Here is a 68,570-nt window from a genome sequence, read left to right on the forward strand (position 1 = left end):
GTCCGTCGTGCCGCCAGGGCAGGCAGCCCCTCCTCGGGTCACGTGCTGGGAGGTGCCGGCTCCGGGACCCAGGAGCAGAGCCATCTCCACAGAGGACTCAGCCCCGCCCTTGGCCTTGAGTGGCCTCCAGTCCTGCAGGGCAGCCGGGCTGCAGGGGGCCTGGAAACGTGACCAGGGCTGTTGACTTGGCTGGCTGGCTGGCGCCGGCCCCCCCACTGGGCCGGTCGTGCTGGAGTTAAAACACTCAGCCCTGTCCCCACGAGGAGCTCAGGCGGTGGCCACCTCCACGCAGACTTTTCTGTGGGAGTCTGAAGGGTCAAGCCACCAAGTAGGAGGCTCAGGCCAGCCCCAGGCCAGGACCTGGGGTGACTCAGGGCCTCGGGACGGCTGGCCACCCTCTCCAGTAAGGGTGGGAAACAGACTGTGACCTCGGCTCGGGTCATTTTTGGAGGGTTTAATAAAGGTCAAAGGTCAGGAGAAGCTCCAGGGCCCGCTGGCCTGAGGGGCACAGGGGCAGCGGGTGCAGACCTAGAGAGAGCCGACCCACTGCACCCCCGCAGAGGCTGGGCACAGGGCCTCCCGCAGGGCCTGCTGGCCATCCAGGGTCTGCCAGGGTGGACAGCGTGGTCTGGAGACAAAGGGGAAGGAGGGCCAGGCTCTGAAGAACCAACAACTAGAACGTTCCCCATAGGGCAGGACAGGAGGGACCACCCAGGGCAGCAGCTCTTCTCCTGCCTCGGGAGCCTGTGGTCCGTCCCTCCACTGCTCCAGACCCTTTCTAGGTCCCCACCCAGGGTGGCATCTGGTCCCCTCCCGTGGGCTGGGGACTGGGCCGTGGAAGCCTGCGGGCTCTCCTGGGGCCTCCCTCCTGAAAGCCAGCTCAGACGGAGCGGCCTCAGAAGGCCGTCGCCAGAGGAGGCGCCTCGGGCCCCGCTGGGCTCCTGGTCGAGTGGCCACAGTAGGTTGAAGGGAGGCTGCAGTTGGTGGTCACCAGACCAGGCCTCGTTCCCTTCCCGGAACCTGAGCCAGGGGTTCTCCCGGGCAGAGTCAGGGCGCTGGGTGTGGGGACGGCCACGCAGGAGCACCAGACCCTCGGCTGCTCCTGGCGCCTACCAGGTGGGCAGGAACGGGGAGCCCAGCTGCCGGGGGGCCAGGAGGGCCTCAGGCACACTGCAGGGCAGGGGTTCAGCCAGGCCCCGAGTGCCTCTCCCGTCCTCTCAGCTGCGCAGTTGGCAGAGGGTCACTGAGGCCCCCACCCAAGTTCCCAGGCATGGTGGGGACAAGGGGAGGGTCTGGGGTTCCACCCGCGCCCCAGCCCAGCCCAGCTCAGTGGCAGCTCGGGAGGGAAGGGATCCGCATTAGCATTCCTTATGGTCTCATAAGGATTGAGACCTGATGGCTTCTAACTGTGCCCGGGGGAGAGGAGCTCACACGCCCCTTCCCCCTGTTTCCCTGGCTTCTGGGGAGCTCTGGGCAGGGGCGAGGTCTGACTTCTCCCCCCGACTCTCTCCTCTGTTCTGTTCCTCCTTCTGCCCCTCTTCCTGGACCAGATGACCCTGACTCCCTCCTGCAGATCCCTAGTCCCCCCAGCCCTACAGTGGCGTGGAATCCTGCCCCCCAAGAGGCAGCTGCAGGGCCGGGATCCCTCACCCGTCTCACCCCCGCCTCCCACGGCCAGTCTCCTCTGTGGCCTTGGAAGGCGTCAGATGGCAGGAAACCGTTGAAGACCCCGTGGCCCGGCTCTGACCACTCCTGCTTGGCTCTGGCTCATCTTCCCCGGCTACCTGGCCCTCAGCAGTCCCCTTTCCTAGGGCCCATCTGTGCAGGGCAGCTGGGGGCCATCAGAGAGCTGCCTCAGGTCTTCACAGGGCCAGGGGAGGCAGGAGGAGGAGAGGCCACCTCAGGGAGGCCAATGGCTCTTTCAGGGCCAAGGAGCTGGGAGGCCTTTGAACCTGGCCTGTGAACTTGTGCTGTCCGGGCCGAGGAGACCGAGTGCGGGAAGCAGGGCCCGCGGCAGGGGAGCAGGGGGGACATCAGCCCAGAGGCTCTGCTAGGCCGGGCTGCAGAGCCACCTTGTAGGCTGCAATGGGAGCCAGAGGGCCCTGTGGGAGGCGGCGCCCGCACACAGAGGTCTGCCTGGGGGTGCAGGCTCCAGGACGGCCATTCAGCGGCACCCAATGGCTCCTCCTGCATTGGGCAGGGCCCACGATGCCGGGTGTGGTGCAGGTCCCTCTCTCTCCAGCAAGGGCACCCACCCCACCCCATCGGCAGCCCAGGGAGGGAGGGAGGGCTGTTCCTGTTCAAGTTTAACTTACACCTGGAACGTGAGGCAGAGACCACCTTGGGAAGAAAAGTAACAGAAGAATTTAGGAACCAGATCCTTGGCCAAGGAGGGGTGGGACAGGAAGGAGGGGAGGGACCGCTGCTGCTGGGCCCCGGAGGGGCCAAGGCCGGGCTTGCTCTGCAGGGCAGGGCAGGAGCTGCTCTGAGGGCTGGGCTGGGCTGGCCAGCTCTCTGCCAGGGCACTCCCGAGAGGGGCGAGGCAGGGCAGGCCACCGCAGTGACCACGGAATGCGGGACCCAGAGGGGTCCAGCCCCCATGGATGCAGCAGCCCTGCCAGGCTGGACCGAGGGCCTCAGGCCAGCAGGCCTGGCAGGGACACCAGCAGGTGGTACAAATGTAGCAATGGACGGATGAAGTCCATGCCCCAGAGGACACCTGGGCACCTTTCCTCAAAGACGTCCTGGGGAAGTGCCAGGTGGCCTCCAGGCCTGGGGGAGGGGTGTTGGAGCAGGGCCCCAGGGCAGCCTCAGGTGCCCGTGCCTTCAGGGCCAGCTCAGGGCAGCGCCAGGGGAGGAGGGTGCACTTTGGGGTTCCCAGCTTGGACCTCTGCACCCCCCTCTTTGCACCAGGGGTGGGGTCCGAGTCCCCGCGGGGCCAGTGAGGCTGGAGGTGGCTGCCAGAGGACCCGGCTCTTCTCCCTTCCAGCCTTCCCCGCTCGGGGCTGAGAGGTGGCAGTGAGGGGTCAGCCATCCCCAGGCTGGGCATCTGGGTGGTCCTGAGGGTCCCCCGGGCACTGGGGTGAGCTGGGTGGCTGGGAGGCCCGGGGCAGCCTCTGTACTCCAGACCCGAGCCGTGCTGGGAGCCAGGCCTGTCGGCCAGCCTTGGGCTGGGCGCAGAGGCCCCAGGCAGCTTCCTGCAGACCTGGCAGCCCTGCATTCCCCTCAGGCCCCACCTGCTCTGGGCAGCAGCTGCTTCCGGCCAGACAGGCAGACAATGCACTGGCGGAGAGGAATGGCCTGGGGCCAGGGCGATCCACCCCCAGCTACACAGGAAGGCGGGCTCAGCAGACAAGCGTGTCCTTGAGTGAACCACTGCCCAGGCACTGGATTCCTGGAGGAGGAGCCTCCTGTGTAAGTCCAACTGATTCCTTTCAGCCTTAAAATGTCCAGGACCCTGTGACCCTGCCTAGATGTGGAAGGGCCTTGGAAAAATCGTAGCTACATCTTTCCACCCTCTGGCAGCCCTTGCCCTTGGGTGTGCTGGCCTTGGGCCCAGCTCCTTCCTGCCCCAGGATCTTTGCACAGGTCAGGCTGGCGGCCTGCAGAGCTCTTTCTCCAGGTCTATCAAGGCTGCTTCATCCGGGTTCAGTTCTGGTAGGCCCCCCCCTCCCAGGGGCTGGAGTGAGGACCTGGCAGCCCTTTTGTGTCCCAGGAACCTTGGTGGTGAGCCAGCCTGTCAGCACAGGTGCCAGGAGCCCCTGCCACACTGCCTGCCCTGGACCTGGCAGCTGGACCTGCAGTTCCGAGTGCTGCACTGGCCCTGCTGTAGGGGCTGCGGGCCCAGCCCCTTCCTGAGGCCTCAGGCTGGGCAGCCTGGCCACCTCGCCCTTCCCTGGTCTTTGCACACACCACACCCCGTGCCCAGGCTGCTCCCCCACCTGCAAGCCCCCTGGCTTCTCACAGCCAGGTGACAGGTCGCTGCAGGGAGCCCTCCCTGATCTGCCAGCCACACTCTGGCATCAGGACACCACCTGAGACAGCCTGTGCCGCTCCCACGGGCTGTGGCTCCTGCTGAGCCCTGGGCTCCACTGTCCCTGAGGGGAGAGGTGGCCATTTTGTGCTTCTTGGTGCATCTCCAAAACCTCTTAGCACAAAGCCCGGCACACAGTAGGCCCTCACAGGGACCCCTGCTGGCCAACGAGCAGCTGGGTGAGCGAGCTCCCAGCTAGTCAGGCCAGCAGGCCCCCGCGGGTGGGAGGCGCGGGGCCCGTCTCCCTGGCCCTGAGCTCCCTCGTGGAAGAACACAGGGTTCTCCTGAGCCATGGAAAGGGGAGGAGGCCACGGGACGCCCGCCCTCCGCCAGGGCGCTCCAGCAATCAGTGGTAAGGAATGGCGGGGTGGGTGAGCCTGGGTGTGCGCCCTGGGCATGCACGGAGGCTGTGCAGGAGGCCGGGGTCCTCAGACTGAACCGTGGGGAGCGAGCAGCCCTGTGGCCCAGCTCTGTGCCAGGAGAGGCCAGCTGGGGCAGCGCCACAGAAGCCCAAAGGTAGACACACTCAGAAGGCCCGTCCACGCGGCCTTGTTGGCCACCTGGGGGCTGGGGTGGCCTCTACGGTGCCACCCACCAGCACCCTGGGCCTCTGGCGGTTCCTGGGCTCTAACCCCCTCGTCCCTCATCAGACCCAAACCTGAAGTCCTCGTCCTACCTTGTCTCACGGGGACAGTAGTCTCCCGGTGTGGGGTGGGGTGCACTCAGGAATGTCCTGGTCCCCACCCAGCCCCCCCTGGAGCCTTCCAGGCCAGCACCATGACAGAGACAAGGGACTTGACAGGGTCACACAGCCCTGGGCCTAGGGTCAGGTCCTGGAGACCCTGAGCCCTGGCTTTCCCAGCCTGTGTTCCATGGCTTCTCCTCTCATCTGTCCCCAGAGTCTGGGCTCCAGCACCCAGGGCCACCGTGGGGCTCCGGCACGGCAGGGGCCTTTCTCTGGGGCACAGCACCCTCTGGTGGTCATGCTGGGGTGTCTGGGCTATGGAGCAGGAATCCGGAACTGGGCAGATCCCCCGGGCCCTGGACGCTTGGAAGGCCAGAGGGCAGGGCCTGGCTGGGGTGAAGAACTGTCTGCCGAGTTGTGGAGACTCGGAGGCTGAAAGCATGCCCCAGACAGAGACTCTGACTCTCCAGAGGGGCTGCTCACTGTCCGTCTTGTGGCTGGAGCCTGGCACCTGGGGCCAGGAAGGGAGGGCCTTGGGCTTGAGCTCAGCGTTTTCATCTGGTGGAAACGTGGCTGGATGGTGGGGCACCTGGAAAGGAGCTCTTGGGGACCTGAACTGCACAGTGTCACCAGGTCTCCCCTAGAGTGGACCCTGGGTTTCCAGGGAGCTGAGGCACTCTTTCCAGGGGGCTCTGTGGACTTCTGGCCTGGCTAGGGCACCGTGCTGGCATGTAGGCTTGGAGGACCTCAGAGCACCGGGTGCTGGGGAGCCTGGCCTGACTTCCAAAGTGCCCCTCCTGTGGGGCCTCTCCGCCTGCTCCCAAACCTGACCAGACCCAACCCACTGGGGAGAAAATCAGTCCTTCCCCTCCACCACCACCCTTCACGCACAGAAAAGAGGTCTCAGACTTCAGAGCTGAGAGGGTGGAGCTGGGAGGTTCTCTGAGATCACCTAACAATCCATGGAAAATAGAGGCCCAAGTCACATCGTCCAGGGACAAGGATGTGATGAGGTTCCAAACTGGATCCATGGACATTTTCATTCTAAGACCGTATGACTAACAACAATACTATCATCACCACCATCACCACCACCATCTCCATCACCACCACCATCACCACCATCATTACCACCACCACCATCTCCATCACCACCACCATCTCCATCACCACCATCACTACCACCACCAACAACACTATCTCCATCAACACCACCACCACCACCACCACCACCTCCATCACCACCATCACCACCACCGTCACCAACACCACCTCCATCACCACCACCACCGCCACCATCACTACCACCACCACCTCCATCACCACCACTACCATCTCCATCACCACCATCACTATCTCCATCACCATCACCATCACCAACACTACCTCCATCACCACCACCACCACCTCCATCACCACCACCACCATCTCCATCACCACCATCCCCATGTCACCATCACCAACTCTGCCACCACCATTACTGTCACCACTGCCTCCAACACTGTCATCACCATGACCATTCTCATTACCATCATCATCACCATCATCACCCGTCATCACCACCACCAAAGGAGCCCCTCAGGGGTTGGCAATGGGCAGCCCACAGTGACCCTGCCTTGCAGCCACACTGTGTGCCTCCCACACATGCCTCAGGCATTGCCTGACTGGGGGGGGGGTCAGGTATGGTGGAGCTGGCCACCAGCCCCAGGGCTCCCAGAGGCTTCTCCTGAGGCCTGTGAGATCCTGGCCGAGGCGGAGGGCTGCAGGGTGAAAGGTGAGGGAAGGGGTATTGGGAGGACTCGCTGGAGGAGACGCCCACCAGCTCCACTGGATAGGACTCTCAGGAGTCTCCTGGGGAAGGAGGGCTGGGGACACATCTAGGAAGAGGGTACCAGGGCCACTGGGTTGTTCCGCCTGGATGGAGCAGGCAGGGCCGGGCTGCAGGGCCAAGCTGTGGGGCCGGGCTGGTGTCTTGGTGAGGGGGCATAGTGTCCAAGCTCCTGGAGCCCAGGGAGGTCCCCTCAGGACCTCACTGGGGCAGGACATGCATCATCACCCCAGTTTTGGGGACGCTGGAGATGGAACCCAGGGCCTTGTGCACGCGAGGCAGGCACTCTGCCAGCTGAGCTACGTCCCAGCCCTCAGCGCCCCGTTTTACAGACAGGAAGACCCCAGCTTCTCAGGGGGGCCATCCGCCTGGCGTGGTGTGAGCCAGGCCTGTGGGGGCCCCGAGCCGGCCAGGCGGCTCCACGCCACCCCTCAGCCAGGAAGAGCGTTTCTTGGTCATTGTCTTGGCTGCCTCTGCCCCGGCTCCGGCCTGCCCTGAACGCTCCTGGCCACGCCTGCTGGGCTCCCGGGGTCTCCATGGCATCTCCAGAGCGCAGAGTCTGCCCACAGGTGGGGCGGCAAGGCCATCCGTCCAACGCAGGCGTCCCACCCCTTCCTCCTCCAGTGGCCCTCGGCGTGGGCCCCAGCGAGGACGGCCTGGAAGCTTCCACACTCCCCACTGGCACGGGGTGCCGGTCCCCGAGCACCCACATCCCTGCCTCCTCCAGGCCACCCTGCCTGCACCAAGGGTCACGGTGGCCCTGTGGCCTCTGGGCCTCGGGAAGTCGGTACCCTTCTCTGGCCAGATGCTCCTGAAGGACAGGTCCTGTCAACCAGACTGTCCCAGGAACAGGTCTGGGTCAGTCGTCCAGGGGCCTGCAGTGCCCGTGACACAGCCCCGTGTCTGCTCCCACAGGCTCCGGGTCCAGTCCCCAGCGCAGTCCACCTCACACACCAGCTGTGGGATCCAGGTCCACCTCCTCCTGAAGCGGCCGAGCCTCTGCTTTCCCAGGAGAGGGTGGGAAATGGTGCCCACCGGGACCTCCGTGTCCTCTTGCCCGATGAGGTGGGGTGTGGCCCCTCCAGGGCCAAGTAGCCAGGGCCACATCTCCATGGAGCAGGACAGCCGAGTGTGCAGAAGGGGGGTGCTGGGGACTTACGGCTCTCCGTGGCCTGGGGGTCAGGGGGTAGGACTCCACTTTCTCTGGGGCTGGGCCTGTCCTGGTCTGGGCCTGGGCTTTCTCACTGCCCGCTCCTGAGAGCTGTGTCATCTGCAGGACCTGCCCAGTCTTCCACAGGGACGCCGGCTGCCCGTGGAGAAGGGCAATGTGGACTCCCACCAGCCCCGTGCCACCCGCTCTGAAGAGGAGCCAGCCCCTGCCCAGGCAGGGGTGCCCAGCAGTGTCCATGATGGCAGCCACCCTCAAGGCACCCCAAATTTGAAATTTTTGTCATTCATAATGACAGTGTCTCTGTGTGTCCCGTGTGTGCCAGACGTCCACCAAGGGCCCCTGTACCCAACAACTCAGGTGGCGCAGAGTCATGAGAGAGCCTGAGTCACAGATCCCTGGGTCCCGCTGTCTACATGTCCCGCTTCTGTTCGGTGGCCCTGGGCGCCAGCTGTGGTGACCCTGAGGTCTGCAGCCCCGTGCTGGGGCCTAGGCCGTCCCTCAAGTGTGCTGGTGAGGTGGGCTTTAGGTGGGCACAGAGGGTCTTGCCCACAGGGCTGCATGGGGACCTGGGTTCCCATCCAGCTCACAATCAGAACCATCACTGCAGGTGCTAGGGGAGGCCAGGACGGTCAGCCCGGACACCTGGCACGTCCTTCTCAGTGATGAGATGTCCCCATGGGGGCTGAGGAGTCCGGGCCTCCTGGGTGCGACAGGGGCCAGCAGGAAGCCCACAGAGCTGGCCGGGCCCCCAGGCCATGGCTGATGGGCGCCTGCTGGCTGCAGGTGAGCCTGGTGGGGGTGCAGGGACCCAGGGCCTCGGGACCGGGGCAGCGTGCCGGGTTCCCCTCCCTTGGCCACGTGGGAGCTGGGCAGCCCCTCCCCAGTCAGCCCCGGTCTCTCCAGGCCAGGGCCTCAGCTCCCACGGGGACTCCTGGCTGTCCACGATCCCACGTGGCCAATGGGGGGGGAAGGCCTGCTGTTGGCCCCGGGCTTGGCTCTTGTGCCCGAGACCGAGAACAAGCACCTGTGACTTCAGATCAACCTGGCAAGCAGGCTCCTGGCCACAGCCTCGTCCCGCTGCAGAAGGTCAGCCCCGCGCCCGGCAGTCCCTGTCCCCATCCCCCATCAGCCCCTGAAGGCCGGGGAGCCGGCTCCGTCCTGTTTTCTAGAGAAGACACTTGACTTCAGAGGCACGAGAAATGCAAGGAGTCCGATGGAGTCCGGGTGGGAGCAGAGGGCACGTCAGTGTCCGTGTGAGACCCAGCCTCCTGTCCCTCCTGTCCTGAGGGGGGCTGGTGGGGGTCGCTCCTACCCCTCATTCTTTCTGCTTGTGCTTCAGGAACTTGGGTGGGCTGGGCCGGATGGCCCCAGGGAGGACCTGGGTGGACCCAGGACGGGGCATCAGGGCAAGCTGTGGGGTCAGGAGCAGTGGGCGTGGCAGACAGTGCTGAGTGTCCAATGCCCACCGGCCATCCTCCTTCCTGACAGCTCCTACTTTATCATTGTTATTGTTTTAATTATTGTTGTCCTGGGAATTGAACCCAGGGCCATCTGCCACTGAGTTACATCCCCAGCCCTATTTAGCTTGTATTTTGATACACAGCATCCTAAGCTGTGAAGGCTGGCCTTGAACTTGTGATCCTCCTGCCTCAGCCTCCTGAGTCTCTGGGATTACATGCATGCACCAAGGGTCACCCAGAAGAGCTCCTACGTGACCTGGTCATATTGCAGCTCAGCTAAAAGATACCTCCCAAACTTGACTGCAGCTAGATGTGGTCATGTGATCAACGAAAAGTAAGTAGAAATACCAAATGGGATGTCCAGGAATGGACAGAGGTTGCTCTTCTTTGGTCCTTCCTCCACTCGGCAGCCTGGATGGAAGATGTGATGGCAAGAACTCTGGCAGCCATTTTGGAATCTCTGGTGAAGGGCCACACGCTCTTGAAGGCAAGAGCCATGAGCTGGCAGGAGCCTGAGTCTTGACTGTAAGTCCTTGCTCAGCATCTGAACGGCCATCTTAAGTGACCGCCAGCATTTTAATTAAAAAGTTTCACTTTCCTGCCCAAGGCCATTTCTGAGAAAGGCTCACCACACCCTCATACCAACCCCACCCCTAACCACCCACATTAGGTCCTGTCTGGCTCTGATTCCTGAGCCTGACCAGAACCCAAGCCTGTGCTGCCCTCCCTCCCATGGAGAGACGGCCTTCATGGGTCAGCTCTGACCGATGAACTCTCTGTGGATCTCTGCCTGGCCTCCGTCTCTCATTTCTCACTTACCCGTCTCTTGTTCCTTGCTTTCCCTTCATTTTGGTGCTGAAACCCGGGATCGGGTTCCCTGATCTTCGCGAGGGTCACTGCGTGTCCCTGGGCCCCGATCGGAGTTCATCACGGGACCAGGCCCTCCCTTCTGCTGAACACCCTCTCCGCACCCACCACTGGACATTCCAGGTAAGACCCTGTCTCTGGTCGACCGAAACAACCTGCAGGTCCCGGGAGATGACCTTGGAAAACCCTAGGGTTATCGTTTGGTTGGGGACCTCCAGCCGGCGCTCTCACAGCTATGGCGGATCCCTGCTGTCCACTGGGTCTTCTGTTGGGGCCCTGGGTTTTGAGAAAAAACCACCCAGGGTGATTGGGAGGTGCTCCTGGTGAGACCTCTCGGCCTTGGGTTCATCTCTACGGCCTCTGCCCCCTACGTAGACCCTGCCGGGCACCCAAGTGGCTCCACGGGCTCCTACCCTGACGCTGACCCAGCGGTGGTGACGATCCCTGAGTGTGACCATCCTCTGGACTGGGTGACACTAGAGACTAGGGGACGTCCCACCCCTCAACTCACCTCCCCCATGTCACCGTGGGTGGCTTCTCATCCATTCCCGCCCGTAGTCCCCCAGGCTGCCTCCTGGCTAACCTAGGGTCCCTCTCTCTCACCCCGCACCTAAACCCCCCAAAACCTATCCACTTGTGCCATCAGATCTGGCCTCCATACCCTTTGGACTCTGAACGGCCGCTTAACGGCCCTCTAGATCCAGCATCATCAGGGATCTTCTCAGCTATGGTGAGTGGGAAGTGGAGAGAGATTTCCTAGGTCCAGGCTTCTCCTCCCCAGTTCTCAGCCTCCCTCTGCGACTCCTGCTGACCCCACAAGTCCTCTCAGCTCTCACCTCCCCTGGGCCTGCTTCCAAAGGGACAGAAGGTCCTACCCAGGACTCCTTCTCCCTCGACCCAGTGGATGAGCCCCTGCCATACCACAGTTCTCCTTCTGGTGAAGCCACCGCAGCCACTGTCCCCTCCGCCCCTCCGCCCCTCCGCCCCTCCGCCCTTCTCTCCTCCTGTGACACGCTCCCAGGCTGCCGCAGCCCAACCCGCATCTCTGTGTCCTCTCCGTGGGGTGGCTGGGTGGATGGGGTCATCCGGGTTCCTGTGCATTTCTCTTTGTCACATCTTTCACAGATAGAAAAGCCACCTGGGTCCTGTGCTTCAGTGTGCCATCAGATCTGGCCTCCATATCCTTTGGACTCTGAATGGCCCCCACCACGTACATCAAAGAGTTTCAGTATCTGACCCCATCATATGACTCGACCTTCCACGACGTCCACGTGAGCTGGTCTAGCACCCTCCTGCCGAGGAGCGCAGGCGAGTTCGGGAGCAAGCTAGAAATTATGCTGATGGGGCACATCGGACCCCCGGCCATCTGACTGGCACTGAGTGGTTCCTGATCGGGGCCCCAGTTGGGATCCCAGTTCGCCTGGACGAGTGACCGGTAGAAGCCCATCCTCACTGGCCTCACGGCAGGGCTTAGAAAGGCAGCCCACAGGCCATCGATCATGAAAGGCTCCAGGAAGTCCTCCCAGACAGGAATGAAGCCCCTCAGCACTTCTAGACCCTGGCCCCGGCTTGATTACAGAACACTAACCTGGACCTGCGACTCCAGGTGGGAGCCACTTCAGTGAGTACTTTTCCTCCCCGAGTTTCCTGTCACTAAGGCCACTGAGGTGCCTTGAGAGGGGGCCCCTAACGCCCAAGCTGAGGTTCTGGGAGTGGCCTTTAAGGTGTAGAACAGCAGAGACGCCCCATCCGTCGGCCTCGGCATCTGTCCCGTTCCACTGGCCTGTGGAAGGGTCCCTTGGGAACACCTGGACCCGGTTTTAAATGTGCTCAGATGGGTCACCGGGCTCGTACACGTACCACGCCTTGAAAGCTCTGGGCCCTTGTCTTAACTGCCATCAGGAGGGACACTGGGCCGTTAACTGTCCCCGAGCCCATAGTGGCCGCAGCCATTCGGCCCTTCTGGTTCCCCTCTCCGACTCTTAGGGCTGGATGCAGGGGACTGACGAGGCCCAGGTCCGATCGCCTGACCACTACCGTCACTCCAGGGGCGCCCAGGGTGACTCTGCGGATTTCCTGTGGGCCCGTGTCCTTCCTCCTGGGCACCAGGGCTCCCTCTTCCGTCCTCAAGGAGATCTGAGGGCTCTCCCTCATTCTGTGACCTCTATTGTGGGGTAGAGGGCAAATGCACCAACCCTACAGACACCTAGGCTTGTTGGCGCTTTGGCTCTCTGATTTTTACCCACTCCTTTTTGGTCATTCCACAGTGCCCTGGTCCCTTTATGGGAAGGGACATCCTCACAAAGCTGGGGACCGCGCTTTCCTTCTCCCCTCATAGACGTTTCTATCCAGCCTCGCCAGCCGCTCCCCTGCTCCTCACCCTGACCTCAGGACCATCCCCTGTGCCGTCTGCCAGGGCCTTCCCCTTCCCCCTTCCCAGGTGGACCTACTGTCCAGGATGTTTCCAGTCCTACTGAGGCCTCACACCCTGAGCCCATTCACAGCCATCTCAAAGGCCCCCTCCGGTTCTGGCCGATCACAACAGCCGCTCCCCCGACAGAAACTCCTGGGCTTACACCGGTCATTCAAGACTCTTGTGAAAGGGCTTCCCCAGACCTCCTCATTCCCTTATGACCCCCGTCTTGGCAGGGAAAAGGCCTAATGATTCCTACGGCTTGGCCCCAGAGCTCCGTCCCAGTCCGTCCCGTGGTGACCAACCCTTATACCCCTCTCTCCTCCACCCCTTCCGGGACCTCTTACTGCTCAGTGCCAGACCTGACAGGTGCCGTCTTCTCTCTGCCCCTGTTCTGACTCTCAGGACACTTCGCCTTCCCATGGACAGACCCTGGGTCCTATGACTCACTCAGCTGACGGGGACAGTCTCCCCCCAGGGTCCCGGGACAGCCCTCCTACCTTAGACAGGCCTTGGCTAAGGACCTAGCGTCCCTGCAGCTCACTCAGCCTGGGTGACACAGCATGTTGACGACCTCCTTTGCAGTCCCCCCTTGAGGCCAGCCATCAGGACACCTGTGAACTTCTCCACTTCCTTTCTGCCCGTGGCTCTAGGGCGTCTCCATCCCAGGTGCAGCTCTCCTGGGCCATGGTGACAGACCTCGGCCTCCTCCTGACCCGACACACAGCAGTGACGGTCGACAGACAGGGCCTCATCACTAACATACCAGCCCGTCTACCGAGGAGGACATTCTGTCCTTTCTGGGTGTGGCGGGGTTCCCCAGAGCCTGGGTTCCTAACGACTCCGTATTGGCTCACCTCTCTATGATGTGGCCCGGGGCCCCTCTCTGAACCCTCTTGCCTCTGTGACAGGGCCCCTCACCAGCTCCACAGGCTCCTCCAGCCCCTCTCTCATCTCCCTGGGCTCACACGCCCACCTCCCCTCTATGTGCCTGAAGAGCAGGGATTTGCTCTAGGGGTCCTCGGCGGACACATGCTGGGGCCGACCTTTGCCCCTGTGGCTTATCTATGGGAGGGTCTTGACCCTACTGTTCGGGATGGGCCCCTGGCTGACCAATGTTGGCCGCAGCCTCTCTCTACTCATGAAGGAGTCAAAGAAACTCACCTCAGGGCCCCACTCACCATCCCGGCTCCCCGTCACCTGAAGGGTCTCCCCACCCACCAGGGCTCACTCCTGACCCCTCACCTGTGATCGCTACAGGTTTCCCTGGTGGGAGACCCAGTCTCCCTTTCCACAGCGCTCACCTTTAAACCCTGCCCATCAGAGCCTTCACTGTGGCAAACCCTTCTCCAGCGGCCACTTCCCTTCCTGACCCTCTCCCGGTCATCGGCCTTCTGCTAATGCTTGCCCCCGCGTCACTAGAAGGGTTCCAGACCAGATCCCAAAAACTTCTAACCAAACTATCAACCAGCTTTTGTTACAGGAATACCAACCCCTCACCAAAACTGGGCCGCAGGGGACAGCCGTCCCCCACCACTCCACCTCCGTCATCATTCCAGTGACATCCCGGGCCTCTAAGGAGGGACTCAAATGCCACCCCTTCCCAGCAGGAAGCAGTTACAGAAGAGTGACCTGTCCCTCAGGGACCCAATAAAAAACAAAAAAGGGGGGAATGTAAGGTCCTTGCTTAGCCATCTTAAGTGACAGCCACCATTTTAAGGAAAAAGTGTCACTTTCCTGCCTGAGGGCGTTTCTGAGAAAGGCTCACCACTCCCTCACGCCAACCCAGCCCTAGCCACCCGCGTGAGGCCCCGCCGGGCTCTGATTCCTGAGCCTGTCCCATGGAAGTGCCAGAACCCAAGCCCGTGCTGCCCTCTCTCCTGTGGACAGACCATCTCTCCTGTGTGTCCCTGCCTGCTCTCCGTCTTTCATTTCTCATTCACTCGTCTCTCGTTCCTCGCTTTCCCTTCACTGACGGTGCGTGTGGCCTTTACGTCAGCTCAAGTTTGCTTCCATTTGGGCTTCTTCTCTCAGAAACAAAAATATAGATCTTTCTTGCTTCAACTCCGCTGTTTGGAGTGGACCTACTGTGTAGCCAGCCCTCGTCAGGACTGGAGGGGGCACACAAGTCGAGTGAACAATGCGGGCAGTCTGTCTGGATCAGGGTACAGTGGGAGGCCTTGCTGGTCGGTGCTGCAAGGTGTCCTGCACCAAGCTGAGGAGCAGGACCACACCTCCTAGGCCAGGAGCACGAGGGCCCCAGGACCTCCTGAGTCACATGAGGGGTGCCAGGTGGGAGAGTGTAGAGGACGGCGGGGGAACCACAGCTGAGCAGGCCAGGGACTGCCAGCCGTCCTCCATCGTCCTTCCTCCCTGGGGACAGTGCTAGCCAGTCCCGGCCAGCAGCGCAGCCCAGCCCGTTCCCGGCCTCCCTTACAACTAGACATGGCCAACAGGCCTCGGTGGGACCAGAGCCTGCAAACCCGAGTCACCTAATGAGAAGTTGCTTGGTCGGACTTTTCTTCTGATTCCTTAAGACTATACCTTACCCTGGTCCTGCGTGAGGTGGGCCACCAGGCCATGTCCTGGGGACCACAGGCCTGGGTGCTTGACCCTGAAAGCTCTGAACCTCCTAACTTAGACCAGTGTGTCTCGGTGGCTGCTCTGCCCCCAGGGACCTTGGAATGTCTGCAGACACTCTGGGCTGTCACGCCTCAGGAGAGCTATGGGGTCTGGTGGGAGGAGGTCAGGTGTCCTGCTGAGCATGCTGGGACACGGCGACTCCTGACAGCCAACAGTCCTAAATGCCCACGGAGCCCGCTGAGCAGGTCCTGCTTGGGCAGGCAGCCGAGACCAGGGGCCCTGGCCCCGAAGGACAAGGTCCACGACCTGCGTCTGGCTTTGACACCCTCAGACCCCAACCCAGCTCGTCCCTGGGCCCAGGGTGCTGGGGGCTGGGTGCTTGGCCTCACGGTCTGGGTGGGTGGCTGGGTGCAGTGCTGTGATGGGTGGGCACCAACCAGGGGCTCCGGAAGGCCCAACTCCTCCTTGGGCATCCATTTATTTTCCCATGAGGGAGACCAACGAGATCATAAGACCTTTCCTCCTGTGCAGGGCTGTCTTACTGGGAAGCTGCCCCCTCGTGACGCCAGGCTGCAGCCCAGACCACACAGGGACCTGGCCTTGAGCTTGAGCTCAGCCCCCCCATCTCCAGCGGCACCAGGTTCTTGCTACCCACCCCTCTATGGTCCTCATGTCCCATGACTGGCACAACCCCCAGCCCTTCCTGACCCCAGAAACTGCTGCAGGGTTACCTTGAGTGTGTGGCCCCAGGAAAGGCGATTCATTGTACGGATGAGGAGACGGAGGCCGACAGGAAGGTGCTTGGCCAAAGTCACACGGCTGATGGAGCAGGGAGTCCACCCCGCCAGGCGGCAGCGGCACTGTTCAGTGGACACACAAGTAACGCAAAGCCTGAAGGTCAGGGTAGGCTTTCTTGGGTGTTGGGCAAGGACTCGGTGAGGTCACAGGTGAACAGGGAGCATGCGGTTCAGCGCACAGCACCTGGTCACTAAATGTGGACTGGTATTATGACAGCCACTGTTAATATTCCTATCCCCCACAAAATGTCCTAGTGGGACCCTTCCCAGGAGCTTCTTGCCAGGGCCCTTTGCCCCTGGACCAATTCTGGGACATTCCATCCACCCATCCACCCCTTGGTCCACCTATCCATCCGTCCATCCCACGTGCCCACCCATCACACAGCCATCCACCTCCATACCAATCCTTGCATGCCTCCAGCCACCCAGCCACCCATCTTTCTCACGAGGCTCTTCCTTGGCTCTGCTCTAGACCCTGAGGACATGGGGGAAGAGTCAGACTCTTGGCCTCCGGGCTTCCATCCTGGAGGATGCCATTAGCAGAGGACCCTGGCTCAGGCCCAGGTGGTGCCCCGGGCCCTGGTATGATCTAAACTGGAAACCTACGTTGCCTGTGTAGTCCCACCCGTGGCTCCTATGGACTCAAGGTCAAGCCTGAGGTCTGTGGTGGACATTCAACACCCACCCCTCACTCCCACCAAAGCCTTGCTTCTCCTCCAAAGGAATCATGCTCTTCCAGATGAGAGTCTTACAGGTCACCTCCTCCAGGAAGCCTTCCATGCAGAGAAGGCAGAACCTGGTGGAGGCAGTTGCTTAAAACCGAGAGAATCAGAAAGCTCGAGTCCCTGTCCCCAGAGAAAAGGGAAGAAGCTCCCAGGCTGCACTTTCCAGGTGGGCTGCATGGGAAGGCATGGCAGGGTGGACCCACGGGCCTCTACCCCATGCTTCAAGGAGAACTGGACTGGGCCCAGGGACTTCCTTCCCATGCAACCAGAGACTTGACCTGCTTTGAGACAGGCAGCTCCCCACGACCCTCCCTGGGAACCATGGGGCAGCGGGGTGGGCCTGGCCTGACAGATGAGGGAGGCCTCATCTGGCTCATCCTGCTCCCCCACCCCAAGCTCTGCCCCACGCAGGACTGTAGGGTCAGGACACCGGACCTGCAGGGATGGAGTGCCCATGCGTGCCAGGCACTCTTCACTCTGTTTGGGGGAACTCATTCCCAAACGAGTTTGGGGCATGGGCACTACCATGAAGGTGCTCCGTGGCTGGAGGAGTTGAGAGCCTTGCCCGAGGCCACACACCTTAAGAACTAGCAGAGCCCCACTGAGCCCACAGGGTGACCTAAGACCCCTCTGGCCCCAGGGTGTCCCGACTCTGGGGACTTCTGCCTCTGGGCCTTGGCAGATTTCCCTAGTCATCCATAACTGGGAAAGCCCTGACCCAGAAGAAGCACCGGCTCCACCTCTGGCAAGTGAGGTCTCCTGTATCCCTACAGACGATGCAGGGACCCATGGAGCCAGACCTGGCCACCATCCTGTTCACCTGCAATGCCTTATGGGGTGGGGACCCGTCGTGGTCACAGGTCTAGAGGATGGGACATCCTAGGAGCCTAGGCTGGGGAGTGGCCCCGTCTCTGTGGGCGCCAGCCAGGGCTCTTCCTGCACCATTTCCCCACCTCCAGTCATTCAGGGTCCTTCACCAGCGGGTGGGACCCTGAACCACAGTCTCCAGGCAGGCGGTCTGCCCAACCCTGCCCGCTTCCCTCGCACGGGCGGCAGGGGGCAGCAGGACGCCGCTCCGCAGGCTCTCGGGCCGGTCGGAGGCGCATCCTTCCTCCCGCTCTCCCGGGGCAACTGAGGGGCAGGGCAAGTCCCTAACAGCCGCGGACTGTCACCCCCTCCTCTCCCTCCCGCCCCCCGCTGGGGGCCCAGGGCGGGACTGGGGCTGGATGGCCGCGAGGCTCGGGCTGCTTCAGCCCCCCGCGGCCTGACAGGTCCAGGGACTGGCCCTGTTAACGGACGCCAAGCTGCGGCTGCTGGCGCCACGGACGGGGTGGCCCCCAGGCTCCGTTTCGCACTGCCCGCCTCTCGGACCCGGGCCGAGTGGCCCGGGCACCGCGATCCCCGGCCCAGGCTGCCCGCGTGCGAGGGTCGCGCCGTGTGGCCGCCAGGTGGCAGCATCCGCCCGCCGAGCTCCTCCCGCTCGCGTCCGCCGCTCGCCCGACCCGCTCCCCGTCCGACCCTGCGGTTCCTCGGCTCCCAGTCAGTAAAGTGGGGCGACTTCCGAGGCGCTAGGATGAAAGGGGCACGGGGCAGTGCCGCTACTGCCATTTCACGCCTTCACCTCTGTCTCCCGCCGGTGATGGACGTGCCCTTCCGTGAGGCCTCCCACCCCTCGCGCTCCGCACAGCTGCACCCGCTCGCCTCTGATCCTGGGGCCGAGAAATGGCCCGTGCCCGGGTCGTGGCAAAGGTTCAGAGGATTTGTTGGGATTAAGAGGGGATCAGGGGCAGGGGGTCGGCGGGACCGCCAGGCCAGGGGATGTAGTCCAGGCCCGGGATAGGTGAGGGTGGGCCGCAGGGGCAGCCATTTCCTCCCTCCCGCCCGCCGCACACCTGCTCCCTGCACCCAGCAGTCCTGGTGCCGGCTGATCCTTGGAGAGTAAGCCCTCCGCTCACCCGCCATCCACCGGCCCTTGGTCCCTGGTCCAAGGAGTCCCACAGCGAGGCAGGGAGCAGGAAGGGCTCCTGGCCTGGACAATGATCAGGTTACCAGCTGACCTCCTGAGGACAGACCAGATGTGGTGCAACTGGGGCTGTGGCTCCCTGACTCCCACCCCTCAGGCTCTGAACCAGGCCAGACGGCCTCTGAGACCCCCAGGCCAGTCTGACTTAAGCCCTGGCCTCTCAACACTGAAGGGAGCATCACAGAGGTCAGGTGCTGATGGCACAAGGGCAGGGCGCAGAGCCCCTGGGAGCCAACAACCTCTGTCTGATGCCAGGGAAGTCTCCTCAGTTATCCTCCTTCGCTCTCTACTCTGGTGCCTGGTGAAAAAAAACACCACACGTTCTACCCCCTGCATTTGGCCAGGCTAGCCTGTCCATCTTCCATACCTCCATGCTGGGCTAGCTCTGCGGACAGTGCTGGGGGAGGGGGTTGTCTCCCACCAAGCTCTGCTGGGGGAGTAGCAATGCCAGAACCGAGGGTGTGGCCCGGTAGTGAATGATTTCTGGGAGGGTCGTGCAGCTTGGAAAGGAGATGGGTGAGTGGTCTCTCCTTCCTCCGAGAAACTGGAAGCCAAGTGGTCACCAGGACCTGCACAGGCCTTTTCTTGGCCCCCATTCCTACCCCCACCCCCGCCGGCGCAGAGCAGCGCAGGTGTCTCTTCCGAGCCCCACCCTCCCCCGCCCTCCCCCCAAACTCCCCCGCCCCCGCAGTCCTGCGAGGGCGATCGGAAGGGAGCTGGCCTGGGGAGGGGGGCGCGGGGTAGACACGTTCGTGTGTCACGGGGGAGGGAGGAGAAAAGGGAGGGGAGAGCCGGAGAGTGAGAGAGAGAGAGCGCGCGGCGAGCGAGGAGGGCGGGCGGGAGGCGGATCCTCCTACCTGGGGCGCGCTCGCTCGCTCGCGGTTCCCTTGCCCGGGCCGCGAGTCACCTGGGGAGGCCGACAAGTGCGGACACATTGGCCGCCGCGGCGCTCTGCGAGGCGCGCACGGCCTCAGGCGGCTAAGCCCAGAGGAGGCTGCGCTCGCTCGCCCGCCTGCCGCGCCCGGGCCAGGCCCGCGCTATCAGGACCCCACAGTCACTCAGCGGGGCTCCGAAGTCGCGGTCCCCGACTCGGGTCACTCCCCCGGGTGCACGCGGCGGCTGCAGCGACCTGGGCTCACCATGGTGGCAACGCGCGCCGAGTGCCCGCGCGTCGCCGGCCGCCCGAGCCGCAGCGCCGGCTGAGCGCGGTCTGCCCACAGTCCCCCGGCCCCTGCCCGTCCCCCGCCGGGCCCGCGCGTCCCCTCCGGCCGCAGTTGTCTATGGCGCAGCCCCCCTCCCTGGATCATGCACAGAAACTTTCGCAAGTGGATTTTCTACGTGTTTCTCTGCTTTGGAGTCCTTTACGTGAAGCTCGGGTGAGTGTCCCTGTGGGCCGGGAGCGACAGCCCAGGGTGGAGGCAGCCGGAGGAGCTCCTCCAGGGGGTCCCTGTGGGGCCGTGTGGACCTGAGTGGGTACGGCGGCTTCGGGGCCTGCGGGGCTGGCCTGGGAGTCGGACCCTCGCCCCAGCCCGCAGAGAGGCAGCAGGGCCCCCTGCGCGACGAGTGCTCCGGAGGGGCATCGAGACCGGGGCCGGAGGAGCGAGCGGGGCGCGCGGGCGGCCGCCTCCGGGCTCGCGGGTAGCGGCGAGCGTGCCCGGCGCGTACTTTCACCTGTTTGGGCTCCAGGCCCCGGGGGTGGGACACGCCTTCCCTCCCCCGGGTTGCGCTGGGCACCGAGCCCGGACTGAGCGCTCGCCGACTGGAGGGCGCGCCGGGGCTGGGGGCGGGGGGCGTCGGGCCGCCGGGGAGGCCGGGTGGGCGGGGGGCGCGCACTCGATCGCGAGCGCGCAGGCCCGGCACCCGGCGCGGCCCTCCGTCTCTATCCATCACCCGGACGTGTTGAAATTACCTTGACAACTCGTCCGGCTGGCTCAGGATGGGCCGCGGGGCCCGCCCGGCCGCCTCGGGCTCTGTCCGGGGCCCGCGCCCCCGCCCTCCCGGGGCCCAGGGCCCGGCCCCCTCTCGCCGCTCTCCCCCTGGCGCGGCCCGGCGGGCGGGCGGGCGGGCGCCCGGCGGGCCGCGCTCGCTGCTCGCTGCGGTAGCTGCTCCGAGTCGTATTTCCACATTCCAGAAGCCAGCCGAGTCCCTACCTGTTGAACCGCGATCTCCTTTAGACAGAATCCGTCTCTGCCTCCCTCGATTGTGGGTGGGGGGACTGGGTGACCCAGAGGGAGAGCGGTGCGCCTCACGGGGTCGCCCACCGCCTGGTGCCCGCCGCGCGCCCCTCGCACCTGCCGGCACCCGCGCCCCGCGCTCCTACTGTGCGCCACCGTCCGAAAGCCCCTCTGAGCCGCCGTGAAGGGCCGCGAGCAGACGCGCAGGAGAGGTGGGTTCCGTATTCGGAAGGCGCGCGTCCCAGGTGAGAGGTAGAAACACGGTCTGAGAACCATCTCTTCCATCAACCTTACATCCCTCTCTCCTCCGCCATTTTACAGATGGAGAAACTGAGGCCCAGAGCTGTCAGAGACCAAAGCTGGCGGCTTCAGAGGCAAGGCTGGGAGCCCCTGGTCCTAGCCTCGGCCCTGCAGGCCTTGGAGGGCGTGTCTGTGGTTGCTGGTGGCTCTGTTTATTGTAGGTCGGTGGGTAGACTGTGTCCCTGGGTGTTTGTTTATGGAGGTGAGGGGTGCCAGCGTTGGGCCTGCTGGGTGGGGGTGGGGCAGACAGGCCACTGTCTTCTGGACTCTGCCGGCCCTGCAGTGATCCTCCTGGGCCCACGGAGGGGTCAGCAGCTCTCAGTGAGGCTCTGTCCCTGCTGCCTGGTTCTACCAAGGTCTTTCCTTCCTGCTCTCTGTGGGGCAGCCCTAGAGTTCAGAGCTAGGGAACTGAGCACAGGAGGCCAAGTCACTGTCCACCTGGAGCAGTGGCACAGCTGGGGTGGACTGGCTCTGGTTTCCATTTGTCTTCCTAACCTTAGTTCCTCAACAGGAGTCCTCAGAAAGCAGCCCCTCCCCCACTAGCAGGAGAGCTCTGTGCGTCCCACCATCCCCAGCAGAAGGAGCTAAGGGCCAGGGCCAGCCTGGCCCACCGTCTGGCTCCAGGGCTTGGAGGTCTGCTTGACTTTCCTAAGTCTCCTGCACCCTCTGTAAGTGGAGTTGCAGCTTTGGCCACTGTGAACAGTTCAGAGCAAGACCCCAATGTTTTGTCTCCCTGTGGCCCAGCCTAAAATCCAGGCACCTGCCTGCAACTTTCTTCTGGGACTAGATAAGAAGGGAGGCAAAGACCAAGTGTCCCTCGGTGTGGCCCTGGCTCTGCCCAGAGCCCTGGAGAAGGAATTCCTCTCCCTGGTGTATCCCCCAAAACACATACTTCCCCGACTCCTGGGTTTCCAAACGTGGTCTCCAAACCCTCTGTAAAATGACATCGAGGAAAGCCAGACAGCCCTGGGATCTATTAAGGAGAGGGTAGGGTAGGGACCTGGCTAGCCCCTCCCCAGAGGCTCCGCCCTGCTTTCTTTGCAAGTTATCTTGGCTTCACTAGGTGAGTAAGGGGGGGGGGGAGCTGGGCCCACATGTGACCTAAAGGGTTAAATGACCAAATGATCAGCAGCTGGGTGGCTCAGGAGGTTTGGGGTGGGATTAACAGGCTGGCTGACTTTGTCCTTCCCTCTCCTGGCCAGTGCCTTGGGTGGTGGCTCTTTTCCCAAGTAGCCTTATAAAGACAGATGGTGGATGGTGATGGTCAATGCTCCTTCAGTGCCGCTGAGGGATCAGTCCCAGAGGCCTTTGCCCTGGTGGCGGTGGTGACGTGTATCCCAATAAACACCTGTGGGGTTGATAAAGCCTTTCTTATGGCTATTGACCGTGACATCCCTGGGCAACAGCCCAGGGCAGAGGCAGCCTGAGGCGCCTCCTCCAGGGGGTTCCTGCAGGGACCTGGAGACCTGAGGGGGTACTGCAGCAACACACCGGTTCCCCACTTGGGGACCCCTTCAAATTATGTATTCCAGGACTTTGGAATCCCAGGAGTTGGGATTTTAGGATCATTAAAGTTCTAACCCCAGATCAGAGATTGTAGGCACTGAAGGGTATTCTGTGATCTCAGCCCCTTGAGCCCACCCCTGGGTGCTGCATGTCCCTCACCCCCCCCACACATGTCCAACACTCATAGGCCCCTCAGCCAGTGCAACTGCAGCAGTGGGACCAGAACTCAGGCCTCCAAACCCCAGAACAGACGTGTCTTGGATTCTGAGCAATTTCAAAACATGGTGACTTGAGGATCTTCTCCAGGGTCTTTTCTGAATGGAATGACCTAGAGCCTGGGCCCACTGCACCAAGGTCCCTGAACTTCTGGGATCAGCCCTGTTCCAGGCCTGCCCTTGCCTTTGTGGCCAGCTGAAGCAGGGGGCTGGAGGAGTTGGGAACCGGAGAGATGAAAGTGGAGAAGGTGCTTTCCTGCTGGAGGTGTGGGACGAGTCTCCCTGCTGGGCTCGGAGGCCAGCACCACTGGCCAGATGGCACAGAGCTCCCCTTTACTGCTCTGCCTCCTCCCAGCAGCTGACAGGGTTTCTGTCCCTCCAGTGAGATGGCTCTTAAACAGCCAGGTTTGGCAGACAATAGGAGGTGGGACCCTAAATCTGAGTTCTAGGCTTTAAAAAGCTTACTGGAAGGAGGAGGATTGTTTTGAAAAGTCTGTCCTTGTGGTCTGCTCCACCCCACACGTCACAACCAAATCCTCAAAGGAGAGCAAAAGATGAGGGGTGGGGACCTAGGGTTGAGGGCCCCGTGTGTAAAGAGAGCAGCACCTGTCAGGGTCTCCCATTGGCAGCCTCCCCACCGAGGCCATAGGCAGACACCAGGCTCCAGCACCAAAGCAGGCTGGCCTGGCTGAACCTCCCCTAATTGGTGGCCGTCGGGAGAGAGGGTAGCACACACGACGCATCTGTGCACTCACACCTGCGCCCTCCCAGACCGCCCACGCTCCCGCAGGCGCATGCAGGCACATGCATGCACACACGAACACACATTGCTGGGCACAGCCCCTAAGCGGAGCACACGCCTCCGCGCGGTTACCCTGAGGTGCCTTCCCCCAGGTGCGCCGCACAGAGCTAGGCCAGAGTGGCGTGGCTCGCTGAAGGTGGGGGTGAGGGTGTCCAGACCAAGGCCACTTGGGCAGACCCTGGGGGCGGCTCCCGCCGCACGCTCGGGTCAGCCTCCCCTTTAAAAAAACCCGCCCGCGGAGGAGGCGGATGTAGGGGCGGCCCATCCAATGGCAGCTGCGCGCCTCAGGAGACTTGGAGACGTGAGCCAGAACGAGCGACAGAGCCGGTTCGCACCGACAGACCGACGGAGGGCCAGACAGCCGCAAGGCGAGCGGGGCCGCTCTGGGCCTGACCCACCCCCGTCCCCCGCACTCCAGAACCAGCGCCCGTCGCCGCCCCAGATCCGGCGCGATGCGCGGCCCTGGCGGCGGTGCACGGGCTACCACTGCCCCTGGGCCCGCAAGCCCTGGCCCCTAGCGCCCAGCGCCGTCGCCCTGTATCAGGGAGGGCCTCGGGGACCCCGGTCTTAGCTGGCGCAGGAGCCCTGCCGGTGGGGCCTGTTCAGCCCCGCCAGGCGCGCCGGCCCACCATGCTCCTGCTGTCGCCGCGCAGCGCGCTCCTCTCCGTCTATTGCCCGCAGATCTTTCTCCTCCTGTCCAGCGGCAGCTACCTGTGAGTGCCGCGGGCGATGAGCGGGGTGGGTGAGTGGGGACCCCCTGGCCTCCAGCATTGGAGCGGGGCGGGCAGGGGACACAGGGCGGGGCACGGAAACCTAGGGACTTTGGGTAGCTTTGCCGATCTAAGCTGCCTAGGTAGAGCACCTGGGAAACAGCTGCGGCAGTGAGAAGTCCCAGAGTTGGAGTCAGAGAAAGGGTGGCTGAGAGCAATACCACTGCCTGAATAGAACGGGCTGTGCGTACCAACGCGATGGCTGGGCTCAGCCGGGTTGCGCCGAGATTCCCTGTGCGTCCCAGAGGAGTCCTGGACCAACCGGTACCCTCTCTCCAAAACCCACGCGGCGCACATGGCCAGGCCACACTAGGGTGAGGTGCACGCACAGACCCGCTTCCTGGGCACACGCACCGGTACACACGTGCACGCTGTGTCCCCCAGTCAGCGCCCAGGTTGACCCTTCCTGTGCCTTCCTGCGGTGCTGAGCGGCCTCCCCCTGGCCCTGGTCGACACCTCACCTGGGGGCAAGAAGGGCGAGCAGCGTGCTAGGGCGGCTGCGGAGCACCACCTAGGATCAGGGCTCAGGGAGCTAGCGCACCATGGGCGCATGTGTGCGTCCGGCCAGGCAGCACCCACCAGGCTACGGCAAAGCTCCGGATAGGGCCCAGTCCGGCCCAGCGAGCCGAGGGGGTGCGTCCGCGCAGCGGTGGCTTCTCCCGATTCCTAATGGGACGCATATGCTCTGGCCTCCGATTTAAAAAGAAGTTTGATTTATGGAACCGCCGTTTGGGGGAATTTAAGCTGGATGCTACTGATTAAACCTCAGAGCCAGCTCTCCTTCCCTCCTCCTCCCCTCCCCCGCCCCCTCCTTTACACGCGGGCCACGTCCGGGGTCGCTTAACGCGGCCAGAGGGGGCAGCCGCCGCCTTCCCGCTCCCTACACCACCCCCTTCCCCCGCGCGGCCACAGTCCTAATAAATCGCCGCGCCCCCACCCCCTTTTAATAAAGACGCAGCCAATTTCTCCTCCAGCTCCTAGGAAATTACTATCCTACCAGTTTTCCTTCTATAAATAGTCGCGCATCTTGAAACAAAAGTTCGCAACCGCAGCCAGATGCTGCGAGGCCCGTGGTTTCCCCGGCTGTGGGACATAATTACAAGGTCCGGGCAGAGAGAGCGCTCCAGGCCCGGCGGGCAGCCCCGGCTGCGGAGGCATCAGCTGGGGTGGGGTGGGGGGTAGCAGGCCGTCTTGGGCCGGGCTCAGGGCCCCGTAGGCACCGCCTGATCAGTGAGGACTTAGGCTAAGTACCGGGCCAGAGGTCCTGCTTCTCTTGTCCCTCCTGGGAAAAGGGATCAACCAAGGGGGCTTTAGATCCGGCTTCCTGAGTCCATGAAACCTCCCCTCCCCAGAATCCTGGCATCTCAGTGTTAAGCCTTGCTAGAGATCCGGCAGCTACTCTGCCTGAGACATCATTTTTGGAGCTGGCTGGCTGAGGTTTAGTGTTCCTGGGGAGGTGTCCAGGGGTGGAAGCCAACGGCCTTCCAGGGGTGGTTTGGAGGCTGAGAGGAGTGGGTGAGCAAGGAACTCAGAAGCTGGGTGGGAGCAAGATGGAAGGGCACCAGTTGAGGGGCTCTCCGGCAGGTGGTGGCCAATATACCTCCAGAGCCCCCAGCTCCTGGGGGGTGGCTGGGCCATGCCTGTACACATGTTCTCCCCAACTGCACCGCATGCTTTGTGGGCAGACATTCTCTTAAGGGAACTGCTTTACAGATGTTCCCGGGCAGTGCTGGGGTCCGAGTGGTGGGCTCAGTAGGGCAGCCTAGGTCCCTGCCTCGCCTCAGCAGCTCCTGCCCCAGCGTGTGGCCTGGTCTGCAGCCGCAGGGGGAGAGAGTGCTAATGTGGCATGGGTGTCCCTGGGCTTTCCCCTGCCGTCGGGGAGGCACAGGGCTGGCAGGTGTGTGAGATGCCCAGGTGGGCTCAGGGCCCGGGCAGCTCCAGGGAAGGCATTCCTAGTAAGGAGACCTGGTTTGGGGAGCTTGGGAGAGGCAGCCCGTGTACAAGAGCTGTGGGAACCAGGAGAGATGAGGGGGTTGGGGCCTGTCTCGGTACTGCGTGTGCCCTCAGGGGTCAGCCTGTGGGATCTGAGGAGGCCGGGGCTAGGAGGGGCCCTGGGTGGAGGCTTCGTTCTGCTCCAGAGAACTTTCCAGAAGGCATCCCATTGCTCCATGGCAAACACTGGCGGACAGTGGATCCTGCCCCTTTCATCTGGGCTGCCCCCCAGCTCCCTGTGCTGGGCTGTGGTCCGCACACAGCGAGTCCCAGACGCATGCCTGAGCCCCTGCCACTGATCGGGTTGGACGGGTGTGCTGGCCTGGAAGGGCCCTGAGCCCCCACCGGATGCCGAGTGTGGCCCAGCTGTGCAAGGCAGCTCCAGCCAGCCCTAGCCACCTCCGTGCTGGTCAGAGTGGGTGCTCCAGGGCCAGTGGGGTCCAGCAAGTGTCCACAGGCCCCGAGAAAGCCTTGCAGTGCTGGGTCAACTGGCATGGGGGTCTGGCCTCAGCCAGGCCCGGGGACCAGGCTGGGCCCCTGTCCTGGGCAGGTCCCTTCCCGTCTTGGCCTTCCTCTTCCAGATGTGGGGGTTGGTTGTGACAACTCCCCCAGGTCTTCCGGTGCAGCTTCTCATGGTGACCGCCTGCTCTGGGGAGCCGAGTGAGTCATGGTGACAGGGTGGTTACTCACCGACCACCTGGCTGTGGGGGGCGGGGGGCGCTGGCCACTGCCTGCGAAGGCCGAACCTCTTCCTGGCTCCCACTGTGGTGTAGTCAGTGGTGTCCACTGAAGTCCCAGAGGCCCTGTGGGCATGGCCCTCGTAGGGCAGGGTGCTGAATCAGACCCACTCGCCTGATGTCACGGCCTGTTGGGGGCAGGATGGAGCTGTAGGCTCCAGAGTGAACAGGTCACCCTTGAAGAGGGGCAGCTCAGAGTCCGGAGGCAGGCAGGTATGGAGGGCTCTCTGGACCTCAGACTCCTTTTCAGTCATGGTGACAGACTCAGCTCAGGCCCAGGTGCCCTCAGGATTGGAAAGCATGTGACACTCTGCAGCATGGTGGTCTGTGGCTGGGAAAGCTCACGAAATCTTAAGCCCCAGGAACCTTGCAGACAAATGGAGCACCACTAATCACAGAAACCCCAGCACGCCCATGGCACCCTGGCGGTGGCCGCTGGGGCCCTCCGTGTGTGAGAGCCACGGCTCCCTCCTGGGACGTGGTCGTGTGGAGCTTGCGGAGGACAGACCTTTTCTAACCTGGCTTCCCACCAGGGGCACGCGGGTGGCAGATCTGGTTCGCACTCCGGCTTCACCTCTTCCTGCTGCCATGTGTCCCAACCTTGATGTCTCCTCTTCTGGGTGAGGATTGGGGTCACACAAACCTTGAAGGGTGGCCCTAAGCACCCAGGGAGAAAATGCGGGGAAGGTCTCCACCCAGGGCCTGGCCTGCGTTAGCAGGCACCAGGGGCAGGGGGCAGCGAGGCTGGCCACGGCAGCCCGGGGGCCTAGGGGCTGGGTTCAGAGGGAGCTGATGAACTCGGAGGGCTCTGGAGACATTTCCTGGACAGAGTTCTGAAGGATGGAGAGATAGGAGTTGGCCAGACTAAAAAGAGTGTGAGAGAGACCCCCTGCAGCAGGCCCCCAGCATCTTACCAAGGGAGGCAGATTGGGCGCTGAGGTCCAAAGGAGGCCCTTTCCTGAGGCCCCCAGCTCACCCAGATCCAGGCCCCTCACCTGTCCCCCATTGCCTTTGAAGGGACAGTCGTTCTCCAGCTGGGAGAGGAAGTGGGTGAGGGCCCCAGGTGGCCTGGTCAGGCCTCAGAGGCCAGGAGGGGCTGGGCAGGTGACCCAGGAAGGGAAGTGACTTTGGAGGCACCATCTACATAATTTCTGTTTCTCCAGTCACACACTTTCCTGGACCCTCTGGGGACTCTGCACCGAACAAGTCACACTTGCTGCCCCGCCCCCATATCCCCTGAGCCTCTTGTCCCCCATTCCCCCCTGAGCCTCTTGTCCCCCATTCCCCCCTGAGCCTCTTGCCCCCCATTCCCCCCTGAGCCCCTTGTCAGGGTCAAGGGCCACGGCAACACTGCTGTGGGTGCCGGGGAGCCAGAGCTCCTGTGAGGTCTGCACAGTGCTGTCATCTGGCCCCTGACAGTGGCAGGGGAGCAGCTGGGAGCAGGGGAGTAGCTGGGGTGGGAGTCTCCAACCATCCTCCTCCAGGGCCAGGGGTGTGACCAGAGCACCGCCCTCTGCCTCCTGGGGACAGTCCCTGGGCTCTCAGGCCTCTCCTTACCTCCTGGGCAGACAGAGGCTGCTGGGGCTCCCTGGAGGCCTCTGCTTTTCGTGGCCCCGGGTCCAGCTCAGATGGGGCTCTGCTCCCCTCACAAGGGGACAGGAGGCGGGCGCCCTCCCTTGTCAGATGAAACCCCGGCCCAGGGCTCCCTCAGCCTGATGAAAGGGTCATTGTGTGGCGCGGGCCGCCCGCTGGCCAAGGACAAAACCGCCGTTTGTCCTCCCGCCTTGGCGCGGGGCTGGGGGCCTCCCCTCAGGCTGGCCGGTGGGGTGGGGGTGGGCACAGGTGCGCTGCCCCCTCCCTTCCCTTCCCTGCTTCCTGCTCAGCCTGCCAGCCCCTCCCCCAGGCATGTCCCCCACCCAGGGCACCCTTGCCCTCGGAGTGGGGACCCTGACTCTGGGCCGGGGTCGCTGCTGCCCGGGAGGTGGTGAGTGCTCCGGCCCTGGAGGCACCCAAGCAGGTGCAGGAGGAGTGGGGCCAGAGATGCAGGAGAGGCCCTGCCTGGGCACGGAAGCCGGCATCATGGGCCAGCCCAGTCTCAGTGGCAGAGTGGCAGGGGGCGCCGGACCCCTGGCCACCAGAGCAGGTGGCTGCCGAGCTGCTGGGGATGCCCCACCGCCAGGGCCGAGGCCACAAGTGGAAGACCCTAAAAGTGGGCAGCCCCTGAGTGTCTCTCAGGTGGGAATATGGCTGGGAAGAAGTGCCCTGCTCAGCAGGTGGCTCCTAGGGCATCGACCGTGGTCCCGGGAGCCAGCGTCCGCATCCCCTGGGAGTCCTGTCTGACAGCACCTGGGTGTCCATCATTTGCCAGAGCAACATCCCATGACCACCTCTGCTCCCAGCCCTCTGTGCTCAAAGCCTTGCCGCTACGCCCAGCTGGATGTGTGGGTGGGCCAGGCCCCCACAGGGAAGGCACCTGGTCAGGGGACAGTGGTAGCTGGGTGCACCGTCCCTACAGAGGGCCTGGGTGCTGAGGGCTTCTGAATTAAAACTTTGGCCCAAGGAGTCCCAAGTGCTGAACCGATTAGAAAGCCCTGTGAACGGGACCCTCCGGAAGCCCAGCTGCCCTGGGTAGTAGGGGCAGGGAGCCGGCTTCTGGGGGACTCAGGATCCTGGAAGTCTGTCTCCGGGGACAGGAGTGGGCCTGCGGCCGGGGGTCTGTGTTGAACCTGTTTCCTCCCTGGCTGCCAGCAAAGGGGATCTAGGACAGGGCCACCCAGGGCAGCAGGTGAGACAGTGATGGGGTCAGGTCAGAGTGCCAGGTGCACCGCACATCAAGGTGGTCCCGACTGGCCCTGGCTCTGTGGGGCTCTGAAGCTCATGTTGCCCCTCTGTCTGTAGTCTCCGGCCTCCAGCAGACTCCGTAGCGCTCCGACTGCCGTCACGCTGCAGGGGGACTGAAAGCCCACGGTCGGGCGCGTTAGAAGCATCTGCTGACCAGGAGTCACTGAGTCCCCTCACAGGCTCTCTGAAGGTCTGGGACCAGAGGTGAAGCTTCCCGGTGGGTAGGAGGAGGAGGGCTTCCTGTCCAGGGTCCCTCTCTTCCTTGACCCCGACCCGGGATCTCGGAGACTGGCTGGAGCTGGCCAGCGTGAGTGGCTGTGGGCAGCCAGGTCCTCAGTCGTGAAGGCTTCGTTCCTCTTCTCTGGGCCTCCACCTCTGGCGGGGGTCTGGCTTCTCTCCCAGGGCCCCTTGGCTCTGACCGGCTCTTCACATCCCCCACGTCCTGCAGTCCAGCGCTGGCAAGCAAGACAGCCTGAAGCCATCCTTCATCACACAGAGCCTGTGTCTACACGGTAGGGGTGGCCACAGAAGCCCTCCCCAGGAAGGGTGGCCACAGAAGCCCCGAGCGTGCTGGCCCAGCAGGTGCCGTAAGAAGTGGGGACGAGGAACTGGGTGCCACACAGGTCTTCCCAGGCGACGTCACCGCTGGGGGGCGCGTTGGGGATTTCCAGGTCTGCTGACAGCCCCCTCCCAAGGAATTAGACCCGTCACAGAATCTTCTCCATCTCCCCTGCCCCAGGGTGGGCTGTGGGGAGGGCTGGCCTCACTGTGGACTGAGTGCCTGTCACTGCCCCAGCGGGCAGGGTGGACCACCAGGTCAGGCCTGCCCCACTTCCCAGGGTGACCTTCCTGAGCCTCAGCCCATGGAATAAGCCAAGGTGCTGGTGGCCCAGCAGGGTGGCCCGGGAGGACACCTGTGTGGCAGGACCAATGCACAGGGCTGGCCGGGCAGGCTGGTGGCACAGAGAGCACTGGACAGGGGCTGGCACCTGCAGCCACGCCCCACGTCTGCAGTAGCTCAGTGCCCAGGGATGCAGGGTGTGGGGGGCCCAGGAACAAGGTTCCAGAGATGGCCAGGCCAGTGGCTGTCAGTCAGCATCCAGAAGGGCTCTGGACCGAGGGCAGGAGACCACGAGGGCTCTGTCCTGTCCCCTCTCTCAGAGCCTGCCCTCTGGGTTCTCTGGGGCCGGGCAGGCTGCAGCTGCTGGAAGTGTGGAAGGGAGGCCTGGGCCCACCCTCGGCCCCTGTACTTCCTTCCCAGCCTCTTCAGGGCCAGCAGCAGGCAGTGTGATGACCCCTACTGTAGGGAAGTCCTCCCTGTGGTCTGGCCTCCACCAGAGGAGCAGCTTTGGAGGGGAGGCTGCCTCCGTCACATTCTTCATTTCGGAGCCCAGGTCTGACGGTGAGCTCAGAACTGGCCCCTGCCCTCCCTGTGCTGCCTGCCATGTAGAGACCCCACAGTGGGTGGGAGCCGAGGAGGCAGGGTCTGGACCTGGGAAAGGCCCCTTGGCTTGCTGCTGTTATTGGCTCTGATACCAGGCTGCTGTGTGCCTTGGATAAGAAGCTGTCCCTCTCTGAACCTCCTTGGTAAAATGGGAATGATGAGCTCCCAGCCAGGCTGCAGGGGGCCAGTGAGCACTCTCCCTCACTGATGGGGCGGAGGCAGTGGTTGGGGAGACTGCGGAGGCCCCAGAGGGAGAAGTCCAGGCCAGTGGGTCCCTTAAAAGGTGAGGTGAGTGGTGGGAAGCTGGCCCAGGGGTGACTGGCTCAGGTGGAAGCCGAGTGTAGATGGGGCTGGCCACAGGCCCAGGCTCACACCTCCCTGGACGCCGTGTGGACGAGGCGGGCCCCAGCCTCTCGGGGTTCTGACTCTCGCCTGTTTGTGGAAGGAGTCCTTGGAGGACTGCAGCCAAGGTCCCTGCCTTGAAGTCTGCAAAACTAGAGTCACTGCCCACCACGGGGGGACTCGGCCCCCAACCAGCAGCTCGGAGCCTTCCATGGCCAGGAAGTCTGAGGCGCTGGCCCAGCCACCAAGTAGCCAGACTCCCTAGCTGGCCACAGGCCAGCAGGGCCTGCCAGCTCCCTCCCACCTGTCTGCCCACCTGCCTGCCTGTCCGTCTATCCTGAGGTTTTGGGTTGGCACCCTGGCTGCCCAGGCCTTCAAGGTGCCCTGCATCCAATAGATTTGGCTCATTAGGGCCAAGGCCAGGGCAGAGGACCCTCAGTGCTGCTTGGGCCTCAGCTGGCTGTGTGACCTCTAGTGCTGTGGCATCTCTGGTGACCCCATCTGTGCTGTGGGAAACCTCGAGTAGGGGATCTCTGATTCCAGGCCTGGGGACCTCCTCAGGAGCCTGGCACAGATGACCACACGGGGTGGGCAGGACTGAGGAGAGACCCAGGCGGGCTTCTTGGGGAGGAGGCGCCAGCTAGAGGAGAGAGAATCTGGTCCACTGGGGCCAGAACCCAGGTGTCGCCATGGACCTGGCCTGCAGGTACATGTGTCGGAGGTCGGAGGTCGGAGGTCGGGGTCTGAGGTTTGGGGTCACCATGGCTGAGGGGCTGCAGGTTCACAGTTCAGCAGGGTGGGCTGAGTGGACCCTCCTGCTCCCTTGTGCCCTGAGCCCTGGACTCCCTGTGCCATTCCTGGCAGGGACCAGGAGCCAGCCCTGCCCAGGGACCCGGCTCGCTGCCTGCTTTCTCCCAGGCCGCCTGGTTTCTCTCCAGGCTGGGGTCCCAGGATGCCAGGCCAGGAATGCCAGCTATGCAGGGAGGGTGGGAGGGCAGCCGCCCGCCGAGGGCGCGAGGGAGCCAGCGGACGCTCCGCTCTCTTCCCCGGGAACACGGCGGGCAGCGAGCAGAGCAGGGCAGTGGCCTGGAAAGATTGCAGAAGGCAAGACCCACGGTGGAGGGGCTCCCGCAGGAGACCCGCCCAGAGCCGGGGCTGTGCTCCCCCTGGACAGACGGACAAGCTGAGGCCCCTCCAGGGCAGAGAGGCAGGAGACCCCACCCTCAGGGAGGCCCTGCTTTGGGTTCAGCCTCAGCTTCCCCGCTACTGTGTAGGTGGCACTGAGGCCTGGTGGGGTGGGGAGGGACGTGGGGTGGGGAGGGACGGCTGGCCCTGGGGGTGGTGGCCTTTGGCCCTCCAAGCTCTGCCTGGGTCAGGTGCCCCTGGGCATCCTGTCTTCTCCTGCATCCTCCCCTGTAAGTTCAGGCTGGAGAGGTCCACCCTGAGGGGCCACTGTGGGAAAGGGGTGGGACAGGAGGAGACCATCCAGAGTGCAGCAGCCCACAGTGGACACTTCCCTGAAGGGTGGCCCTGTGTTGGGGACAGCTCAAACTGGCCAGCTGCTGGCTGTGGTCAGGCCTACAACCTGCCTCTGACCTCCCTCCAGGGCCTCATCTGGCCCCAGGTTTCCTGTCCAGGCCAGGAGAGGGAAGGCTACCTGTCCCCGATTTTCAGATGAGAAAAACTGAGGCTCAGAGCAGCCCCAGGGAGGTCGGCCCCACGGAGGTCTGCCCGAGGCCTAGGGATGCAGAACTGCCCAGGGCCATGTTCCTCACTTAGCTGGGGTGGGGGAGCACACAGAGGGAAGGGGACAGGTGGACTCAAGGAGGACCAGAGGAAGGACAGTGGCTCCAGGGAGCGGGTCCTTGGTTCCTGCTGTGTCCAGTTCTGTCCAGTCTGTCCTACTCTTCCCTGCTCTGCCCACGCATGTGGGCTCTGGGGACCCTGCTGGCCCCAGCTCTGCGTGGGGATGTGCCCTCGCCAGCGTCCTCTAGCAACGGGCAGTGGCAAATGAGGGGCAGCCAGGGGTGGTGGGCCAGGTGAGGGCAGGCTGAAGTGGGCGGCTCAAGGGGTCTGCCTAGTGACCCCAGGCCTGGAAGATACTCCTATCCCCATTTCTCAGACAGGAACACTGAGGCCCTGCGAGCTCCCGTCCACTCTGCCCCACAGGACCCCACTGGCTCCAGAGACGGAGAAGAGCCCCCTGCAGCCCATTGGTGGCTGGGGGAACTCTGGCCCACCCCTGCCCACCTGTGGGAGAGGCCGGTGGAGCAGCTTGGGCGGGTGTGCGGGCCAGGCGCCACCCTCCCGGGTATTTGCCCAGTTACTTCCTGGATGAGTGGACCCAGGCCCGCCTCCCTGGCTGATCATAGATAATCAGAACATTCTTCACATATTTTGCCAGAGGATGCCCAAGAAGGAAGAATTACAAAGTGCCCCGGGCCAGAAGTGTGGGCTGGAGGGGCCGGGCAGCGGGGGGCCGCCGGGCAGGGGGGGGGGCTGGGCCCGCGGGCAGGGAGGCTCACAGCCTGTCCCCCGCTCCCAGGGGGCTCACAGCCTGTCCCCCGCTCCCAGGGGGCTCACACCCTTCCCCCGCTCCCAGGGGGCTCCCAGGGGGCTCACAGCCTGTCCCCGCTCCCAGGGGGCTCACAGCCTGTCCCCGCTCCCAGGAAGCTCCTGAGCTTTCCCACGCGGAGGGGTTCAAGTCCAAGGCCAGCTCAGGGTCCGGCCAGGTGTGGGGCAAGACCGGGGTCCCCTGCCCTGGGGAGTATGCAGGCTTTGGGGGACAGATGACCTTGGACAAGCCAGAGGGGTTGAGCATGGCCCTCAGGGTGGGGCCCGTGTGAGAGGCCTGCAGCCAGGAACAGGTGGAGGGCAGGTGTTCCGGGAAGAGGGTCGCGCAGGCCAGGGGGCAGAGCTGGGAGCTCGGTGCCGTGGGGTACAGGGCCGCCCAGGGCCGACTTCATGGCCTGACACTCTGGAGCGGCTCGTGGGAGAGTCTGGGGGCCTCAGCCAGGCGTGGGTGGGGTGTCTGGTGCGGCAGAGGTAGGGGTGGGGGCAGGTGGGTGGGGGGCTCTGGTGAGGCCCTCTCTAATCAGGGTGACATTCCCAGGGGCATGTCTGCAGCCTGTGGAAGGGAAGCTGTGCCCCCAGGTCCCCCGGGGCCCCCTGGGTCTGGCAGAGGGTCTGGCATGTTGAGGCCCAGGAGGGCTCCGCTGGGTTCTGGAAAGTGCCGGATCCTTGCCGGGAGTGCCCAGCGTCCTGTGGGTGGCTGGCGCCGAGAGGCTGCTCCCACCGAGAGACCTGGGGTGCAGGGGGCTGCAGTAGGACCTCTGGGTCCCCACGTGGGGAGGGGGCCCAGCCAGAGAGGTGGGGAAGCCGGGGGGGGGGGGGATGGAGGGCCCCCACAGAGGGCCTCCTTGCCCTCCCTGGGGTGAGACTTGAGGGTGTGTCTGGGGGAACTGGTGGGAGAAAAGGGATCCTGAGGCGGAGGCGCCTGGCACCTGTGCGTCCTGGGGACGCGAGGTCACGCCCACAGCCAGAGTTCCCAGCCCTGAGGCTTTGGGCGGCTGGAGGCTTCCTCTGGGTGGGAGACGCTGTTCGCCCAGCGCCAGTGCAGCTGCAGCCCTGGCCTGGGGTTTTCTGGGGGCTTGACCCCGTCACCCTGTCACCTGCACCCGTCCCTGGAGGAGTGCGGCTCGTGGACAGTGACTTTCAGCCATGTGTGAAATGGGGACAGAAGCTGTTTGTCCTTGGTGGTTGGTACATGCCGTGGGGAAGGGGGTGTCTGACGGCCCACAGCCACACCCCGCCTTTGGCCCAGCCCAGTCCTCCTCCTGCTGGTGCCCCAGGGGAGCCGGGCCACTGTCCCAGGCAGTGGGGCTCCCCTCCCGGCCTGAGCTGAGCTGCTGAGCTACTTCGTTCCCTGTTGGTCCTTCATTCGCTCCATGATGATGGCCAGAGGTCCTCCCGACACACGGCCCCGGGGGACATAGGACAGGGAGGAGTCACGGGCAGGGCCCACCTGAGGGCTGTGACTTGGGTCGCCATGCACCCGTCCCAGGTGGCTTGGTGTGCGCGGGGCTTTCTTCTCCAGGAGCCGCTGGGGAAGCCCAGCCTCAACCCAGCCAGCCCCAGAGGCAGCCTCTGCCCTTCGGAACACAGGGGAGGCTGGCTCTCCAGGTGGGCAAGTGACCCACTCTGTCCTTGAGGCATGGGTGTGACACAGGAAGAGCTGGTGACAAAACCCTGACTGGCCCCAGCAGGAGGTGTGGGTTCCGATCCTGCTCCCTGTCTGCCTGGACACTGGGCAGGCCGCTGAACCTCCCGAGCCGCCTCCTCATTCTGGGGCGAGCCCGACGGCTGTTACTCGAGGTCCTCGGCCTCTGAGCTCAGTCCAGCACCGGTGGGCGCTCAGCAGCAGGATCTAGGTTAGATTCCTACCTGCTAAAGCAGATTTTGGGGGGGTCCTCTCCTGCAGGAAGCAGGGCTATCCCACACAGAGTCCAGGGCAGGACAGGGTGCTCTAGGAGAGACGTCGGAGATGGCTGCCCCAGGGGTGACCTGGAGGGGGTGAGCCCGTGAGTATGTTGGTGGGCACGTGGGTGACGTAGCCCCAAGTACCTGCAGACACTGGAGTGAGACCCCTGGGTCAGGGGAAGGGCTGTCCAGAGGTGGGCCCATTGAGGGTGCCGGGGCTGCTGTGGGTGCCCCTGGCTCAGGGTTGGGGTGGAGGTGCTGGTTCCACCGGAGCAGCTGGACCCTGGTCCTCAGAGGGGGGCTGGGGACTGGTGACCAAGGCTTGCCGGTCGGTAAGAGTCCTCAGGCTCAGGCCTAGAGGGTGGCAGCAGCCCACGTGGGTCACACTTCACAGTGGCCGGCACCGAATGCCATGTGCTCCACGTCACCTGCTCCGAGCAGGTGAAGGGACTGGAGGCGCATGAGGGACGAGCCAGGAGCACAAGTTTCCACGGAAAATGTCAGCCACAGAGGCGAAGGCCCTGCCAGCGGTCGGTGCTCACAGGCCGCTCGGCCTCCCCGCGCCCCTGGCCCCGGGCATCTGGGAGGCAGCTGTGGGCTGGGAGAGGGGGGGCTTTCCTGCCCTGGGGAGCCTGGACCCGCCTGTGGGGAGCGTGCCCAGGGTGCCGCGAGCCCAGGACTCTCCGCCTCCCGTGTATTTCGACACCAGGTCCCACCCCAGGGCTTGCCAAGAGGACCCACCTGAAGCCCCCTCCCCTGAGGCTTGGGCATGCAGGGCTGGGCCGGGCCCAGACAGCCACCCGACCTCGAAGGCCAGCAAAGGAGCTGCTCAGGAACCTGGAATGAATGAATGATTGACCTGGAAGATTTCAGGGTGACTCAGATGCATTTTGAGGGGAAAAAAAAAACAGGCTTGGCCTACTGCAGGCCTCTTGCAGGATTCCCTGACTGTGTGGCCCCGGCCCAGAGTGGCCTCCACCTGAGGTTTGGGAGCAGAACTCAGTTAGAGCCTGGCCAGTGGCCTCTCTGAGTGCCAGTCTCCACACCTGTGGGGCAGGGACCTTGCTGGGCAAGGAAGCAGGGCACCCTGCACAGATGGGGGATTTGGTGTCTCGAGTGGAAAATCCCTGCACAGAGCCAGCAAGTCTGCCACCTTTTCTGAATCATCCACCACATCTGAGTGTTTATGCTCCAACCCTGCTGTCTTCACACCACCTTTCACTCCCTCACTGGCTTGCTGGGGACGTCCCAGCACCCCACACACCCCAGAGCCGTACATTTCCACTCCCACAGGATCCTGCCCTACGTTCAGGGTGTGGGAATCTCGTGTATTGTAATAACTTTAAAGAAATTAAATCAAATCACCACTTTAACCACCTTAAGTGGGACTTCGGGCTTTGCCATGCTATGCAACCATCACTTCTATCTGGTTCAGGAACTTTCCATCACCTCAAATGGAAATTCCACACCTCCTAAGTAGTCACTCCCCTGTCTCTCCTCCCCCAGCCCTGGCAACCACTATTCCACTTCGTCTCTACAGTTTTCCTATTCTGGGCATTTGTTGAGCTTCCTCCACACTGTGCCAAGGGCTCCCTTCCTTTTTATGGCTAAATAATATTCCATGGTATGGATATACCACATTCTGTTTATCCACTCATGTGTAATTGAGCAGTTGGGTTATTTTCACTCCTTGGCGATCGTGAATAGTGCTGCCACGAACATTCATATATAAGGCTTTGTTTAAACACCTGTTTCATTCAATTCTTTTGGCTCTCTGCCCACAAGAAAAATTTCTGGGTAACTCAATGTTTAACTTTAACTCTCTGCCAAACTGCTGTGTGCAGAGGCCACTGGGTTTCCTGCTCCCGCTGCAGTCTGGGAGGGCTCCAGTTTCCCCAGGTCCTCGCCAACACTTGTCATCTAGGGTGGTAGCAGTTCCCTCGTGATGAGGGTGGCTGGTCACCCTCAGGCGCTTGGCTGGCCGTTGGTGGACCTTGCAGGAAACGTCCCTCTGAGGCCCCTTTGAAGCTGGGGAGTTTGTCTTTTTGCTGTAGAGTTGGGATTTGCCTCTGGAGAGCTTCTGGGGACTCCCTTGTTCATCGGCGGGGTGCTTGCCCACCCCACAGAGGCTCGGGGACCCCACATGGGCCTCTGCTGAGGCCAGGGTGCAGCCCAGGTTGGCCCTGCCTGCTTGAGGAGCTGGGTGTGGACACGGTCACTGAGGGCTCACTGCTGGCCTCAGTGCTGGGAGCCGAGTGTGGACACAGAGGGGCTGTCCCTGGCTCTGGAAGGGAAGCGGGGGTTGCCAGACAGATACAGGCAGAGGGCCCTGCAGACACAGCGGGTGGGAGGTGGGACAGCGATGAACACCCGATGGGGTGCCGCTGGAGGAGGGAGACCAGGGCTGGGGCCATTGCCATGGGCCTCTGCTGCCCCCAGAGTCCTTTAGGGTCCCCTGGCTGGACTCCAGCAGAGCGGGGGCTTGTGTCCTGAGCCTATGGGGAGAACTGGGGACGAGAGCATCCTTGAGGTCCAGAACCAGGACCTGGAGTGGCTCCAACTTAAGGTGGCGGCTGGTGCCCGGCTGGGTTCCCATCCATCTCTCGGCGTTTCCAAGGATCTACGGTTACCTTGGGCTGAATTCCCCGGATTCCAGCCCGCTCCCAGCCCCACCCGTCCAGATGCCCTTCCTCTACGCCAGCCTGGGGCGTGTCCGCCCATTGTGCCCGCGGGAGACCCAGGGGGATCTTGGCCAGATTATCCGGTGGGGCGGACAGGCGGGGCCAGAGGATTGAGTGTCACTGGGCTCGGCTGCAGCACGTGCTGGGGGCTCGGGCCACACGGGGACCGTCCAGCTGCCTTGGCGCTCAGTATCCTGGAAAAACACTGCTCTTCTCTCAAGCACGGGCAGGCCCTGGTGCAGGAGGGCCCACCACCCTAGGGACCGGGCCTGAGGTGGCCCCCTCCCACGCTGAGCCGCGCCCACAGGCCTGGCCTGCTGTTTGGGAAGCGGCCCGCCCCGCCTGCCTGGCCCTTCTTGAGAACCGAAGTCGGCCCAGCCGCTGTGGAAAACAGTTTGGCAACTCCCCAGAAAACGAAAGAATTACCACACAGTCCAGCAGCTCCGCTCCTAGGCACCTGCCGGGGAGGAGGAGAACAGGAGCCCAGAGGAAACCTGCTCCGGCCGCAGCCGCGCCCCACGCCGCGCGTGGAGATCACTTTAGGGGAACAGACGGGCGGGACTTGGCCCCTGTGCCTCGGAATAGTCTTCAGCCTTAAAAAAGTGTGAAACAGGGCCGCGGGCCGCGGTGTGGAGGGAGAGCGCTCACAAAAGGGCCATGTTGTGTGTCCACGGTGACAGGCAGCCATGGACCGCCAGGGCCAGGCAGGGGGAGGGAGGGACGGCTGAGGGCACGGTGCTTCCTCTTGGGGTGATGGACGGGCGGGGGCAGGGGACACCCTGCGTGTCCTGACCACAGGGGATGCTGCACGGAGATGGTCATGTGACTTCACCTCGTTAAACAGTCTCGCTGCTGACACCCCAAGTGGGCAGGGACTGGCAAGAGGCTTCCTGCCGGGGAGGCCAGGAGGTTCCTCACCCAGGTTTCCCCCGAGGAACCAGCACACAGTAGGTGCTCAGTCCACTGCCCTCTGTTTCTGTCACCCAGAGGCTGCGGTGGGCCTCCTGGGGGCAGCTTCCTCCTGCGCTCGTCTGGGCCTGTGTGGTGGTGGGGACGGGTGTCTTGGAGGCCTGTTGGGTGGCTGTGGAAACCCAGGCTGGGGCTGCCTCCCGAGGTCACCTGTGGCTGGTGCTGGTGGCCTGGGAGTGGGCCTGCCCAGCAGCCCGCCTGGCAGCCCACGGGGTGCGAGACGGAGTGGGTGGACGGGGGCGCAGAGGCAGCGCTGCGGCTTGGGGGCCGGGCAGATGTGCTGAGTGGGGGCCGTCGAGTCCCAGGAGTGAGGGTCTCTGGCCTGCAGGGGGGCTGTGATTCTGTGGTTCCTGCCATCTGGAGCCGGGAGGGCCTGGGCGTGGTGCTGTGGCAAGTGGCCCTCGAGGGCAGGGACCTGCTGCTCACTGCTGGGCAGGACTTGGCACGTGGGAGGTGCTTGGTGAAGACTCACCGCCAGGCTGAGCGGAGGCCGGGTGGGGAGGCGGGTGCCCTGTCCCCGGCCTCACAGCCTCCTTCCCCCCTTGCCTCCACAGAGCACTGTCGTCCGTCGTGGCCCTGGGAGCCAACATCATCTGCAACAAGATTCCTGGCTTGGCCCCGCGGCAGCGCGCCATCTGCCAGAGCCGGCCCGATGCCATCATTGTGATCGGGGAGGGGGCGCAGATGGGCATCAACGAGTGCCAGTACCAGTTCCGCTTTGGGCGCTGGAACTGCTCGGCCCTCGGTGAGAAGACCGTCTTTGGACAAGAGCTCCGAGTAGGTAAGGAGCCCGGGGCTCGCGGCTGGCCCTGGGGCCAGGGAAGGGGGCAGTCACCCTCGGCACCCTGAAGGCCAGGCCAGGCCCCCATGGTGCTGTCTGCTCACGCCTGCCACTGACCATGCTCTGGTGTCCTGTCCCTGAGCCCTTCTCCAGGCCTGGCTTGGTGGGGGGACCCAGGAGGACCCAGACCTGGTCTGTCCCTGGGACACACTGTGTCTGGGGCCGGGGCGGCCTCATGGGCCAGGCTGTGGGTGTGAGGGAGCTCCTGGGGTGAGGTGAGGACAGGGAGGAGCGGGCAGGTGCGGCCTGCTGTGTGCGGCCCCCCAGCCTGGCGGGCCACTTGTCTCTGTGCTTTGGAAAACGGGGTGACGTAGTTTTTTGTGTGAGGTTGTGGGGGGCTGGGGTGCCCTGGCTTGGGCGGAGGGCAGCGATGACAGAGCAGGGGTGGCGCTGGCTGGGCAGGGGCAGGCCTCTGGTGTGGTGACAGCAGGCAGTCCCCCAACGTGGAAGTCAGAGTGACAGGCCTCTGCTGTCGCACTGTCCGTGGGTCCCCAAGGCCCTTTCCTGCCCCACAGCCCTGGTGGCAGGTTCACGGTGCCCGTTTCTCAGATAGGGAGATGAAGGGGTGGGAGGGGAGGGAGGGGAGCCCCCCCACCACCCCGAGGGCCCAGAGAGTGGCTCCAGGAAAAAGGGACCTCGGAGCCCGACGGGGTTTGAGCCCAGCTGTGTGGCCTTGGCCACCTCACCCCGCGCTCTCGCCTCCTTGGTGACGGGAACTCCAAGCCAGCAGGCCCTCCTGGGTCCCTGGTGCTTCTCCCAGTGATGGCATGCAGTCGGTGCTCAATAAACTGCAGCTGGCTGCAGGAGAGAGGGGTTAGTGATTTGACCTGCCCTGCGAGGGTCAGATCCGGGAGGGCGTGGGCTGTGGTGGGTGCCCGGCCCACGGGGCCCAGCACTGCTCCTCACCCCGGAGGCTGAGAGCCTGGCCAGGATCAGGGCTGCAGCTGCCGGGACCCAGGCCAGAGCGGGCCCTGCTGGGCGGGGAGCGCCAGCGTGGAAGCGGGTGGCACGGGGAAAGCCCCGGGGCCCCTTTGCGGTGAGCAGCCTGTGGGTGGCACCTGGCGCAGCCAGGAGGATGGCACCACCCCCTCCCTAGGGCTCTGCCACCCAAGTGCTGCTCCCCCCAGGTGCCAGCCGGGGAGGGGGAGGGCATCTGCACAGTGCCCGCTGAGCCATGCTGGCGGTCCCCTTCCTGCCTGGCCTGCAGCCCGAGCCCCCCAGCCCACACCTGGGCAGGCTGAGGCCAGTGGTGGGATCCTGCTGTCCTTGGTCTGCAGCAGGCAGAGCTGGGGTGGACCAGGCCACCCCTTCTGGTCATCCTCGGTGCCCCATTGTGTTCACGATGACATGGACACTCTCCTGAGCCTTGGGACTGGGGTGGGACCTTGGACTGCATTTGACACCTGGGACAGAGGGGCGAGGGACACAGTGGTCACCCTGAGCCTCTCCTGTGGCCCCTGTGAGGGTGTGACTTCTGCAGTGTCCTGCAGCAATGACACTGGCCCCCACAGCTGCCCACCCCCGCGGTGAGCACTGTGGTGCCACCCAGGTCACCTTTGCTGAGTGGCCCCCTGCTCCTTCTTGGGGAGTGGTCTTGGGGCCAACAGGAGCGGAGACCCACAGGAGGGGCTGGAGCCGGCGTATCAAAGCCACCCTTCCTTCGAGACAGGGCAGCCATGTGCGACGCTTGCACCCGAGTGCCCCTGGGCCCAGGTGTGACTGGCACCGGTGGTCCCTTCCTGGGTCCCCACCCAGGAATGCTCCCCAGAGCCAACCCAGGACGCCCCTCCCACCTCCACGAGCTGCAGGCGAGTGTGGCCCAGTGGCTCAGTCGGCGGCCCTCCCTCCCAGCTCCCTTCTCCCCCACCAGCGCTCCTTGTCCAGGCAGGTGGGGACCCAGGGCTGCTGCCCAGCCCCTCTCCCTTGGCCTGGGCTCCCCGGCCTGGGCCTCTTCAGTCTCCTCGACTCCTCCTCCTTGGCCTCAGCCCTGGCTGGGGGAGACCCACCTCCAGGCGCACCTGGCCCGTCTGACTCAGTCTTCCCTGTGGCTCCAAGTCCCACTGACCCATGGGGACCCCTGGCTCTGCGCTGATTAAGCCTGCCAGGCCCAGCCTCTTGCCCACCTGACATCCTCCCTCACAGCAGGAACCTGGTGTCACTTCTGCTATCCAACCTGCGCTCTGCCCCAGGGCCACTGCTGGGCCTGCTTCTCTGGTCCACCCCTCCTTGGCATTAGCCCCCATCAATCAAAAGCTGTGCCAGGTGGCTACCTTCCTCCAGAGCCTGCAGTAGCTCCCTGTTGTCCTAGGATAAAGGTAACTCCTGAGCCTGGGGTCTGAGTGGCTCCCTCCCAGACCTCACCCTGGCCCCAGCCGTGTGGCTTCTCAGTACCCCCTGAGCAGGCCAGGCTTCCCACTTCTCCGCTTGGCCTGGGAGGCCCCTGCTCTGCTCTGCCTTTTTGTGACTGGTGACCCTGGTCACCCTTTCACCTTCGCTGGATCCTCTCACGTCCTGCGGCTTCATCCCCACAGCCTTGGCCGGGGCCAGCTCAGCCCAGGAGTGAGCTCCTGGCTTCCCCGGGGACGAAGGCCCAGGCTCAGCCAGGAGGGCTCTGGCTGCAGGCCCAGGGGGCTGAGGTCCATGGCAGGAATCCTGCCGGGCCCTGTGTCACCTCCTGACCGGGCACCTTCTCGTCCCAGGGCTCAGCTCCCGGGAGTCATGAGCAGCCAGTGGCTAGCGCAGGATGGCCCACGTCAGAGGTGTGCTGTGTGCTGGGTGCTGGGCACGGACAAGAGCCAGGACAGGAGCTGGCAGGCAGCCGGGGCACTTGTGGGGCAGCTACCCAAGCGGTGCCAATTAATGATTGGCCCCAAGAGGGGGATAGCCCCCTCAGGCCTGGCTGTGACCTTGGGCCAGGCCTGACTCTTGAGCGCACACAGGAAACCCCCTGAACGTCAGGTCCACCCCTGTGCGAGCCCCCACCTTCCACTGGTGGAGGGGTTGCTGGTGCGGGGCTCACCACGCCCGTGGACAGGCCTTCACGTGACCACCTGGCGCTGGCCTTGCCCTGGGGTCCTGTGGTGTGCATCACTGTTCTCAGGAGGTCGAGGCCCATGCCAGGCCTCGTCCACTGACTCGGTCTCCCCTGGCAGCCTCCATCCCGTGTCCTGCTTATGGCCCGAGCGCATGCCACAGTGTCTCTTCCGTTGACTGGGACTGAGTCTGGGGAGGATGGGTCCCAGTGCAGCCGTGTTGTGTGCGGTGGGGAGGAGCACGGTGAGGACACCTGTATTCCAGGGGCGTCCGTCAGACTGGTCCCCAGGGCACCTGGAAAGGCAGGCTGGTGGGCAGCATGGTCAAGTTGGGTTCTCACCAGGGCTTCCTGGAGGGAGTGACACAGAGGGGAACCCTGGGACGGGCTCCAGGGACAGGGGCATGTGGGACCTTTGAGGGCCGTGGGCACTGGGAGGCCTGGGGCTGGAGGAGGGGGCAGGGCAGCGCTGAGCACCTGGCCTGAGTAGTTCCCCGGAGCCCTCCAGCCCCTCTGAGCTGAGCCCCCAGGACCCGTGAGCCCAGGCCTGGCCCTGACTGCGTGCAGCCCCCAGCTTCACCGCTGCCAGGGAACAGCACCGTCATGTGCCGGCCTCAGACATGACCAGGCATAGGGCCGCCCTAATCCTGGCTCACGTGAGCGGCCTTGGGCCGGGTGCAGCTCTTCCACTCCTGCTGGCTCCTGGGTGACTCCACTCGGGAGGCTTCCCAGGGCCACAGCAGCCAGGCTCAGGGAAGGCCTCGGGCTCTGGGCGACACGGGCAGATGGACACATCTTGGAGGGACTGAGTCGCGAGGGGCCCTGGGCTACAGAGGGCTGGCTCTGGGATGCATTGTCTGACGACCCTGGGGGGCTTTGCAGACCAGGGGGGCGGTGGCACTATCTCCAGGAAGGACAGGCTGCCATTTCCTCAGGTGGCCACCGGCCTCTCTGACGGAGGGGCGCTGGTTCTTGGTGCAAGCCGGGGGCGAGCCGTGGTGGGCACTGGAGACGCACACCCCGACGGCTCGCACAACTGCACCACCGCAGCGTTGACCCCCTGTGACCGTGGGTCGGGGTGAAAGCATTTAATATGCTGCCAGATAAAATATGACCCAGTTCAGCTCACCTGCCGTCACCCCAGCTCTCAGTGTGGCTTCCAGAAAGTCTTCCCATGACACCCGTGGCTCCCTTGAGATTTTGCTGGGTGACACTGCTCTCAGAGGGGACAGGAGTGGCCCCAAGTCACCTGTCAGGACAGAGGGGACATTTGAGTCCAGGCCTGACAGTGGCTTCCCAGGGGATCTTCCAGAGTGGGGTGGGGCAGTCTGAGGTAGAGGTCATCTCTTCCTGAGGACAGTCAGGGCAGGGTGCGGGGAGAGCTCCCTTCATAGCCCTGTTGTCGTTCAGCATGCATTGAGCACCTGCTGCATGCCAGACCAGGGCTGTGCCTAGAGTGGCCTGGGAGCTGGGGCTGCTGGCAGGGGGACGCAGTGTTGCTGGGTCCCAGTGTCATGCTGGCCGTGTCCAGGCCTGAGGGCCCAGCATCCTGTGCCCTGTGCTCAACCCACCCTGGTCCAGGGCCAGCCGGGGGCAGCAGAACAGACACCACTGAGGCTCGGGGTCCAGGCAGCCAGGACCCTGGGGCAGCTGGGAGCTGGAAGGTCAAGGTCACAGGTTTCCTGGAGGCGAGGCCACCCAGCCACTCCCTGCTCAGCTGCGAGGATGCCTCTGGCTCCGCGGGGAGCTCTGTCCCTCTGCTGGAAGACCAGTCACCTGGGAGGGCCGTCCTGAGGGGCGTGGGGGAGGCCGGGTGGACCCTCTGTGGGTGGCCACCTGGAGTGCAGCACCTGGGTGCTGTGGGCTGGGTGGTGGCCTGTCCTCTGGGAGACCCGCCTGGGCTGCTCAGCTCCCAGTGGGTGACCTGGAGCACAGCCGCGGTCCCCAGGGCCCAGATTCCACCTGTACCAGGAGGTACCAGGACTGGGGCTTCTTAGAATGGGGGACAGGAAGACCCCACTTGGTCAGTGCAGCACCGCCCCCGAGGCAGGACGTGGATCACAGGGTGGGCAGGGCCCCCTCCCTCAGAAGAGCAGGACCCTGCCTCAGACGCCTCCTGGTGTGACCCTGGCCCCCAGTTTTGACACTTCTTTTGAAACTGTAGTGTCTGTGGGCAGGGCTCTGTGACACACTGCTGGCTTCAGGTTCTGTGGCCGCAGGTTGTCGGTGGGAGCTGAGGCTCCCACCTGCAGGGACCGGAGGAGCGGGCAGTCCAGCCCGGAGTCCCTGCTGGACCGCCCGGTAGGGTCCAGGAACAGGGAGGCCTGGGGGACCAGCCCAGGCAGGAAGTGGACTCTGGCGTCACCACAGACCGGCAGTGGCTGATGAGGTCACTGGGCCAGAAAGAGAGAGGGGCCTCCTGAAGGCAGCCTCCAGGTCCGCACTGGCCAGGGCGAGGCTGCAGCCCAGGAGGGGTCTCCCAGGGAAGGTCCAGAGGCCAGCGCAGGACGCAGACCCTGGGCACCAGCCCACACCGTCTCCGCCCCGTGTGGCCCCCGGGTCCCCTACCCTCGGGTCTGGTGCCCCCGCACACAGCCGGAGCACCACCCACCCAGGGGCTGCGCTGCGTGTGAGGGCCGCTGTGCCCGCCGCTCGGAACAAAGGCCCGGGGCGCGGGTGTGCCGGCGTGTTCGGACCTGGCAGGACTTTTCCCAAGTGCTCTGTTTATGACGACGGCGGCAGGGAAGAGCTTAGTGTGGAGACACTGACTCAGCCGAGCTGGGTGGGAGCGGGCGGGGCTGCAGAGACAGGGGCAGAGGGGACACAGGGACATGGAGACGCAGAGAAGGCATGACGGACAGACAGATGGGAAGATTGGAGAGAGAGGGCAGTGCACACGCCCTTAGTGCACAGACACACGCACAGGCACACGCGGGCACACACAGGCACACACACAGGTGCACACACAGGCACACGCAGGTACACACAGGTGCACACACAGGCACACACAGGCACACACAGGCACACACAGGTGCACACACAGGCACATGCAGGCACATGCAGGTACACACAGGCACACGCGGGCACACACAGGCACACACACAGGCACACACAGGCACACACAGGCACACACAGGTGCACACACAGGCACACGCAGGCACATGCAGGTACACACAGGCACATGCAGGTACACACATAGGTACACACACAGGTGCACACACAGGCACATACAGGTGCACACACAGTGCACACACAGGCATGCACTGGCATGTACAGACACATGCAGGCACACACGCTGAGTGCACACAGGCACACGCAGGCACACACAGGTGCACACACAAGCACACACAGGCACGCACAGGCACACACACACAGGCACACGCAGGCACACACACATAGGCATACACACAGGCACACACAGGCATACACAGGCATGCACAGGAACATGCAGGCACACACAGACACACGCAGGCATACACGCAGGTCCACACACAGGCATACATTGGCACACACAAGCACACACACAGGCACACACAGACACGCAGGCACACACAGGCACACATAGGCACACACAAGCACACACACAGGCACACACAGACACACGCAGGCACACACAGGTGCACACACAGACACACGCAGGCACACACACAGGCACATGCAGGCACACACAGGTGCACACAGGCACACGCAGGCATGCACCCTTACATGTGCACACACATTCCCATGCACACACACCTGTTCAGGCCTTTGCCCGCCCACTGTGTGCCCTGGCCCAGAGTCAGGCCTGACCTTGGAGGGTATGTGACAGCTGCATGGGGCAGACTGTGCCCTTCCTACCTGTCGCCCGGCCAGCCTGTCCCCGATTGCTCTCACTGTGGTGTGTGTGGGTCTCACTGGCCCCGAGCAGCAGGGGCGTCATCAGGCAGCAGGTGGAACACAGATGGGGACGAGTGGCCCAAGTCTGTGGGGACACAGACCCGAGACCTCTCAGGCAGGAATCTGCACCCCCAGGTCCTATGACTGACCCAGGCTGGGGCTGAGGGGCCGGGCCAGGGTGTGGGCAGCCACAGAGGGACAGACTGGGCCACACCTGGGTCTCTGAGCTTCCCTGCACTGTCCAGCTTGGCTGGACGACTCAGGAGCTGTCCGTGGGGCCTGGGGATGGCTTCACCTCCCTCCGTCCCCATGTTTCCGCCTGTAAACTGATCATGTGGGACCAAGCCAGACCTGAGGGTCCCAGGGACCTGGTGGGCTGGGGTGGGGCCAGGGGCCCAGATGGCCAGGGAGCTGGACAGCCCCCAGTGCCTCAGCCCAGCAGCCCCCTCTGCCCTGTTCCGGGGGAAAGTCCACCTAACAGAAGAGCCTGCCGAGGGGTCAACAGGAGCCCGCCGCGCTTGACCTTGCCCGTGACCCAGGAGGCTGAGGCCCAGGAGTGAGGATGGTAGCCCAGCTCGCCTGGACGTGGCTGGGCTGGCAGGGCCAGGCGGGGCCATCACCTCGATGCTGAGCTCTAGTGCCTGCTGCCCCTGCCTGCCCTGCTGTCCTTGAGCACCTGAAACTCTCCTCGGCCAAGGTCGCCCTCCGTTTCACCCAAACTCCATCTCTCTGCCCTCCTGTTAGTGGCCACTGTCCCCCAGCAGGGCCAGTCCCACATGGGAGCCCTGCTGGACCCCTCTGTCCCTAAGCCCGGCTGGGCCCTCAGGCCGTGTCCACAGGCTGATCCCTTCTCACCTCCTCCTCCTCCATCACACCCTTCCTGTGGGCTCCTGGTTTATGCCAAAGCCATACACCTGGCCAGAGGTGGACCTCTCTCACGTCAGAGAAACACCCTCTGGGATGCTCCGTCTTCTGGGAGTGAAGTCCCAGATGCCCCTCCCCCTGCCCTGCCCTGTCTCCTAGGAGCCACCTAGTCTGGCCGCTGAGGATGGCCACCCCTCCCTCTCCACTGCTCTCTGCTGGGACAAGCTGCATGTATTCGGCTGATTCCTGTCTCAGGGCCTTAGCAGTGCTGTTCCCTCCACCTGGAACACTGTTCCTTGCCTCTCTTACCATTCAGGGCCTGCCTTCAGCCCCCTTTCCTGAGAGGGGTTCTCAAAGCCTGCCGCCTGCACCTGGGCTTCAGTGTGACAGTCCTGCCCGTGCATGGCTTTGGGCAACGGCTGACAAGCGGGTGGAGCAGGTGGGAGAGGAGGGTGGCCGGAGCCTGGGCATGGGCAGGCACCCGATCCACGCCCAGGCCGCGGGGTGCCCAGGTCTGTGCAGACCTGTCAGACGCCTGCGGGCCACATGTGGGACCAGGAGCTCGGCCGGCCACCTCTGGGACCGTGTGTGGCTCTTCTGACCATCTTGCAGCACTCGTCCTCGATGCAGTGGGGACACACAGACACAGGGAGACCCAGCTGGCCAGTTTAGGTTCTGGGCTTGCATTCGAGGTGACAGGCTGAGTCCCCTGACCCCAGTTTCCAGAGGGACTCTGGGGCTCTGGAGGCTCCAGGTCTGTGGCAGTACCTCGGTCACTCTAGCCCCCAGCTCCCCCATTTTCTGAGTTGCTGTGGGCCTTTGGCAGTGTACCGCCCTCTCTGGGCCTCAGACCTTTGCTGGGGGTGGAGAAATGGCACGGGGCTGTCCCTGAGGCCCTCCTCTGCACTGAGGTTCCCCATCCTGGCTTCCTGTTTAAGGGGGAGCCAATGACCTTTGCTCTCTGCCTCCCAGACTCTCTTAAACTAATAAGTGGCCCAGTGTGGACACTAGGAAGAGGCAGGTGGCTTTGAGCGAGGGGCGGGGCTGGCCTGGGCCTGGGAAGCGGGCTCGGCCGGAGGAGCGAGGGGCCCCTCTCTGCCGGCCGGCTTTGCTTGGTGGGCATGCTGGTTCTTTCCGGAAGCTTCTCACCGAGGTCTGCAGGGTCCCCCCAGGGTCGGGGTGGGGAATACAGGTGATGAGGCCCCGTCTGGCCCAGGCCGGCCCCTTGCCCTGGTGCCGGGGTCTGGCTACCACGGCAGAGCCCCACGGTGGGCCTCCCCCTGAGCCTGCCCTGTGCCGCCCAGGACCCCCACGAGGGCTGAGTCTTCAAGACCTGAAGAGAAGAGCTGAGCTGGACGGTCCCTGGGTGCCTCTGCCAGGGCCTCGGTCCCCGACACGGCAGCCGCCCCAGGCTGGGCTGCTCTGCTGCGCAGGGCTTAACCAGGAGGTGAGCGGAGGGAGGGCCGGGCCCGGCTGAGGGGCAGGGCCAGGAGGAGGCTTTCCCGGCCCGGGCCTGGCCAAGCACAGAGACGCCTGGGCCTGTCCTTCACCACCTGCGGCCTGGCCAGTCCTGGCCTACCCACCGTCGCGGCACGGGGCCGTGTGCTTGTCCTGTTTGCTCCTGGTGGCGCTTGCCAGCCTCCCATCGAGCAGGGACACAGGCCCGAGAGGCTCGCAGCTTCCCTGGGGACACACAGCCAGGCCGAGGCTCCAGCATCCTCTGAACCCCAAGTCTCTCGGCAGGTCCCTCTCTGTGTCCCTGGGACCTTGGAGTGTGGGTACTCCCCCTCACCTGCCCGGGTGCTTGAGGCAGACTGTCCCAGGGACAGCAGGCTGCACAGGCTGGCAGGGGTCTTCAGGGTGGCCAGCCCGCCAGCCTCCAGGCCTGAGGACGCAGCCTGCATCGGGTGGGCTGCAGGTTCTGGGACCCAAGGTCGCTCAGGACAGCGGCTGGCCCCAACAGGCCCCCAGCACCAGCCGCCCCTGGAGCAGCCCTGGGGCCCCATCTGTCTTGGAGGCTTGGCTGCTGTCTCCTGGGGTTACTGTGGGGACGGGGTGACGCAGGGAAGGTGCCCAGGGCCCCCACACTCCTGTGCGGGAAGTGGGACACAGCATGGGGTGGGCGTGCACCAGAGAATCCGTCATGGATCCTGTCCACGGCCCCTGCAGCCTGAGGGGACAGGTGACATCAGGGCAGGGTGCAGTCAGGCTCTGTCTAGCCTGGGGTGTGGGGATGGGGACTCTCCAGAGTGGCTGGCAGTCCCTGTCCCTGTGCCGAGGGTGCGCTCCCCTCCACAGCGGGGCCAGCTCTCCTGGGCCACCAGGCTGCTGGGGACCGTGTGCTCTGGGTTCCAGGCCAGGACACCAGAAGTCGTCTCCGAGGCCTTGGGAGCCAGGTGGTGGAGCCAGGGCCACAGGGCCCAGGGTCTGCAGCTGCCCGGGGGCTGGTTCTAAATTGTCCTGGAGTGTGTCAGAGCAAGGTGACCCGCCAGGGCTGGGGAGCGCCTCTGGAAGGGAGCCGGGGCGCCTGGGGCTGTTCCGCCCTCCCCTTCACACCCAGCGAGCTCTGGCCTGAGGTGGACGTCCCCTGGGCCAGCACTCAGGCCTGAAAAATGGGACAACAGTCCTCCCTGGAGTGAGAGGTGGACGGGACCGAGAGCAGGCGCTCGGAACCGCCGTGGCCTCGTCTCTGGCCAGGCCCCAGGCAGTGTTGATCTCCCAAACTCTGGTCCCCTCCCCCTCCCGTCTCCATGGCGAGGGACAGGAGGGCTGGGCTCATTAAAACCAAATAAAAAAGGAATTAGCGGGTGTGGCGGCGGGATGAGTAACCGGTGAGTAACCGGGAGCCCCCGTGGGCACCACAGGTGAGGCAGAGCTGCAGAGGGCACGGGCCTCCAGCGTGGCCGGCCTGGGCGCCGCCTGCCTGGGGCCTGGGACAGGAAACCCACCTCTGCCTGGAGGCCGCCCCTCTGCTGGACAGGAGGGCAGAGGCCACGGAGCTGCCTGGGCTGCAGAGGGGACGCCCCTGGGTCCCACAGGGCCTCTGACTCAGCGTGGTTCTCTCGCGTGGCAGCACGACTGCTTGAGGAGCCCCTCCGTGGTGTCTGGCTTGGAGACAGGAGGCCAGCTCGGCCCCCAGCGTCCCCAGCTCACCTGCCGGCCAGCCCCCTGCACCTCCCAGATCACCCCCAGCTCCCCTCTCCATCTGCCCGAGGGTCAGGTGGCCACAGCGGGCCAGGCTGGGGACAGAAGGCGTCGGTGGCCAGCACCCCAGGCCCTCAGCTCTCTAGGCTTTGAGTCACGGCCTGGGTTCCAGTCCTGCTCCATCCCTCAGTCCAGGTGTCCCCTCTGCCTCAGTCCCCTCCCCTGTGAAGTGGCAATGCCAGGGACCACCGTGAAGCTCCCAGGAGAATGCAGGGGAGGGGCTGGCAGTGCTGGCCCGGGACAGCGGGGCGCCCCAGCTCCTCAGGCGGCTCTAGAGAGTCCGCATCCCCTCGCAGGGTAGCCCGAGCGCACTCGGCCGCAGCCAGCTCCCCAGACCTCTGGCCACCGCACTGGCTCCCTGGCCCTGCTGACCTCTGACCTCCCCTGACTTCCTCACCTTGGCACCTGTGCCCCTGCCAGGCCACCAGGAGTGTGCCTGCCACACACAGCACGGCACAGCACGCCCGTGCACACACACCCCTCCCACAGCACACACTGCAGCACGCACGCCGCACACACATCACACACACGCCACACGTGCACGTCACAAGCACACCACATGCATGTGCTGCCGACCCCAGCTCACACGGCAGGCGTGCTCTCACGAGAGAGCATGGTCGTTTTGTTAAGACTTTTTCAAAATGTCGGTTCCTCCAGGGAGCCCTCCTGGACTGCACCCACAGGGAATCCTGTGCCCTCCCAGAACGTCACTGGGACCCCCTTGAGGGTGGCTCCCCCTGCCCGGGCCGAGCTCCAGGGCTCCCTGGGGGGCTTTTCAGGGGCGGGAGCTCCTCAGAGGAGGGGTCTAATGCCCTTCCCCGCTGGGGCTTCCCTCGGACGTCTGCCCAAGTGAGACGCAGGGATAGGGATTCCTGTACTTCCTTGACCCTGTCCATCGTGGACCCCCAGCCGGGACCTCCGGCAGCACAGGACCCCAGGGCTCCTCCTGGCTCCCTGAAAAGCCAGGTTGGAGCCCAGCCGTGCTGAGCCGGCCGCCCTGGGGCAGCCACCGGGTCAGGGACATCAGAACCCCGCCGTCTGGGGACCTGCAGTGGCTGAGCTGGGGTCTGGCCTGGCGGGCGGCAGTGCCAGGGGGGAAGCCCAGGGGAGGAGGCTGGCTGGGGGCGAGGCCCGGCAGGCGGGGCCCAGAGGACTCGGGCCTTGAGGGGAGGGGCGCCACCCCCCAGGTCTTCCCAGTGGAGTCCCTGGCCCTCCCCGGTCCTCACCAGGACAGCGGACACCCGGGGAAGAGGGCCCAGCGGGTCTGCTTTTGTGGGGCATCAGGAGGTGGGCAGTCAGCCCTGGCATGAAGCCAGCCATGTGGTCAGCTCTCAAGGGCTCTTCAGTGCCCGGCCCTGACTCCTGACCTTACTGGGTCTGTGGGCCTCACCTGGGCCCCAGCAGCAGGGGACGCTGGTGCGGTGGTGCTGGGGCAGGGCCTGTGCCTCCACCCTGCCCTGAGTTTCCGGTGGTCTCCACCTGCCCCCGGCCTCCTGGCTGTTGCCAAGATGGGGTGAGATTCCTGCTCCACTCTGGGCTCTCCGAGGGCACTTGTGGTCTGCTTGCTGCCACACGTCACCAGGTGCTGGGGACATGGAGGTAACCCAAGGTCAGGATGGAAGGGCACCGGGCCTGGGGCTGTGGAAGAGAAGAGATTAGAGCTGGGTCTGTCCACTTCAAGGGCTGGGAAGTGCCCACATAGCCCTAACCAGGTGAAGAGGGGCGTCTGGGAAGGCTGCCTGGAGGCGGGGGATTGGGACAGGCCCAGGGAGGCCCCCAGGAATGGGTGTGAAGGGGGAGGGAATCCGCCGGAAGGCCAGGAAGGCCGCGCAGTGATGTGAGCAGCACCCAAAGGACTGAGTCGTGTCCAGGCAGAGGATGGGGACAGAGTCCCAGGGAGCAGCCAGGTGCTGGCCAGCGGGGGAGGGAGCTTGGCTCTGCTGGCAGGGGGACGGTGAAGGTGCCACAGGGGGGCCTTGCCCAGGTGGCCCTGGAAGGGCCCAGCTGGTGGCTGGGGGTGAGGTAGGCCAGACAGTGCCCAGCTCCCAGCGCCCAGGGACTCTGAGCCAGGCAGGGGGTCAGGGGCGTCACGGGCAGCCAGGGTGGAAGGTGGGTGGTCACAGAGCAGGAGGTGGGATCCTGGCCGGGGTGGGGCTTCCACGGGAGGCAAGACCCGATGCCGTCTTCCATGCACACGTGGTCCCCATGGACCGTCCAGAGGAGCAGTGGCCAGCGGCCCACAGGGCTGGAGCCTGTTCCCACTGCCCACTCCAGGCAGGACCTCTTGGGAACAGGGCCAGGGGTTGATGACCGTGTTACGCACCACGGTCAAGGTCACAGCGGAGAGTGAGTGTCTGCTGTATGCCATGTACTGCCCTCAGCACACCCTGCGAGGCAGGTCCTGTCTGCCCCCCTTGGGTGAGGTGGAAGCTCAGAGAAGGCACGTGATGAGCCCAGGGTCGCACAGCAGGGGCCCCAGGTCCCACTCTCCTGGGGCACCTGACAGAGCTGGGCCTCACTGTCCACGCCGTCTCTCTCCACAGGGAGCCGCGAGGCCGCCTTCACCTACGCCATCACCGCCGCTGGCGTGGCCCACGCGGTCACTGCCGCCTGCAGCCAGGGCAACCTGAGCAACTGCGGCTGCGACCGCGAGAAGCAGGGCTACTACAACCAGGCGGAGGGCTGGAAGTGGGGCGGCTGCTCCGCGGACGTGCGCTACGGCATCGACTTCTCCCGGCGCTTCGTGGACGCCCGCGAGATCAAGAAGAACGCGCGGCGCCTCATGAACCTGCACAACAACGAGGCGGGCAGGAAGGTGGGTGGCCGCTGGCCCAAGGGGCAGGAGGACAGGGCCCGAGGGGTGGGAGGGCCGGCCCGTGGCGGGGACGGACCCTGCTTCCGCGCAAGCCTGACTGACCCCGCAGGGACCTGAGGGTCGCGGAGGCCCAGGCCGCAGCCCCGTGTCCCTGCCCTGGTGCTCCTGGTCCCAGAGGCCACCGCAGGCCGGTCAGGGCTTCCTGGAGGAGCCGTGGGCGCAGAAGGGTCCAGCCCCAGGACAGGCAGAGGCTGTGGGGCTGGAGGAGGCCAGCCTCGGGCGCGAGCGCTGGACGGGGAGATGGCGCAGGAGACTGAGATGCACTGGGGGAGAAGGCAGGGCGAGCCGCTGCTCGGCGAGATGAGGGCCCCAGATACGGCCTGGGAGGAGCAGCTGCCGCGGTGGCGGCCGGCGGCGAGATGGCCCGAGATAGGGTGGCAGCCGGGCGGAACACCCTGCCGGGTCTGGCTTCCCGGCCTCAGGGGCTGCAGCGGCCACAGGGCCTGAGGGGCTTCTGGGGCCTGGTCAGGCAAGAGGAGAGGCCTGGCCAGAACCCCTGCCTCAGGGACCCTGGCTGAGGCCACCGGCTCCCTCCCACGCCAGGCAGGGGATCCGGGGGCCACGCTGCACTCACCCGGGGCGGTGGGGGGCTCAGGGCAGGGCTGGAGTCGGTCACCTTGATGGGCGTGCGTGAGCCGCACTGGTGAGGGCTGCAAAGGCCCAGGCTGGGGGGCAGGAGGGCCCAGTGGGCTGGGCTCAGACTCCAGAGGGCCTTGAGCAGGCTGGGCTGGACAGCTAGGTGGGGGTGGCCGTAGCAGGTGGTGTCGGTCGTGGTCACCTGGGTACGTGGATGGACAGGTGAGGAGGAGTGAGGGACCCAGCCTGGACTCCAGGAGCCTCAGCAGATGGAATAGGAGGAGGAGGGTGTGGGTGGCCTGCTGAGGCTCCCTGGAGGGAAGACAGGTCATTGGATGCCCTGCCCTGTGTCCTGCAGCAGGTTAGCTTCTACGCCGGGGCTTTCTCTCCCTGTCCCCCATCTCACAGATGAGAACAGTAAGGCCTGGAGCAAGCAGCAGAGCTGGCCATGCGGCCCTGCAGCCTGAGCTCTGGTCACTGCCAGTGGGGACGTGTGAGCAGCAGAGCTGGGGAGGGTGCCGAGGCAGAGGGTCCGCACAGCCTGAGGCCCGGCCTCCACTCACGGGTGATGGGCTGCGAGGAGGCGGGCAGCCTGTGTGGGCTGCATGGTGGAGGACCCTGATGGCCAGGCTGGGCCTTGACCCCAGACCATAGCCAGGTGCGAGGGCAGGTGCTAGGGCCAAGGTCACATGTGCTCAGGGTGGACTACCAGGAGGGCCCGGCTGGCCTGGAGCTCCGGGTGTTGGCAGCTTACAGGGGCTGAAAAGGCTCAGGGCTGAGGTGACAGGCAGGACTGGCCTCCCGGAGACGCAGGAGGGGAGAGGCCAAGGAGGCTGGTGGGCCCAGGGGTGTGGGAGGGAGACTGGTTAAGTCTTGGCACCGAGCTGCCTGGCCAGGGGACAAGGACGGAGGAGGGCACAGTATGGCGGGGTTCGACCAGGGAGAAGCTCTGTGCTGAGATGGGAACAGACTGTGGGCTTGGTCAGGGACAGGGTGGCCACGGGGGAGGGCTCTAAAGGGTCATTGGCCTGTCCCCTTCTTCTCCGCAGTGCTGAGGACCCAGCCCCATGCATGCCGGGCAGGCTGTCCACCCAGCCCCATGCCAGCCCGAGTTTTCAGGCCTCCGTGTGTTTATTTCACTGTCGGGGATCAAACAGGCCCGCGACCCCAGAGCTGCAGCCCAATCCACACAATGGGGACAGAACCCAGGCCTGGCCAACACAGTCTTTCTGCTGAGGCTCCATTTCCCCCTCTGCAGCCCTCAGTGATAAATCTTGTGAGCTGTCTCGCACACACGTGACCAGAGCCGTAGCTTCAGGGTGGCTCTTGAGGGCTGGGGTCCTTTGTGCTCCCAGCAGTGCGGTGCTTACCATGGTGGGCTCCCCCAGACTCCCCCAAGAGCTGAGTCCAGACCTTCCGGGAGCCCCGACCCCCCTCGCAGGTCACCCGGGCCTGCCTTGTCGGCATGGCCCAGGACCAGTTGCGGAGCAGGTCCAGCGGGACCCAGGGATTGCTGCAGATACTGGCGGCTGGGCGGCTCTCCTGGTGAATCAGAGTCTGGATCAGTGTGGGCAGGGCTCTGCTCCCTCTGGGCTCTGGGAGGCGCCTTCCTGCCTCGTCCTCCCTGCGAGCTGCTGGGCTCCTGGGCCGCGTGGCTCTGGTCTGGGCCTGCCTCCGGGGCCTCTCTGGATAGGCTTCCTTCGTCCTGCACAAGTCCACTCTCCCTGGATTCCGGGTCCCATTCCAGGGGACAGCTCCATCCTTGCTTTAGTTACACCCACAAAGCCTGTTTCCAGTAAGGTCACCGTCTGAGGCTCCAGTGGAAGTGAATCAGTGGGCCCCATCCACCGGCCACTCTGGCCTTCACCCCAGGCGGCGTGGGTCAGGCCACCATCTGGTGGGCCTGAGGCAGACAGGCTAAGCTGGAGACCCTCACGGGGGCTTCCCCCAGCCCGGCCCTGGCTGCCCTCCCTCAGGCCCCTCCCAGGCTGTGGTGGCCCTCAGGAGTGGTCCACAGTGCCCGGGCAGAAGGAGCTCCCAGACTGTCCCCTGAAGTTGGCAGGTGTGTGTTCCCTGGTGTCACCTGGGGCAGGGCAGTGGGCCAGGTGGGGTGGCACTTGGGCAGGTGGGAGGTGGATCTCCCCACTCTCCACAGCGAAGGCAAGTGCAGGTCCACCTGGGAAGGTGGGGCCTCCTCTAGGTGGCCAGATGAGGCTGGACGCTACCAGCGAGACCAGCCCTGGGGCCTCGCTGGCAGGACAGTCTTGGTGCAGCCTTAGTGTGATGGAGTGTCCGGGACCCTGCTGCGGGGAGGGGCGTGTGGATGCCTGAGGGCCACCGAGGAGTGACATGCAGGGACATTGCCCCTCAGGCCTGTGGGGCCTCCTGTTCTCGGTCCATGCTGTGGTCAGAGAGTGCTCAGGGAGAGGTCAGGCAGTGCAGGGTGTGAGAGGACCACGGCGGTTCCCGGTTGGAGGTGATGCACCTCTGTGGCACCAGAGCCGGCCCTGCAGTGTCCAGACACCAGACTCCTGGCCTGCCGGCCTGTCCCTGAAGGACTTTGGTTCCCAACCTCAGGGCTCCCCTAGTCTGTTGGAGATGGAGCCCTGCCCCCCAGCATGGCCGCACCCTGGTTCTGGACCCCACTCCACAGTGGAGGGCCCTGGCTGGATGGGGGGCTCGGCTGCCCGGGCAGGGCCAGCTCCCCGTGCACATGCCAGGTGGTCTCCTGGGTGCAGGGCTGGTCTCGGTGCCCTGAGGTCCCAGCTGCCGCTCTGACCCCAAGGAGTAGAAGGAAATGGGAGTTCTGGAGTCCAGAGAGGCTCTGGCCCCAGGACCTGCCAAGCAAGGCCTCGGCTCCTCATTCTGCAAAGACCTGCCCACTTGGCTTCACCTGCTGCTGTCCCCAGCAGGGCTGCATGGGGGGGTCTGGATGTCCCCTGGTGTCAGAGGGTGCCACCTGGCTGGGGGCTTTGGTGGGGACAGGAGTGAGGGGCTCACCAGGGGAGGAGGGAGCGAGTTCAGAAGCAGGCAGCAGAGCTGGGCAGGGAGACAGCATCCAGCAGCCACAGTGGGACACCAGATGGCAGCCAGGGGTTGACCGCCTGGCCCACACAGCCCCCAGCCTGGACACCTCTGCAGCTTGGCCATCCCAGGAGGGTCAGCAGATGGGGTGGGGCAGGCTGTGCCTGGCTGGGACTCTGAGAGGTGCCTGTCAGCTCTGGGGAGTGCCTGGCCTGAGGGGGTGGCCATGTGGCTAGGTCAGACAGGGCTTCCGGTTTGCAGGAGGCTCGTGGGGAGGAGGGGAGGGGGCAGAGGAAGCTGCCCCAGGTGACGGGCTGCAGGAGGAGGCCCCGCAGTGCCTTTCCCCAGGCCACCTCCCCACAGCCCTCTGTCTCACACCCTCCACCCAGACACCCCTTGTCCTTGTCTCAGTTCCACTGCAGATGTCCCCTAAGCCTGATCTCTCCCTCCATGGGACCCTGGGCCCTTCCTCCCTCAGCCTGTTCCTGGTGGGACGTCACCCAGCCTCCTCCCAGGACATGGCTCACTCAGAGGAGAATGCCCAGAACGCTAGGCCACGGGCCCAGGTCCCACCCGACTCCCACCCGAGCAGTGACCAGCCCATCTCTCCCTCCTGCTCACGGCCAGCCCTCTCCGCCCCCCGCCCATCTTGAGCCCTCCTGGAACCCCTCCTCTTGGTCTCCATCAGCACCCACTGCGAGGTCACCTGCTCCAGGAAGCCCTCCTAGGCACCGTCACCTGCACAGGGTCAGGTTCTCGAGGGCCCCGGGTCCCTTCAGGTGGCACGTCTGTCTCCCACACTGGGTGCCAGCCCCCAGGTCACCCCGAGGTCCAGAGCTCACACACCAGGCCGGGGATGGTGCCTGGGCAGGGCCATCTCGAGGACACTTTCTCTGGCCCTCGCTCTTTCTTTCACTTATCTGCACATTCGCTCCTTCCTTTGCTGAGGCTTCTTGTCTGGGACAGAGCTGGCCCACAGCAGGAGCCCCACCACGGTGGGTTCCAGCCTGGGGCAGGGTGGCCAAGCCCTGGTGCCCTGCTGCCGACGGGAGGCCCACAGACCTGACAGCTGACAGATGGCCCTTCTGCAGCCGCGGGGCGGCTAATGATTCCCCATCTTTAATCAGGCCCGCTGGCAGGGCCCTTTCGATCCGAGTAAATGAGTAGCTGGGGTCAGGGCTGGCTCTGGGAATCGGCCTTCCGGGGCCGTGGAGGGAGGCCCAAGGAAAACATGGGCTGCGCCCGCCGAGGGCCCCGGTGGAGCCAGGAAGAAAGAACAGCCACCGGCCGGGCGGGGGCAGCGGCTTCCCAGTAGACGGCACGGCTGGCCCCGCTGACCATGCCCAGCTCCCCTGCCCCGCCCGGTACTGAGCCCCATGGGCGTGCCAGGCTCCCATTAAACAGCACTGATTAAGCCCTGACTGTATGCAATGCCCTACAGCAGGCACAAGGGCAGGCACAGATGGACGGGTGGAGGGACCACATTAAGCACCTTCAGTTGCTGGGGCTCCGCACCTGCTGTCTGGCAAGTACCACAGCTCCCCAGCCTCGGTGGCCTCAGAGCCCTGAAGGTGGCCCAGAGAATTGAACAAGACACATCTGACGAATGGACACCAGGCTCTGCTGGCCCCAAATATTCTCAGGTTGCTTGCAATGTCCTGGGCATTGGGAATATTCTAAGCAGCCTGTTTAGTGGATGAGGAGACTGAGGGTCAGAGAGGTAGAGACACTTGCCCATGGGCCCACAGCAGGAAGTGGAGGAGCTAGCTGCAGGGTCAGGCTGGAGGTGGGGAAGGGGTGATGGGTGGGTGGGGACCCTGGCCAGGCCTCACTGAGCAGCTGCTGTGTTGCCCGCAGGTCCTGGAGGACCGCATGAAGCTGGAGTGTAAGTGTCACGGGGTGTCGGGCTCGTGCACCACCAAGACCTGCTGGACCACGCTGCCCAAGTTCCGCGAGGTGGGGCACCTGCTCAAGGAGAAGTACAACGCGGCCGTGCAGGTGGAGGTGGTGCGGGCCAGCCGCCTGCGGCAGCCCACCTTCCTGCGCATCAAACAGCTCCGGAGCTACCAGAAGCCCATGGAGACAGACCTGGTGTACATTGAGAAGTCGCCCAACTACTGCGAAGAGGACGCGGCCACGGGCAGCGTGGGCACGCAGGGCCGCCTGTGCAACCGCACCTCGCCGGGTGCTGACGGCTGCGACACCATGTGCTGCGGGCGTGGCTACAACACGCACCAGTACACCAAGGTGTGGCAGTGCAACTGCAAGTTCCACTGGTGCTGCTTCGTCAAGTGCAGCACCTGCAGCGAGCGCAGCGAGGTCTTCACCTGCAAGTGAGGCCCCGCCCCGCCCGCCGGGCAGCGCCTGCCAGGCTCCTGGGCCCCGGGAGCCAGCGAGGCCCTCTCTCTTCCTGGGGAAAGTGAACCTCGAGGACACGCGTGGATCTCAGGACAGAGTGACAATGAGACTCTGAGGTGGCCTGCTTGCCGGGTAGCCAAACACCGAGAGGCCTCACTGGCCGGTGACGCTCAAAATGGTTCCCTGGCCATGCCCCCCGGGCGGGCAGTGGGCGCAGGCACTGACGAGGTGATTTATGTTTTCCTGGCATCAGAAGAGGGTCTCGGCCCCAGCCAGAGGGAGCCGTCCTCCCTCCATGCCACGCGGCCCCCAGTGCCCCTCTGCCCTCTTCCAGCCCCTGGCCATCAGGCCTTCTGTCCCCGCAGGTCACAGGTGCCAGCGGCTGGCAGGAGGCATGTGGGTCCCAGGGTAGAGCTGGGCAGGGGCTCGGGGGGTCTAGAAGAGGGCCTCAGGAGAGCGTCCCTCCTGTCCTGGAAACCATGTCCAGCAAATCAAAATGTCACCACACTGGCCCCAGGATTGCCACAGCCCCCCACACCCTCACCTGCCAGTCAGACACTAACCTGTCACCTCCCATGCTCAGAGCCCTCCCACCTGAGTCACCGGACCCCCGAGTCAGCAGGGGCTGGTGGAAGAAGGGGGCATGGCAGATCCTGGCCAGGTGTTTGCCTACTTGACGGATGGGGATACTGAGGCCCAGAGCGGCCCACGGACCGGCCACATCCTCTGTACCTGCACTCCCCTGCCTCCGCTCCCACCAGCCTCCTCTGGCAATAAGCAGGGTGGCATGAGGCAGCTGCCTGGAGAGACCTGGATGTCCCCGCACCCCCCTCCTGGGGCCCTGGGGCTTCCCTGAGCCCCGGCCTGCTGCCTCACCCTGGCTACACGCTGGCCTCCAGGGCCTGGGGCTGCCGGCCCCTGTGACCGCTCTGCCCCTACCTGGCCCTGTTTCCTCAGCCCTGGTCCCAGGACTTGGGCTGCCCTGCCTGCTGTCCTGGAGGACTCCTGCTCCCCGGCCCTCCCGCCGGCCAGCTCAGCTCCCTGAAACCTGGAGACCGGCTGCGAGGCTGCCCGAGGGTGGAGCTGCAGGCTCAGGGCTGGCGTGTCCTTTCTGGAGTCCCCCCACCCCCATCCCCATCCCCGAGTTACCAGCGAAGAGAAGGGACTGGCCAAGGTCAGAGAGACGGCTGGCCTGGCTCTGGTCACTGCCCATTGTCTGCTGCCCAATTGGGCTGTTCTCTTAGCAGAAGCCCTTGGAGACTTGTTCTTGGGCCACCAACGAGCCAAGTGGCCTGGACGTTTGCCTGGGGCTGGTGCCCTGGCTGGGCCCTGGCTCTGCGTGCAGCACATTCGCCCCCAAACCCCAGGACGCTCTGAGCCTCTGGGCTGCTGGGAGCGGCCTGCCCCTCGCCCCGATCCTGGACACCACATGTGCACAGGCCCTGCGTCCTCGGCCACCGGACCTGGTTAACTTATATTGTTATATAGCGTCCAAATGTTTATAGTGTCTTTTAAGTTATTGTGACCTACACTGGGTACTGGAGGTGAGGGGGTGGCTGCAGCCACTGTCCCCTGAGCCAGGCTCCTCCTTCTGCTTGAAATGGACCCTCGGGGCCTCTGATGCCACTGAGGCACTGCACTGTCCCTGGGCCACCAGGCACCCCACTGAGCCCCACCCCCACAGTCTGTCTGACACAGACCCTTCCCTTGGGGGAGGGAGGGGCCACTGTGGCCCAGGTGGGGACCCTGGTCACCCTCATGCCATGCGCAGGGGCAGTGGTGGCCAGGCATGGCCTGTCCCCGAAGCACCCCACTCCTGGCGGGCTGCATTGCTGGCCTCCCCCAAAGGGGACCACTTGGCCTCAATAAAAGCTGGAATCAGAAGAGTGAGTGTCTTTGGGGTCCCTGTGTGACGCTCTACAGCTCCTGCCGGGTGGGGGACACATGTGCCAGCTCCCCAAGGTCGTCCTCATCCTTCTTCCTTCCTCGTCCCCTCTGTGGGCCGAGAGGCTCCCGCCTCCCATCCACGCACCCCAGGCCCCCGCCCAGGCCCAGGCTGGACTCTGGCCTCCAGGGCCACCGGTGGGCTGGACACAGACCTGAGCCTCTGGGGATGACAGTCCAGGCTCAGGCTGACCGCAGGTAGGCGCTGCTCTCGGGGGACAGGGCAGTGGCCTCATGCCTGCTGCTGTCCCTTTGATCTGAAGCAGGGTCCGGGCTTGGTGGGCGGTGGGCCTGTGCAGCTGTGCCCCGTGGCTCAGGGCTCAAGGGCTCCAGGGCCCTCCGAGCTCCCAGCAGGCCTGGAAGGACAGCTGAGGTCCCCGGCTCAGCGGCCTGGCTGCCCACAGGCCTCCCTGCCTCTCCCCAGAGGCCAGGCTGTGGTAACCCGGCACTGCCTGCCTTGAATGGCATTCCTGCCCAGGGCCGGAGGCATGCGGCGGGGCCGGTTTGGCCACTGCCCGCGGTCCCCGGCAGCCTGGCATCGGGCGGAACCGCTGATCAAACAGCCCGTCCCCACGGTGCCCAGTAGGGCACCCGCAGAAACTGGCCCCGAGACGGGCCTCCGTGGTGGCCCCGAGGTGGGCTTTCCACGGGGGACACCTCCCAGGAGAGATGGGAGAGCCCTGAACCTGGAGCCAGCCCTGGACCCCGGGCACGTGGAGGACCTTGGGCCACCCTCCCCCTGTGTGGCCTGGGTCTCCCCATTTGAGGGCACGAGGGACCTGGGGCAGGACGGTGGTCGGCAGCCTCAGGGTGCCGGCAGGTGTGGCCGTCTGGGCCGGGCCGTCTGGCAGGAGGCCCTGGTTCCCCACGAGACGCAGAGCGAGTCCTGGTGGCGGCGGGCAAGGCCGGGGTCCGGCGACTCCCACGGGCCCAGGAATGAGGAAAGACTCGGAGGAGCCCGGCCCCAGTGCCCGGCTGCTCTGATCTCCTGGCTGCAGTTCAAGCCGGCCCCGGCCTCCCAGGGCTGCCCTGCACATCCTCCAGGGGTCCTGCCCAGGGGCCTCGAGGCCCAGCTGTGGCGAGGCGACGACCCCGCCCTGGCTCCGGCCGCCCTCCAGCCTGGGCAGTGGCCCCCTCCCCCGTGGACGGGGCCTGGTCTCTCCCACACGCTGGCCCCTCGGCCCCAGTCCCGTCTCTTGCCGTGGGCAGGGCCCCATTTCTGTGGCTTCCTGCCCCCGCAGGCGGAGTCCTCTGAAAGGAGCAGCCCCACGGAGCCAGCCCCTGAGCCAGGTGGCAGGGGTCTGCGGCCGTCCACACTCCACCACTCCCCTCCACTTCAGTCAGCGCTGGTTGCCCTCATAGACGGGGAGCAGAGAACTGGGGAGCTGTCCACGGCAGCTGTGAGAGACAGAGCCAGGATTTGAACCCAGGCCCTCTGGTCTTCCTTTTACCCACCTCATATGCCTCCTCTCCTGTGGGGAAACTGAGGCCCCAGAACCTTGTTCAAGGCCACACAGATGAGTGTGAAAGGAGAGGAGTGGACAAGCAGTTCTATCTCCACTAAGGAGAAAACAGGAAAGACAGGGTTAAGACGCAGCAGGCCAGACCTGGGTTAGACTTTTGGGTGAACTGGAGAGGGATCAGAAGGGAGGGTGTAGGCTATTCTCTCCCAGGTGAAGGGAGGAAGTACTGGTGTCCAGGTGGGTGAGGCTGTGGTCTGTGGGGCCAAGAGGGAGGCAGGCAGGAGGGGGATGAGAGGGAAGTGCACGTGGAACCCCTGCAAGCTCCAACAGGAAGGTGTGGGGTCCTCTGAGCAGAGGTCAGCGCTGTCCAGGAGGCCCTGAGCCGGGGCTCGCCTGCTGTGGGCGCTGTTCCTGGCTGGCCAGAGCCGCCTCCTGACCCTGGGACGGGCCTGCTCTTCCTCCAGTCCTCGACCTCGAAGCACCAGGGACGGACAGCTGCTAGCCAGGGCCTCCTGGACAGAACCTGGGAGTCCTGTGACCAGGAGCCGGAGGTGCACCCACCGCAGGCCCAGGAGAGGCCCTGGACGTGGGCAGCGGCCTGCAGAAGGCACGAGCAGGGTCCTGGCACCCACGGCCTGCCCTGGGGCCCCGTGACCCCGCCCCGAAGCCAAACCCCCACCTCACCTTGGGACGCCTGGAGGTTGGGGCAGGGGCTGCCTGGCCGGGCCCCTCCTGTGTCCAGCTGGAATCCTGTGGCCACCAAGGGAACCCCTGTGGCCTTTCGAGGAGGCAGAAGACGGGACGGGGCCGGCTGCGGATCGGAGTCCTCTCACTCCACCTGCAGGCAGAGGGCTAGGGCAGGGAAGCAGGCTGGACATCCTCCTGGCCAGACGCAGGTGTCCTTTCTGGGCCTGGCTGGGCCCTCTGGGTGGGCAGCCCCACATCCAGTGTCCTTCCGGGCAGCCCTGGGGAGGGTCTTGGCAGATGGTACTGGGCGGGATCCCCAGGCGTCTGCAGCTCTGGGGCCCCCGCCCAAGCCTCTGGGGTCTGGCCATGGTCTCGCTGCCAGGTGGGCATGGCTGGCCGTTCTGCCGGCTCCGCTGTGTGCCCGCTCCACGGGCCGTGGGCCTGGCCCATGCCCTCCCTGGCTTCTGAGTGCCCTCTGCTCCGGCTCCCAGGCTCTGCCTCACCCCAGCCATGCAGTGTCCACCTCTCACCCTCCGTCATGGCTGCGATGCTGGGTGCCCGGAGCTTGGCTGGCATCGTGGAGCCTCAGCTGGGTTAGAAATGGAGTCCTCCCTCCATCAGCCCAGGCTGGGCGGGGAGTAGAATGACACATAAACAGGCCCCTTTGTCCCCGTGGGACCAAGGCCACCACGGTAGGAAGTCGGGCCGCGGAGCCGGAGGAGACCCAGCCTCGGGAGGGGGCTGGGCAGTGGCTTCCCCGAGGGGCTGGGGTCCAGAGGGGGCCAGGAAGGGGGGAGCTGACGCGCGCCTGGGGGTAAACTGAGGGACAGTGGGCGAGGGCAGAGAGGAGCTGGACGGTCACTGCAAGCTGACAGGGTTCTGGAGAGTTCCGCGAGGACAGAAGGGAGCCTGCAGGTCCTGTGGTCTCCAGCATGGGACAGGACCCTCACTCAGGCAGAGCCCCTCTGGCAAGGGCCTGGGTGCGGGCCTCTCAGCCCCAGCTGCCCCTTTGCCCTGGAGGAAACCGAGCTGCCCCAGACCATGAGGCCTGGGGCCCTGACACCCCTCCCAGGCCTCCCGGCTGGGCCCTCAGAGGCCAGATCCTTGCGTGGGTGCTTCCCAGGGTCCCAGCACCCCACCCAGTGCCCCTGGTACCCTCCACACCCCTCCACCAGCCCCGGTCGCCTTAGGGACTGGCTGATCCTGGAGGGTCCTTGCTGACCTGGGGGTGCTCATCAGACCCCAGGATGGCCCCAGCCCAGCTGGGCACTGGGTGGCTGCCCTCTCTGCCCCTTTGAATGATCAAAGCCAAGGCCCAAGGCACTGAGCTTCTGTCAACCATCTGAGGGGCCGGGCCAGCACTGCCCTGAGAGCAGGCCGCGTTGCTCATCCGTGGGTCCAGACGAGGCGGGCCACCAACGCGTCTCCCCACCTGGGTCCCGGGAAGCGGGATCGATCCTATCTCCACGGCAAGCGCTGGGCGGGGAGCAGCTGCAGCCAGGGACACTTCTGAGTCACTTGAATCTGCTGGAGCCAGGGAGGGCCATGGGCAGGAGGCCACTCCCCAGCTCACAGGCCCCACTCAGTGGGAAGGGCCTGAGGCTTCGGTCTGTGGGCACCCTTGGGTCTTCAGGGACCAGGGTGGCCCACGGCGAGCAGGCCTCGAGCCGCGATCCTCGGGCCTGCTGAGCGGGGAGGGAAGAGGGAGCGTCCTGTCCTGGGGATCCAGCGAGAGAGGAAGTGCCCGGCCCCTGGACGCAGAGTCCACGTCCCGAGGTGCCAGGGCCGGGCGTTAGTGGGACTGCAGCAGGACTCTTGATTCTGTGGCTAGAGGGGGCCTCGGTTCTGGGCCAGGGTCCTGGGAGGCTGCAGTGCTGGGTTCCAGGGGCCTGTCCCCAGGGGCCTCTCCTCAGGTGCTGACCCAGGGGCTCCCTGGGGAGCAAGAAGCGCTTTGCCTCACCCGGACTCACTGGTCCCACAGGTGTCATGGCCACTTCTGCCCACAGGGCGCAGGCGTCTGGAGAGGGCAGGAGACAAGGAGCAGCAGTAAGCGTGACAAATCCCACGGGTCACCGGGGCCCAGGAGAGGAGGGCTGGGGAGGCCTCCATGCTGGTGGGGGGCGCTGGGAGACAGGGAGGTGGAGGGTGTCCAGGCAGGGGGCCGGCCAGGCCAGGGGCCCGGGGGCGGGGGGCTGCTGACTGGAGCTGCTGGCCCAGTGGAGGGAAGAGGGGAGGGAAGGGAGAGCCGTGGGGTGAGGCCGGACACGCAGCAGGGCCCAGCGCAAGGGGACTCAGGGCCACGTGGAGGATCTGGCCGTCCCCCAGTGACTGGGCTGCCCAGCAGGTGCTGCAGAGCTGTTGGCAGATGAGGAAGGGCCCTCAGGACCCTGAGCTGCCGGGCAGGGGAAGCCCGGGTGGGTGGAGGCCGAAGGGTGGTGGGAAGTCTGCCGCTAGAGTGCCTGGCGCCACGGAGAAGCTGCGGGATTCCAGACACCCTGCAGGAGGAGCGTGGTCCAGCAGGCCCCGGACAGGGTCCCAGGGAGAAGGTCAGAGGGGGTGGACGGGGTGCCTGGCCCAGGCTGGGCTCCCCGATGTCCCTCAGCCGTAGGTCCACGGGGCTCCAGGATGAGAGCCGCTGCTGAGTGCTGCGGGGGCCCCCTCGGCCTCCCCAGGTCGGCCTGTGGGCTGGCCGGGCCCTGGGAGCAGGTCAGGCCAGTGTGGCCTGCCTGGGTGACCTCCCCTGTGTGGACAAGACGCCTGGGTGGGAGCAGCCCGAGGCCGGTGGGCCTGTGGGTGGGCTGTCCAGGGTGCCCAGCGGAGCTCGTCCGCCTCACGTGGACGCCAGCTGGGAGCGGGAGCAGAAGTGCCCCTAAGCTGGTGGCCACCCCCTCTCAGGGCCACGGAGGGTCCTGCCACACTCGGGGTAGACTCAGGCAGAGGGTGCTGGGGCGTGGGGAGCCATCAGATGCAGGTCCCTGCCGCGAGGACAGGACTGTCCCTGGGGACTGTCTGGGAACTAAGGCACCCCAGCAGGGACAGGGCTTCTGGGAGGTGCTCTTCTGGAAATTGGATCACTTTGTGGTGAGGCGTGAAGAGCCGGTCCCTCCTGTGCCCACAGCTCTTTACAGTTTACAAATGGCCCCTGTGACCGTCATCTGGCTCAGCCACAAGACCTGGGAGCCCTGTGTCCCAGCCTCCCCTGCCCACCCTGCTCCCTGGCCTCACCCAGCTCACCCCGAGAGCCACACCGTGGGGACTCCTGCCTGGGGACTCCTCCTGACCCTCACAGACCCCTCCCTGGGGACACCAGGTTTGTGACAAATGGCAGCCTGGTGAGCCTCTGGCTGGTGGCTGCACCTGAGGCGTGTGGTGGGACCATGGCTGTGGCCCGTGTCAAAACCTGCCGAGAGTCTGGCCCTGGACCGCCTTTGGGTCCCCCGCTCCTCCTCCTTGGCCCCCGGGTCCCCCCATCGGCCCAGCCCAGCTGTCCCAGCCTGGCCTCTCTTGCCCCCTCTGGCCGAGACACGCCCTCCAGGCCTCTGCTGGGCGGTCACTTCTGTCAAGGCCCTTCGCCTAGGGCCCTGCTGCTGCCCACCTGGGAGTGGCCCTGCCCGGCGCCCCTCCCCTCCCGTGTAGCTGGAATTGGCTGCCTCAGCCGTGACCCTTGCTGGTTCCAATCCTCCTGAGGCTGGCAGTGAAGTCAGAACTTGGCTGTGACCAGGGCCAGACCAGCCTTGCACAACCCAGGCCCGGCGGGCGGGCGGGGCGCGGAATCCCTGCGGGGACCCGGAGGCACCTATTTTTAGCCTCAAGAAGAAAACTAAGCCCCGACACACACAACAGTAACCCAAATATTTGTTTTTATTCTTAAAAGGGCTTGGATGGCGGATGGCAGGCCCGGGGCCTGAAGCGCACGCCTGGCCCAGTTACGCGGGCTCAGAGGACGCCTCCTCTCCTGGGCCCAGCACAGCCTCCTCCAGGGAGCCGGCC

The 68,570-nt window shown here is 64.7% G+C and overlaps 1 protein-coding gene across 2 annotated transcripts; it reads left to right on the plus strand.

The window, feature by feature from the left end:
* Positions 1-19,890: 19,890 nt before the first annotated feature.
* Positions 19,891-60,465, plus strand: Wnt7b (Wnt family member 7B). 2 transcript variants are annotated; one of them, XM_026394372.2, is made up of 4 exons: positions 19,891-19,961; positions 40,392-40,618; positions 54,197-54,468; positions 59,986-60,465. In XM_026394372.2, exons 1-4 carry the CDS (start codon positions 19,891-19,893, stop codon positions 60,463-60,465), a joined length of 1,050 nt encoding a protein of 349 aa, XP_026250157.1. The 2 variants fall into 2 exon arrangements, with proteins under 2 accessions (XP_026250157.1, XP_026250156.1); XM_026394371.2 differs by lacking the exon at positions 19,891-19,961 and adding an exon at positions 24,213-24,295.
* Positions 60,466-68,570: the final 8,105 nt, after the last annotated feature.

This window comes from Urocitellus parryii, chromosome 5, assembly GCF_045843805.1.
Source record: "Urocitellus parryii isolate mUroPar1 chromosome 5, mUroPar1.hap1, whole genome shotgun sequence".
Classification (NCBI taxonomy): domain Eukaryota; kingdom Metazoa; phylum Chordata; class Mammalia; order Rodentia; family Sciuridae; genus Urocitellus; species Urocitellus parryii.

Coding starts and splice junctions, on each gene's coding strand:
- Wnt7b (XM_026394371.2), top strand. CDS start 24,213: ATGCTCCTGCTGTCGCCGCGCAGCGCGCTCCTCTCCGTCTATTGCCCG. Junction 24,296..40,391: donor CTGTCCAGCGGCAGCTACCT/GTGAGTGCCGCG, acceptor TTGCCTCCACAG/AGCACTGTCGTCCGTCGTGG. Junction 40,619..54,196: donor TGGACAAGAGCTCCGAGTAG/GTAAGGAGCCCG, acceptor CTCTCTCCACAG/GGAGCCGCGAGGCCGCCTTC.